The 72,089-nt window shown below is 36.6% G+C and overlaps 3 protein-coding genes across 5 annotated transcripts in view; 2 read left to right on the forward strand and 1 right to left on the reverse strand.

Moving 5' to 3' along the window:
- The first annotated feature begins 19,361 nt into the window (after positions 1 to 19,361).
- LOC107802660 (uncharacterized) lies at positions 19,362 to 23,973 on the forward strand. Of its 2 annotated transcripts, none has more exons than XM_016626197.2 (10): positions 19,362 to 19,786; positions 19,966 to 20,044; positions 20,316 to 20,410; positions 21,051 to 21,155; positions 21,292 to 21,371; positions 21,579 to 21,669; positions 21,790 to 21,897; positions 22,292 to 22,378; positions 22,998 to 23,066; positions 23,424 to 23,973. In XM_016626197.2, the coding sequence occupies exons 1-10, from the start codon at positions 19,565 to 19,567 to the stop codon at positions 23,574 to 23,576; spliced, it is 1,089 nt and encodes a 362-aa protein (XP_016481683.1). In that variant the 5' UTR covers positions 19,362 to 19,564; the 3' UTR covers positions 23,577 to 23,973. The 2 variants fall into 2 exon arrangements, 1 of the variants encoding a protein (XP_016481683.1); XR_001651861.2 differs by having other exon boundaries at positions 19,363 to 19,786; positions 22,292 to 22,424.
- A 2,896-nt stretch (positions 23,974 to 26,869) lies between these two features.
- On the reverse strand, positions 26,870 to 40,924 carry LOC107802658 (uncharacterized). 2 transcript variants are annotated; one of them, XM_016626191.2, is made up of 11 exons: positions 39,750 to 40,918; positions 38,175 to 38,324; positions 36,750 to 37,334; positions 35,800 to 35,940; positions 34,762 to 35,007; positions 34,094 to 34,441; positions 33,291 to 33,470; positions 32,344 to 32,532; positions 28,333 to 28,548; positions 27,864 to 27,925; positions 26,870 to 27,551 (listed from the first exon to the last, which is right to left on the reverse strand). In XM_016626191.2, exons 1-11 carry the CDS (start codon positions 40,576 to 40,578, stop codon positions 27,081 to 27,083), a joined length of 3,417 nt encoding a protein of 1,138 aa, XP_016481677.2. In that variant the 5' UTR covers positions 40,579 to 40,918; the 3' UTR covers positions 26,870 to 27,080. The 2 variants fall into 2 exon arrangements, with proteins under 2 accessions (XP_016481677.2, XP_016481678.2); XM_016626192.2 differs by lacking the exon at positions 38,175 to 38,324 and having other exon boundaries at positions 39,750 to 40,924.
- A 25,773-nt stretch (positions 40,925 to 66,697) lies between these two features.
- Positions 66,698 to 72,089, forward strand: part of LOC107802657 (ABC transporter B family member 19-like) — a 5,919-nt gene continuing 527 nt past the window's right edge. Inside the window, exons 1-5 of the mRNA XM_075251897.1 lie at positions 66,698 to 67,085; positions 67,458 to 67,681; positions 70,178 to 70,550; positions 70,651 to 71,043; positions 71,151 to 72,089. The exon at positions 71,151 to 72,089 is cut by the window's right edge and continues 527 nt beyond it. Coding sequence (XP_075107998.1) covers positions 66,698 to 67,085; positions 67,458 to 67,681; positions 70,178 to 70,550; positions 70,651 to 71,043; positions 71,151 to 72,089 — 2,317 coding nt within the window. The remainder of the gene's footprint in view (positions 67,086 to 67,457; positions 67,682 to 70,177; positions 70,551 to 70,650; positions 71,044 to 71,150) is intronic.

A 72,089-nucleotide genomic window follows, 5' to 3' on the forward strand; every position in this document is an offset into this window, starting at 1 on the left:
GAGTTTCCAACGTAAAGAGGTCCGGGCTTGGCATAATATTAACCACGCCTTCGGGAGAAACCCTAAGGCAGATCATAAGAACGGTCCATTTGACTAACAACGAAGTAGAGTATGAAGCTTTGATTGTAGGACTCGAATTGGCCCGCGGACTAGATTCCGAGGTCATAGAAATCAAATGCGACTCCCAGTTGGTGGTAAATCATGTCTACGGGATCTTCGAAACCAAAAAGGAGCGCATGCAACAATACGTAATGAAGGTCCAGGCTCTACTTGCTCGATTCCGGGAGTAGTCAATTACTCATATCCCTAGGGAAGAAAATGCAGAAGCGGATGCATTATCTAACTTCGGTTCATCAACGGAAATGAAAGGATCGAATTCTGGGACAGTAGTATAGATCATGCACTCAGTTCTACGCGCAGATAGATATTATGAGGTAAATACGACTAATTTGGTCTGGGACTGGAGGAATGAGATCATCAATTATCTCGAGCACTGGAAGTTGCCCGAAGACTCCAAGGCGTCCCGGGCGCTGCGCGCCAAAGCAACATGATATAGCTTCAAAGGAGGCCAACTGTATAGGAAATCTTTCCAAGGCCCGCTGGCCCGATGCTTAGGAGCGTACGAAACTAATTATGTTATGCGCGAAGTCCACGAAGGGATATGTAGAAATCATTCGGGCACAGATTCCTTAGTACTAAAACTGTTAAGGGAAGGATACTATTGGCCCCGAATGGAACAAAATGCCAAAGCTTTCGTGCACAAATGCAATAAGTGCCAACGCTACGCACCACTGGTACATCAACCAGCAGAACCATTACATTCAGTTCTATCTCCATGGCCCTTCATGAAGTGGGGAATGGATATCGTCAGACCATTACCGCCGGCCCCTAGTAAGGTAAGATTTCTTTTAATGTTAACTGACTATTTTTCTAAGTGGGTTGAAGCAGGTCCTTATCAGAAGATCGGCGAACGAGAGGTAGTGGATTTCTTGTGGGAGAACATAATTTGCAGATTTGGAATACCAAGAGAGATAGCCTGCGATAACGAGCCACAGTTTATAGCGCAAATATCATAAAGTTCCCTTAAGACTTGAAAATCAAAAAAATCACATCTTCACCCTATCATCCGAGCGCAAATGGGCGCAAATGGTCAAGCGGAATCAACGAACAAAGTGATTATACAAAATCTCAAGAAAAGGTTGGAAGCGGCTAAAGGTAAATGGCCTGAGGAACTGCCTGGAGTGCTATGGGCGTACCGAACAATGGCCAAATCAAGCACATGAGAAACTCCTTTCTCCCTTGTGTACGGAGCAGAAGCCTTAATCCCGGTGGAAGTAGGAGATCCTACCTTGAGATATTTCCAGGCAAGTGAAGAGACGAACAACGAAGCGATGTTAGTCAACTTGGAGCTACTCGATGAGCACAGGGACTTGGCGCGTATAAGAATGGCAGCCCAAAAGCAGAGAATGAAAAGATATTATAATTGAAGAGCCAATCTCCTTTATTTCAAAGTGGGAGACTTGGTTCTAAGGAAATTAACTCAAAACACCCGGGAACTCAACGCATGGAAGCTAGGTTCAACCTGGGAAGGCCCCTACCGGGTTTCAGCTGTCACCGAAAAAGGTTCATACGAGTTGGAGAATCGGGATGGAGAAAAGTTGCCAAGCAACTGGAATGTGGCACACCTCAAGAGATATTATTGCTGACAAACATCACCTGTACTGAAAGTATATGTTGCACTTTTTTCCCTTCGTTCAGTTTTTGTCCCAATTAGGTTTTCCTAGCAAATAGTAAAACTTGCGCAAAACACTTAAGAAAGAAAGAATGCAAAGATTAAAACTTGCATAAATGTTTAGACAAAAGAACGTAGAAAGACTCATGCAATATTTGAGCAAAAGATGTTTTTATTCATAATAAGTGTGCCAAAACAGCACATGTACAAAAGTTGGGAAGAAAAAAGCTAAACTACTGCATCTCCGGAACCCGGAGGAAGAGAAGTGTTCGCGCCCCCAGGGGAAGTGGGTAGATCCGTCGATGGCCCAATATCTTGGCCCTCATCAGTTTGGCCTTCAATATCTTCACCCTCCGGTTTCTCTTCAGTTCCTGAGGTTTTGGAATCGAAAACATTAGGCCCTATCGGGAGACCTCTTTTAGCAGCTGACTCTAGCTCACGGGCTTTAGCAATTTCGGCATCAAAGTCAATGATACCCGCTTTAGCCACTTCCAAGGTTTTTCTCCTCATGTTGTACATAACGTAAGTTTTTTCAACAACGAGGGTAGCCTCTTAGCGCTTGAGTTCTTCTTTAATTTGGTCAACCTTGGCAGAAAGGTTTTCCTGTAGGATCTAATAGACTTGAGGCTAACGTCGAGTTCGCGGACAGTAGAGCTGAAAGTTCTATTATGCTCAATGGTCTTCTTATACTTCTCCTCCAATTGGGCATATTTCACCCCCGCAACAGCTAGCTCTTCAGTTTTGGAGTTCAAGGCCTGCCTCTAAGTTGGTCAATCTCTCAGCGGAGGTAGCATCAGATGCAGCAAGAACGACACTATGGACTTCAGCCCATTTGGCCTTGGCCTCTTCAAATTGAACCCTCAGCGGGGAAATCTCTTGGCTAAGGGTTTCCATTTCTTACTCGCTTTGCTGCAAACGAGTCTCCAACATAACGTCCTCAACAGCTTTGGCTTCCAATTCTGAGAGGCGAGCAACAGTTTGGTCCTACTCGGCCAAAAGTTGATCCCGCTTGGAGGTAAGATCTTCTTTTTCCCGAATCAACTTCTGGAGGCCCTCGGAAGCAAGGAAATTGGCCTGCAAAACAAGAAAGGCAAACTTAGGATATTTATTCAATCAAAGACATGAGACATGACAAAGGAAATGAAGAATGTACCGCTGCGACGTTGTGCATGGCATTGTTCAACAAGCACTCTCCTGAGAGAGCCTGTATCTTTTTCCAATATTTTTCTGAAGCCAAAGGCTTCAGATAGTTAGCAAGTCCCACCGGCCAGGATAGCAAATTGCATCCGGTGGAGACCGAGAGAGTAACGCTCCTCCTCCTTTGCGGATCATCTGAGGGGGCAGCATAATGTTGCCCCAAATTCTCATGAACTAGGGACTGGGGGAGGGGAACATCCTTTTCTCGGACAGATGCGGCCGGTGGAGAAGATGTAACAGTTGTTGGTGGGAGAGTTGGTGAAGAAGGAGATGGAGCTGATGGTGTTGAAGGGTGAGAAGCAGCTGCGACAAATGCAGTGCTGGTTGTTGGTTGCTCATCAACCGAAGACGGCAGGGACCCGGTACTGAGCCCCACAATACCGGGCGCAGCGACTGGGATCCGGAAACAGGGGTTGGCAGTTTCCACCATTTCATACTCCCCCCAGAGCGTCGAGGCATCGTCCTCGGTTGGTGTAACTAACTCAACAGATTGAGCAGTCTGTTGATTTGAGGAATGTCGTCGTCTTCTATGTAGAGAAGCTCCTTCCTCGTTAACTTCTCCATCGTCGTCAATCATTACGGTATCTATGGCCGTCCGAGCGGAGGGCTCGTCACCAAGACTTCCGGAGACGACTCGAGGGCAGCATTCTTCGCCCTCTTATTCTTTCCCTCGGCCGCGGAGGAACGCCTTCTTTTTGGTTGGTTGCTCTCCGATCGGGGACTCCAAGAAGAAGCACTTACACCAGAAGCAGGCCCAGAGATGCTGGCCTGTGAAAAAGCTTTCTGCAACAGCCTCACCGCATCAGTAGAATCAGCCAAAACATCCTCCTCGGGGATGACAACCGAGCCCTGGGTTAAACCTATATTAAGCAGGAGAGAAAAATCAAACAACTTTCTCATAAGAAAGGATAAGGACAAGATGAGTTCAACTTACCATGATTTTTGGCCTTCCACCCATATTTCAGGGACAATTCTTTTCACGTGCGGGTTTCGGGCGTAGTGACGCCCAAAATATTCTGAACCCATTGGTCTAAGCCCTCAATCCTAGGGTGAACCCACCGAGTCGCTGAGACAGGTAAAGGGAGAAAAGTTAATAATGACGAGGAATGGTCTTTAACAAGAATAGAAGCAAAATGTATACTTACGAGTATGTTTTCACAATTCCGGGAAGGAAGAAGTCGAGGCCGGGATGATGTCACTGGTGGCAATTGAAACAAACTGTTCCATCCACACGCGATCGTTATCATCATCCATGCTGGATAGCAATGCATGGTGGCCCCGCTTGCTGAAGTTAATCATCCCCCTACGGAAGATCTTGGGGGAATAAAAGTTCATAACGTGAGCTAGAGATAGCTCCTCCCTCGTTTCTTGGCACAAGCGTCGAAGGAAAGCAATCGTCCTCCACATGGAGGGACTCACCTGTGCCAAACATACTTGGTAGCGGAAGCAAAACTCCACAATAACGGAGTCAATCTCTCCACTCAGAGAAAATATCCCCAAAGTGAAGGGATACGTATAAAAGTACGTAAAACCCTTCTTGGGTAAGGTTACCCGCTCCGCCAGATCAGGAGCAATAATGTTTAAACCTTGGCAATGATAATCTTCCTTCACAGTAGGAATGCTGGAAGGACAGATGGAAGAAGGATATCTGCTAACGGCCCATGTGCGATGGCTAACAGAAGGAAATTTCTCTTCGAAGTTGTCATGACCCAAAATCTCGCTTGTCGTGATGGCGCCTATCTCAATACTAGGCAAGCCGACAATCTCAATAAATTATCATATCTTTCAAGTTTGAAAACATAATATCTAGATTTTAGCGGAAGAAAAATTTACAAATACATATATAAACACTCTCAAAACCCAATGTCACTGAGTACATGGACATCTAATATGAATACAAGTCTGGAAAATACGGTCTATAATAGTGTAAGACCAAATACAGTAAACAAGGAGATAGGGAAAGGAGAGACAAGGTCTGCGAAACACGGCAGCTACCTCTGAATATCCGGAAAATTAACTGTGCGAGAGAATCAACACCCACTATGTCCGAAAATACCTGAATCTGCACACGAAGTGCATGGTGTAGTATGGGTACAACTAACTCAGCAAGTAACAACAATAAATAAGGAACTGAAGATAGTGACGAGCTACATAATTATAGTTCACTTTCAGTAATTCCAGCAAAGAATAGACATGCTTTCAAATCCAGTAGTTTAAGTCAAATCAATTTTATACAGTTCAAGTTCATGTAATCCGGATATAAAATCTTTCAGAGAATTTCACAATAATGACAGATAGCAACTAAGTGCAACAACAAATGAAAAGCAAGTACAGCCTCTCGGGGCAACAGTCACTCAACTCGTCACAACAGCTCAACCACTCGGCTCTCAGCCCTCAGCACTCACACTCAATGGGTATCCGCGCTCACTAGGGGTGTACAGACTCATGAGGGGCTCCAACAGCCCAAGCACTATAATCTGCACAGACAACTCATGTGTTGCACGGACAATTCACGTACCATAGTATAAATATCTGGATCCGCACGGACAACTCGCGTGCTATAGTATAATATAAGGATCCGCACGGATAACTCACGTGCTATAGTATAATATCTCACAATCAGGCCCTCGGCCTCACTCAGTCATAAATCTCTCCAGTCTCTCGGGCTCTCAATAGTCATTATAATTAGCCCAAACAACAATAATATGATGCATCAATAATGAACAATAGAGACTAAGATAAAATAAATAAGTGAACTTTGATTGAGTACAAAACAATAATTTAGTAGATAATTCAATATGTACACGACCTCTGTGGGTCCCAACAATACCAACATATGGCCTAAACATGGTTTCTAACATGACTTATAGTCAAATTTCCACAACACATAGAGAACACATAGCTAACAACAAGTTATTCAACTTTACAAATTCTACGGGACGAACCATGTCACAATCCCCTCGGTGCACGCCCACACGCCCGTCACCTAGCATATGCGTCACCTCCAAAATAATCACATGGCACAAAATCCGGGGTTTCATACCCTAAGGACCAAATTTATAACTGTTACTTACCTCAAATTGTGAAATTCTTATTCCGCTAAGTCTTTTCCTCGTGAATTGGCGTCCAAACGCCTCGAATATAGCCACAAATAATTCGATTCAGTCAATAAAATTTATTGGAATTAATTCCATAAGAAAATGCTAATTTTCCATAAAAATTTGAATTTTAGCTCAAAAATTATCTGTGGGGCCCACGTCTCAGAATCCAGCGAAACTCCCAAAATCCGATAACTCATTCAATTACGAGTCCAACCATACCAGTTTCACTCAAATCCGACACCGAATCGATGCAGAAATCTCAAAAATTTGTTTCTATGAGATTTCTAAAATTTTAATCTCAAAACACTAATTAAAGGGTGAAAACAAATGATGGATTCGTGTAATCTAACCATAATTGAGCTAAGAACACTTACCCCGATGTTTTCTCTCAAAATCTCCTAAAAATCGTCTCTCCCCAAGCTCCAATTTGACAAAAATGGAAAATGGGACGAAGTCCCTTGCTTTATAACTTATAGTTTTGTCCAGGCCCCCAGCTTTCGATTTTCTGCCTTCGGACTTCGGTCCTCAGTTTTTGACCTCAATTTTCTCCAGCCTTGATTTTTTTTATGACCTCAATTTTTTTTCATGACCTCGGTTTTCATGGCCTCGATTTTTCCAGCAGCAGAAATTTTCAGCAGCTGTTTAAGTCCAAAATTTGATCCGTTAACCATCCGAAACTCGCCTGAAACCTTCCGAACACAAACCATATATGAATTTCAATCATAAAACACGCTACGGACCTGCTCGCGCACTCAAAATACTGAAAAGAGGTCATCTTGACCCAATATTGACCATGGTCAAACTCCCAAATTTTTTAACCTTACTAGTTTCTCAACCAATGATCCTAAAAAAAATACACCCAAGCCCCTCGGGACCTGTCAAATCATACCAACAAGTCCTATAACATCATACGGACTTAGTCTAAACCTCAAATCATATCAAACAATGCTAAAACCATGAATCATACCCAATTCAAGCTTAAGGAATTTAAAAATTTTCAACTTCTACATTCGATGCCGAAACCTATCAAATCAATTCCGATTGACCTCAAATTTTGCACACAAGTCATAAATGACATAACAGAGCTATGAAAATATTCAGAACTGGATTCCGACCCCGATATCAAAAAGTCAACCCCCCGGTCAAACTTTTCATAATTCGACTTTCGCCATTTCAAGCCTAATTCTATTATGGACCTCCAAATAATTTTTCGGACAAGCTCCTAAGTCCAAAATCACCATACAGAGCTATTGGAATCATCAGAATTAAATTTAGAGGTCGTTTATACATAAATCAATATCCGATCAACTATTTCAACTTAAGCTTCCAACATGAAAATTCATTCTTCCAAGCTAACTCCAAAATGCCTTAAAACCAAAACCGACAATTCTCACAAGTCATAATACCTCATAGGAAGTTATTCAAGATTTCAAATAGTTGAAAGGAGCATAAATTCTCAAAATGACCGGTCGGGTCGTTACATAAGTCTTTAGTTATGACAAGACTTCTAGGGATGATGGTGCTCACTGTAGGAGGAGCGGCTTCATCGGCTTTGTTTTTGTTCTTTGAGGAACTGGTATTTTTTGAAGAAGAAGCCATTATATGTTATAAAAGAAGGAAAAGATTTTCTCGTATGAAAAGAGTTAAATAAAGGTTGAAGAACAAAGTACAAATTGAATGAAGAGAGTTTGGAGAATTATGGAGTGTGAATAAAGGAGATTGATGCGTATAAGTAAAGGTTTAGGCTGCTAAATTCGTGGCCATAATTACCTCGATAACGGCAAAAGTTATGCTAAATCGTGGGATGATGCGTGTTTGGGGCATTGAATGCGAAGAGACGTGCGTCTAATCAACCGTTAGAAGCTTTTCAAAGGGAGTCAGAGAAATTCCCGCCAAAAAGAATGTTTCTATCAACTTCTCGGTGACACAAAATTATGTCACCGGAAAGCAGGGGGACTATCTGTATAGGGTAAAATATGCTATGTTGAGTAATTACATAAGAGAGTGACATGTGGAACCGAAGGCAGAGGATAGCTACAACCGAAGACAATTGTTCCATTTATTACTGGAAAGAATGATGCTCATAAAGATGCAATAAATGTCTTCCACCCGGTAGCATTTAATGGAAAATATTCTATAACATTTAGTGCACTACCCGTTACAAAGAATTTATCATTCATACTTGTCGTTACACATTCTTCAATGACCGTTATAATTGACATTAAAGAAGGGCATGATCATAGGACCTTGTTCCCTAGGTGCAACTATAAATAGTGAGATTTGTTATCATTGTAGAGGAGACGAATTTTCCGGCAAACTTACGATATAATCTATTCAAAACTTTACACAATTTTACCTTCTTACTTTTTTATTTCATTACTGCTGTGCCCGGAAGCCTTGCTCCCGGAACTACTGTTTCTGCTATTTCATCTTATCTCAAGGCTAAGTATTGCATATTTCTTCAGTTCTTGTATTATTTCAAGATCGAATTAATTCACTTATCTAGAAACTACATATAAATTAAACTGTACCGTTTTACGGGTAAACATACACTCTACTCTTTTTTGTGAGATCATGCTTCCCATGCATTCACATGAAGCAAACCACCTGCTGCCTTTTTAGGGTCTATATCCATTTCTTTTCAACTCAAAATCAGTTATGTCGTGTTCAAACTTTGAACGATTAGTAATTCGACTGCCTATGACGATTTCTTAGAAGATGATGGGGTTATGGCAGTTCGCTCCACACATTTAAGCACAAAATTTGTCCACACCCGATATTACACTAAGTAAATAAATGTAAGAAAGTGTAAATCAAGTAGAATGTGTAATCTTTAAACTAAGATAAATTATCTACTATAGTATATAAAAATGACCTAATAGTGTAAAAATTATTTAGCGCATATTAATTAAACTCATTAACACACCTTTTGCGCTTGTACTCGAGAATTAATGTAATTCATTTTCTTTTCTTTTTAAGGATGCAATGTATAACTATTCAATTGCAAATTTAAAGGAAATAAACAAACTAAATGATACTTTATTTTTCCATTCAAACAGAATAACCTAGCTTTTCAAAATTTAGAATACTCATAAAATATAATATGCAATAAAGGAATTCCACTATTGAAGCTTATATAGAGCCCTTTTCAATATTGTCATCTTTTTGCAGATATACTCAGAGGGAAAGCATATTCGTTTGACTTTTATAACATTTTGCAATTTGCAGAATGAAATTATCAATAGATATTGTTCAGTAGCTCAAGAACAAATATTTATTTACCCGAAAAATGGATAGAGTTGAATTTATACACAGTTCCGAGGATATGTGGCGTAACTTAACACAAAATGCAAGGATAAATAAAAATGTAAATATAAATTGGGGAGAATACAAAATAGATAAGGTTATTAGGAACCATGAATCTTAGGATTCAACAAATAGAATCAGTCTAAGAAATCTGAAAAAAACGACTCTTTACTGTAGAAGAATATAGCACTTTTATTACAATGTAAGCCTAAGAAAAACTTGTCCTACAGAAATGGTAACCAAGCCCTTTTATAGTGGAGGGATTTGGCTCTAAGCATAATAAAATAAACATTCAGTGGGAGACCCATGATAAGTCAGCTTTTCCATAATCTCTGCTAAAATTCTCTCTAATGGGATTGCAATGGTTTTTGTCTGCGAGCTCGATCCTGCTTAGAATCCTCGATTTTTGTTAGGGCTTGATTTCGGCTCGAACTCGTGGCCTTGGTTCGAGCCCTCGAATTGATTCGAGGTCAATGTTAGTCGGTTTCTGGATTTATCAGAACGATAGATCTACTCCGCATCATGGTTTGATTTTGATTCGACTCGATAATGATATCGAACTCGACACGGATCGGCCTTCCGGGTTCGAGGTTAGTTCGTTCCATGCTCGGGATCTTACTCCGATAAATTATCGTTCGAACTCGATCGGACGTGCTAAGGCCAAAATCTATTTCGACCGTATACAGATAGTCCCCTTATTTCTCAGAAAGAATGTGGTGAGAAACGATATGATTTGATTATGACGCAACTGATTTTTACATCTCGATAGGATTATATCATGTTTCCATCGGGTTTGACCATGACGCATCTGGTAGCTGTTCCGTCGATTAAGTCTTTCAAGGCATTTAATGCATGCCATGCGGTGGTCGGCCACTGCTGATACTGAACCGCCATCGCTTGAACCTATAAATAACCCTTTCTTTTATCTTTTACCACTTTTACATCTTCTATCTTCCAAATTTCCCTAAGTTCTTCTTCGTACTCTCCAACTTACCAGTAAATCTGTGATTTTTTTCCGCAGAAAACCCCTCTTTAATTCTACCAAATCTTTGTCACTTCCTTCTATTCCTCACCTTTGAATTCGAAAATGACGAAAACATTGCAAACCATCCTCAGAGAGAGAAAGCTTCATCTTCACAGTGCGCCGCCGACGAGACACCAGCAGAACCACGGCCTGAGGAGTGTGTTCCCGGGGCATGTGTCCTTACTTCAGATTTTAAGTTCGATAAAGGTACATCGGTCCGTGGCCGGTGTGAGCCGGTATCGACGTACATGTGTTCGATAACCGAGAAACACCTCGATCAGCTAAAGAAGGATTGCAATTGGGGTAAAAAAGAAATAATAATTCCTACCCCTGACGAAGATATCACTTCTTACGTGAAAGGATTTTTGAATGTGTATACTTACCCTTTCACTTTGGGTCCCCTCGAATCCGTCATTATTGACTTCTGTCGACAATATCAGGTAACCCTAGGCCAGGTCCATCCTTCTTTGTGGCGGATCGTTATCCTGATCCGATATTTTGTGAGAAAAATCGAGGGGATGCCGTTCACCCTCGATCATCTTATCCGATTGTACCGTCCTCGACTTTTTCGAGGAGGTTTAATAAAACTCCAGCGTCGGGCTACCAAGGCTCTATTTTCGAGTATTGATGGGGACAGGTTTGGGTAAAGACGCGGTCTTGAGGCCCTTGTCCAATGAGGAGAAAATTTCGGCCTCCGTCCCAAAGCCGGTGAAGGAAAATAAAAGGAAGAGAGCCTCGGTTCCCGAATATCCAAAATCGAAGAAGAGGACGGCTCGTAAGCCGAACAAGAATGTCATTCCTTTGACCGTGGAATCTGTTCTGTGTCTAAGGGATGAAGATGAAGAAGAAGAAGAGAACGATGAGTCCGTGCTGGCTGTCCGAACGAAGAGAACATTGATGCCTCATCGCCGGCTGGATCGATGATGCCCTATGAGGCTCCGCCTCGAACTGAAGATATACCGAAGAAAGATTCGGGTAGAGTCCCCGAACTATCGGATATCGAAGACGCATCTCATCGGAGTTAATCGGCAGGGGATATGATCGAAGAGCCCATCGAACCCCTTCGAACCGAGGGGAAAGCTCCAGGCGAGTCATTTAGGGCAGCAACGATCGAGGATTCGCCTACCTTTCCCGTTTTTTCCGCAGGGGTGATTCGGGAAGCTCAAGCTCTGGGAGCCCTCGATCTAGACAGGCCTCACAATGAAGAAGATCCCTTTCGTGACCTGTTTACTGGCATTGAGGATGTTGCCGGTGCTGGTGATAAATCAGATCTTTTTCACGGATTGCGGCAGGCTTTGAATCAGGTGAGATTTTAGAATTATTTTGTCGGTACTATCTTTATATTCGTTTTTTGTTAACTTCGCTTCTTGTTTCTTTGTAGGCAGTGGCAGTTCATCGAGAACAATGTTCTCGGTCCCAGAATGAGCTGCATCGATACGCGGCTGACCTACAATGGGCTACTGACGAGAGGAACTCCCTTAGACTTTCCTTAGGGCAGAGAGAGGAGGAAATAAAAGACAACTTAGCTGAGCTGGCCAAGGCTTATCGCGATCAGACTGATTTGTCTGAGTAGGTAATGATGCTTTTGAAAGCCTATGGGCTTGATACCGGAACGATAGCCAATATTTCGGTCTCACAGCTGCAGCAAAAAATCGAGATGATCGGGAAGCTTCGTGAGGAGGTCGACGTGATAAGAACGGAATCCTTGCGATGGAAAGAAGGTACGGATTGCTTTGCTGCAGAAAAAGAGACTGCTCGAGCTCAGTTATCCTCGTCTGAAACCTAACTTCAGAAAATGAAGGGAAAAGGTCTGGTTCAAGCAAGAAGAATTGAGGAACTTGAGGCTCGGTTGGCCTCTGTACTTGCCAAGGCCGAATCCGATGCCGAAAAGGCAAATGCTGATGCGGATGCGCTCGTGGCCGTATATCGGGCCGATGCCGAGGCTGCCCAAGTCCAGGCAAGAGAGGCAGCCGAGTCCGCGATATTCGAGCGCATTGGGTCGCCGATCTTGTTAAGTGCCGATCAAGAAGGGAAAATCTCGAGGAGATCCATGCTCGTGGCTTCGATCTCGCTGAAGAGATAAAAAGGGCCAAAGTGCTCGAAGCCGATGCTGAAGCTCTGGTTTCTGATGGCGATGACGATGACGATGGGAGCAAGAGCGGATCCGAAAACAGGGGGGAGCCTAATAAAGAAGAGACCCCTCATAGTTGAGAAGTTTAGTTCTTAGTTTTTACGTTGTAATCGCCCATGCAGATAAATTTGTATATAGACATATCTCCCTTTTTGCCGACTTGCTTCTTTTTTTGTTTCCCGTATTGCGAGGACTTTATTCTCGCCTTGTGAATGTTTTCACAATGATTTAAACAACTTAATCAAATTTGGACTTCGTGGCCTCTGTAACCGAGCGAGCGCTTACCCAAACTTGGGGCAATGTAGCACTTTAAGCTTATTAGTTGTCAATGATTCGATCTCGAAGAAATATAGCCCGTAGGCGTAATGGTCGAGTGAGTGTTTGCTCGAACTCAAAATAAAAGTAGCCCGTAGGCTTAGTTGAGTGAATGATTTATACTCGAAATAAAAGTAGCCTGTAGGCTTAGCCGAGTGAATGATTCGAACTCGAAGTAGTGTAGCCCGTATGCGTAATGGTCGAGTGAGTGTTTGATCGAACTCGAAATAAAAATAGCCCGTAGGCTTAGTCGAGTGAATGATTCGAACTCGAAGTAGATTAGCCCGTAGACGTAATGGTCGAGTGAGTGTTTGCTTGAACTCGAAATAAAAATAGCCCGTAGGCTTAGTCGAGTGAATGATTCGAACTCGTAGTAGATTAGCCCGTAGGCGTAATGGTCGAGTGAGTGTTTGCTCGAACTCGAAATAAAAATAGCCCGTAGGCTTAGTCGAGTGAATGATTCAAACTCGAAGTAGATTAGCCCGTAGGCGTAATGGTCGAGTGAGTGTTTGCTCGAACTCGAAATAAAAATAGCCCACAGGCTTAGTCGAGTGAATGATTCGAACTCGAAGTAGATTAGCCCGTAGGCGTAATGGTCGAGTGAGTGTTTGCTCGAACTCGAAATAAAAATAGCCTGTAGGCTTAGTCGTCGAGTTTATCTTAATTCTGATTGCATAATAAACCTCAAAATAGAGAAATTTTCCCTAAATATAAGATGCCGATAAAGAAGAGAACTTTCTTCGCACGTTATTACACGCCTGGGTTCGGGCCAATCTATATGAGCATGGTTCGATTCGACCATTTGGCTCTTACAATTTTTCCTACTGGAACCCTGTTGTTGTGAAATAACTTCCTTATGAGAGCTCGGACATTGTTGTAAATGCTGCACGATCAATGGTTGCCTCATTAAAAACCTTGCCGAAAAACCTATCTGGGATAAAACCGGTCTAAGGAAAAAAGAGTGCAACGCGTGCTTTTAAGGGAGAGATCCGTCTTAGCCCTTATTCGGACTTCTGCAGGGGTCAGTTTTGAGATATAAACGAATATGGAAAGGTTGTACCTTAGCAGTAGTACCGTTTTAGATGTGATATATTCCAGCTGCTTGATAGTTGTTTGCCGTTTATAATGCCGTGCATGTACGATCCCTTTCCGATGTTCTCGAGCATCTGATATGGTCCTTCCCAATTCGGTCCTAGTTTCCCTTCGTTCGGATTTCAGGTATTGATGGTAATTTTTTTCAACACTAAGTCCCCAGGCTTGAAATGGCGGAGCTTGGTTCTTCGATTATAATATCTTTCGATTCGCTGCTTTTGGGCGGCTAATTGGACGAGAGCAGTTTCTCGTCTTTCGTCCGATAGCTCGAGGCTTGTATTCATAGCCTCGTTATTTGACTCTTCCATCGCGAATCGAAATCTGGAACTGAGTTCACCAACTTCGACTTGTATCAATGCTTCGGACCCATATACTAAGGAGAATGGGGTCGCCCCCGTACTGGATTTTGACATTGTCCTATATGCCCAAAGGACTTCGGGCAGGATTTCTCTCCATCTCCCTTTAGCGTCGTTCAACCTCTTCTTTAAGTTTTGAATGGCAGTTTTGTTTGTTGATTCGGCCTGCCCATTTCCACTTGGGTGGTATGGCATTGATAGTATCCTTCTTATCTTGTGGTCTTCGAGGAATCTTGTTACTTTGCTGCCAACAAATTATTTTCCATTGTCACATACTATTTCGGCAGGAATCCCGAATCGACATATGATATGATCCCAAATAAAGTCTATAATTTCTCTCTCTCTTATTTTCTCGAACGCCTGCGCTTCAACCCATTTAGAAAAATAGTCAGTCATAAATAAAATGAATTTGGCTTTACCTGGAGTCGATGGCAGAGGGCTGACGATATCTATTCCCCATTTCATGAATGGCCATGGGGATAGGAGCGAGTGGAGTTGTTCTCCGGGTTGGTGGATCATCGGTGCGAACCTTTGACATTTGTCACATTTACGAACAAATTCCTTCACATCTTTGCCCATATCGATCCAATAGTACCCTACTCTGATTATTTTTCGAACTAACATATCGGCTCCGGAGTGGTTCCCGCAAGTACCCTCGTGCACTTCCCGTAGGATATAATCGGTATCTCCCGGACCCAAGCATACTGCCAACGGTCCATCGAACTTTCTTCGGTACAGCGTTCCGTCCGAAGCCAACGTGAATCGAGCAGCTTTAGTCCGTAGGGTTCTATAATCCTTAGGGTCCGATGGGAGTTTTTCGCTCTTCAAGTATTCAATATACTTGTTTCTCCAATCCCAGGTTAAGCTTGTAGAATTTATTTCGGCGTGACCTTCTTCGATTACCGATCTCGAAAGTTGAACAACATTCCCCGAATCATCTACCTCAACCGACGACCCCAAATTCGCAAGCGCATCGGCCTCATTATTCTGTTCCCGTGGTACATACCACAAAGTCCATTGTTTGAAATGGTGCAAAGTGACAAGCAGTTTATCTAAATACCTTTGCATTCTACCTTCTCGAACTTCGAAGGTTTTGTTTACTTGACTCACCACAAGCAAGGAGTCGCAATTGGCTTCAACGACTTCTGCTCCCATGTTTCTAGCTAGCTCGAGACCTGCAATCATGGCTTCGTACTCGGCCTCGTTGTTAGTCAACCTGATAGTTTTAATAGATTGCCTAATAGTGCTACCCGCGGGTGGTTTCAAAACTATGCCCAGCCCGGACCCTTTTACGTTCGACGCCCCGTCCGTGAAAAGGATCCATACCCCCGATGATGTACCTAATTTCAGCAGTTCTTTTTCGACTTTGGGTACGAGGGTTGGCGTGAAATCGGCCACGAAGTCTGCTAAAATTTGAGACTTGATGGCCGTGCGGGGTTGATATTCAATATCGTACCCACTGAGTTCGACGGCCCATTTGAATGAAGAGAGTTTGGAGAATTATGGAGTGTGAATAAAGGAGATTGATGCGTATAAGTAAAGTTTAGGCGGCTAAATTCGTGGCCATAATTACCTCGATAACCGGCAAAAGTTATGCTAAATCGTGGGATGATGCGTGTTTGGGGCATTGAATGCGAAGAGACGTGCGTCTAATTAACCGTCAGAAGCTTTTCAAAGGGAGTCAGAGAAATTCCCGCCAAAAAGAATGTTTCTATCAACTTCCCGGTGACACAAAGTTATGTCACCGGAAAGCAGGGGGACTATCTGTATAGGGTAAAATATGCTATGTTGAGTAATTGCATAAGAGAGTGACACATGGAACCGAAGGCAGAGGATAGCTACAACCGAAGACAATTGTTCCATTTATTACTGGAAAGAATGATGCTCATAAAGATGCAATAAATGTCTTCCACCCGGTAGCATTTAATGGAGAATATTCTATAACATTTAGTGCACTACCCGTTACAAAGAATTTATCATTCATACTTGCCGTTACACATTCTTCAATGACCGTTATAATTGACATTAAAGAAGGGCATGATCCTAGGACCTTGTTCCCTATGTGCAACTATAAATAGTGAGATTTGTTATCATTGTAGAGGAGACGAATTTTTCGGCAAACTTACGATATAATCTATTCAAAACTTTACACAATTTTACCTTCTTACCTTTTTATTTCATTACTGCTGTGCCCGGAAGCCTTGCTCCCGGAACTACTGTTTCTGCTATTTCATCTTATCTCAAGGCTAAGTATTGCATATTTCTTCAGTTCTTGTATTATTTCAGGATCGAATTAATTCACTTGTCTAGAAACTACGTATAAATTAAACTGTACCGTTTTACGGGTAAACATACACTCTACTCTTTTTTGTGAGATCATGCTTCCCATGCATTCACATGAAGCAAACCACCTGCTGCCTTTTTAGGGTCTATATCCATTTCTTTTCAACTCAAAATCAGTTATGTCGTGTTCAAACTTTGAACGATTAGTAATTCGACGGCCTATGACGATTTCTTAGAAGATGATGGGGTTGTGGCAGTTCGCTTCACACATTTAAGCACAAAATTTGTCCACACCCGATATTACACTAAGTAAATAAATGTAAGCAAGTCTAAATCAAGTAGAATGTGTAATCTTTAAAATAAGATAAATTATCTACTACAGTATATAAAAATGACCTAATAGTATAAAAATTATTTAGCGCATATTAATTAAACTCATTAACACGCCTTTTGCGTTTGTACTCGAGAATTAATGTAATTCATTTTCTTTTCTTTTTAAGGATGCAATATATAACTATTCAATTGCAAATTTAAAGGAAATAAACAAACTAAATGATACTTTATTTTTCCATTCAAACAGAATAACCTAGCTTTTCAAAATTTAGAATACTCATAAAATATAATGTGCAATAAAGGAATTCCACTATTGAAGCTTATATAGAGCGCTTTTCAATATTGTCAATCTTTTTGCAGACATACTCAGAGGAAAAGCATATTCGTTGACTTTTATAACATTTTGCAATTTGCAGAATGAAATTATCAATAGATATTGTTCAGTAGCTCAAGAACAAATATTAATTACAATAATGATTTTAAAAAGAGGACGAAGGAGCAATTTGATAAATGATAAAGAGCATCTTCTTTCGTTTTGGCCATCACAAAAACAAGTAAAAATTCCATTTAACTTGCATAAGTTAGATTAAGTCTTGGATAAATTCATGATATCATATTCACAGTAATTACTAGTTACAAGTTTTATGTTTTCTTGATTATATTGCGTGGATATACTCAATGATCCCTTTAATTAGTGGAGCTATTGGCCTGAGTTAGTCGATGTCTCTCTTTCTTTCCTTCATGGGATCTTTACGCAAATAGTCGGCCGGATTCACTATTTATGTTTTCTAGCCGGTATATATAAAGTATATATTAATTATGTATAGTTATACACATTATATATATATTATACATCTACTAGTTATATTTAGTTTAAATGGTTGGGTAGACAACTATTTAAGTTAATCCTTGTTCATGTGGATGAAAACTTAAGATTTTTTGTTAATTAATTGTAGAATTATATGATTAAACCAAAAGGTAATTTAATACTCCCTCCGGTCCATTTTAATTACTTTTTTATCTTTTTTGTGGTCCACAATATTTGATTTTTTTCAAATATGAAGAAGGAATTAACTTCTTTTTTCCAAAGTTGCCTTTGGGGTAAAGAACCTAGGAGTGTTTGTTGTATTTCTAATAAACAAATTAAAGTCAATATAGTCAATTTTATTGTTAATCTCTATTCAAGGGACTTCATCTATGAATATTGAACAGTAATATCCTTAATATGCATGAAAATAATCAAAAAATTCATTAAAGTGGAACGAGAAAAGTATCTATTAGAAATGCAGTCAATAATCATAGGCGAGTCGACTAATCCAGTCAATAATCATAGGTGAAGTCCCTTAAGTAGAGATTTCTAGGACTCCTAATTTTGGCTATGCTGAGATAAGAACTTCAATTTTTAATTATCGACACTTTAGTGTTGTTCATTATAATTATAAAGGGTGTTTAAAGTCTGAAAGCGTCACAATCATATTGATCTAGCTGTCGCATTATTTTATTCTAAAAGATGCTTTTTTCAACGTAGGTGGATTTGATATTAGACCAAAATTAATACCTAGCATACCCAATTTCAAGCCAACCCTAAAATACACGTGTGACTATGGGCTATAGACTATAATTGGTGAATTGTAGTCTCCAAGTTGTTGGAACTATTTGGAGGCCCCAAAATATAGTTAGTGTACTATACTTCTTTCGTCTTAATTTGTGTGAAGTTGCCTTGCTGAGTGATAGATTAAAATTTTAAATTTATGAGTTCTAAATTATAAAATATGCAATTCACAAGATTCTGATTTTTTTTACTTTAATAAGGGAACTGCAATGCTATCATTTGAATGCTCACAACGTAAATTATTTAACATATTTAATAATTTTTTCTGATATAAATATAAAATTTTGGTCAATGCTACAACTCTACCACCACCTTTGGTGGACCCCAATTTTTTTCTAAATAAGATAGATTTTTCAGACTTGTCTTGGTTTTACAATTACTCAATTTGTTTCAATTTAGATGACATACTTTTTTTATTAGGTTGTTCCAAAACGAATAATATATTTTTATATATAGAAATAATTTAACTTTAAACTTTTCATTCTACCCACATCTTTTATAGCCACACAAATATTATGACATTATTAAGATTTTGCTTCTTAAACTTTTAGCACCATATATTTTAAAAGTTTTTTTTTTCCTTAAACTTTATGTCATGTCAAACTAAATCATCTAAATTAAAATGGAAGGAGTAATAAATATTTTTCTCAGATAAATTAAAAAGAAAAGAAAAGAATGTCACCTAATAAAGGACATTTAGGATACTATTATTTACACAAAATTACCCCTGAAAATGAATTAAATGCTCTTTTTTTGGGGAAAACAAACCAAAAAAATTAAATTCACTCTTCAGCAGCTAACGCCAGCAGACTCAGCGGTTCTCTGGCTTGCTGGCCCCATCTCTGAGTATATCTTTACACCTCCAATTGTGTCACCCCCTACCCACCCACACCCTTCCCCACAACCCTCGTTTCCCCTTTTTCTTCCCTCTTTTAGATTCCCTTTTTTGCTGCGTCTTCACTGTCACCCAAATTTATTTGTATTTAATTCGAATATATATACATATTTCTGTGTCATTGGATTAACGGTGGATGTGAAAACAGTAAAATTGGACAATTGGATCGAGATTTTTGTTACCGGAGATGGGCGATTCTACGAATTCAGGGGAGCGAGATTTTGTGGGAGAAGCTTCTGGAATCGTGGAACAAGCGAAGGAATTGCAAGACGCGGCTTCTTCCTTGATCTCCCGCACCACTCGCGAAGAGGATTCCTTACGGCAGAAAGCCAAATCGCTTGATTCGAGCATCCATCAACTCCGTTCATCTGTTCGGAAAAGCAAACTGGATTCTGATCAAGCTGAAAAAGTAATATGAATTTTTTAGTAGTGTATTATTATTTTGTTGATTTTTCGTTCATATATGTGCACATGCATGTTGTGTTACTGCCCTGTGGTGCTCGTTCCACGTGTATTTTGATATTGTTACAGTACTGCAGAGATGTCACTTATTATGTTAACCGTTTTTTCATGCTTAACGATTCACAGTTGGAAGAGGAGTTGTTCAAAGCTAGTTATGTACTCAGCGAGGGAGATGCTGCTGCTTTTCTTCCGAGCAAATCTCATGGTCTGTTTTTTACCCTTTGTTACTGTAATTACTATTATTATTTTATTATGTTGGTGTGTGAGCCAGCTTGCGCGCACTTGGACTATTCCACCGTAACTATGCCCACTTAGGTAGATAGGAAGAGATCACCTAGTATTTTTTGCCTTCACTAAGATTTGAACCTGAGACACCATGTTTTTTTTGTTCCTTGTTATTATTTCTATTTGCTTGATGTGTGGCCTAAATTTAAGATTGTATTGGTCGTGTTTGGTCTTGATCTGGTCGATTGCAGGAGGATTCTTGAGGATGTTTTTGGGACCAATCAATGTTCGTGCTAATAGAAAGGATGTGCAACTGAAAGTGAAAGAGGAATACAATAGTTTCAGGGTACTTTCCGAGCTTTAATTTTTAATGTTTAGCTGTGTTTAGCTTCTGCATTAGCGTGGTGATTAGTTTCTCCAGTCTTGGAGCAGTTGATAAATCAATCTAACAAATTGATGCTCTTTCGAGAAGCTGTATTACTGTTAATATTGTTAATGATTTTGGTTTGCATGTACTATCTACTTGTCAGTTGGAAAAATAAGGATGCTGAGCATGATTTGCATGCTCTATCTACTTGTAAAGAATAAATAAGAAAAGCAAAAAAGAGAAGATGGAGAACTAACAATGTTCATGTAACGCCGCTTCTGCATTGTCAGAACTTGATATTTTTCGACGCAAGCCCAACTTTTGAGAACCTTATTTTCATATGTATCGTCACTTTTTCATGTGTGCCATGCTTGTTACTGCATAATATTTGAACTCTTTTCAAATTATTTGTCCAAGTTTTTTCCAACGATTGATACTTTGTCATAAGGGAAGAAAGCTAGTCTTGCTTCTGATAGAACTTAGAAGTAGTGAACTTGAACTTGAAATCATTCCACCATTCCCACCAGTTAAAATGCAAAAATGACTTAGGATGCATAAAAAACATATGTTATATGGAAACCTCTTTCTTGTAATTACTACATCCGATCTCTCTTGACAGGACAGGACAGCATATCTATTTCTTCTTTTCCCATCTTTGCTACTAGTCTTGAGGTCTTATATTTGGGATGGATGTTTACCAGCGTTGCCAGTCCAACTTTACCAGGTAATACGTTTAAAAAGAGGCCTTTCTCACTCAACCTGATATTCTTGGTGGTTTTGTTTTCCTATTTATTTGGTTCTCCTTTGGTGAAAAATTTACATTTGACAAACGAGTACGCTGAGCTCCTCCACGTCTTCAGGCGTGGTTGCTTTACCTCTACACAGGTTTGGCTCTGCGAGAGAACATTTTGAGAGCGAATGGAAGTGATATTCGTCCATGGTAATTGAACAACATTCCCTATTGCCTTATGTAAATTTAACATATGCTCTTTGTTTTAAATTTGTCAAGTAAAACCCTCATCTTTGTCGTTTAAGTAACTAAAGAAGCAGAGCAATTTTAATGATTCTAAACTTTTTTTTACCGGTGTCATCTATTTTAAGCACAAAAACAGCTGATTAATTAGAAACTATGGCTGTGCTGTTGCAGGTGGATTAAACATCACTATTGTGCTATGGCTATGGCACTTATAAGTCTTACCTGGGAAATAGAAAGAGAACCTAGCTGTGCACAGAAGCAGGTCTTTGTTCAATTAAATACTTCATGTATATTTATTTAGCTGCTTATCAACAAAAAGTGCACTTTTCTATAATGTTTAAGATTTATAATACTCCAAAATATATTGTGCTATCCTTTGCAGAAGGGTGTGCAACTGTTCCTGAAATGGGCTATCATGCAAGGTGTTGCTATGCTGCTTCAGAATAGATATCAAAGGCAAAGACTGTACACTCGCATTGCATTGGGAAAGGTGCACAAACAGCAGAATTATTATTTTCACTGAAAAGCCTTTCGCCTGTCGTAATTTGTCCTGTTTAAATATTTATCTTGAGAAGCTTCACTAATCCTGTGCAGATAGACTATTCCTTTTTATTAAAAAAATAAATTCTAATAGTAAACACCAAGATGGTTTTGGGTTACTCCAGGGTATCTAATGCAGATAGGTTTATATATTTCTCTGCCCCTCGGGTTGGATTACTGACAAAAAGCTCTGGGGATTGATGTCAAGGTCACTCTTTTTGCTCCCTCCTGTTGAGGGAATGAGCTTTGCCTTGTGATTGAATAAAGAAAAAAATATGTTTTCACTTCCTATAGTCCGATAAACTATCCTAATTCTGAAACATTCTACTGAATTCTGATTTCAGGCCAGGAGAATGGATGTTGTATGGGGAGAGACTGCTGGAGTAGATGGTCAATTATTGTTGCTCTTCCCTGTACTATTTATCTTACAGGTATGGTCAATTATTGTTGCTCTTCCCTGTACTATTTATCTTACAGGTATACTGAGTTCAACTTGGCTTTCTACTAATTGCAACTACTTTTTCTCTAGAAATTTTGCTCCTGTTGAAGAGACTGGGCCTTTAGATTTAAGTCAAGTTGAATGATGTTAAGTAGTCCAAGAGCAGAAAACGCTGCTATAATTTTGCATAATTTTGATGTACATAGTGAAATGCATGTAAATGGTTCCTCTTAGTGACTGTCTGGTTCAAGGTAACTAATGTCTATCAAGGATCCTTTTTCTCTTTAACTCACCATGAGTTCCTGCACGTTTTGGGCGAAGTTTCTGAATATTGGAGCAAAAACAGAATGTCATCTGAGCTATAGCAACTAGTAACATTAGATGGTTCACAATCTGTAGCCTTTTATGACTTAAGCTAATCAGCTTTTGTGGATGATATTTCTTTTCTAGACTTGAGTACATTCAACAATAGTTCAGTATACTTATTGAAGAAAAGGTCAATTTAATTGGTTATCCCTGTCACGTAGACGTGTTCCATGAAATTTATCGATGCAGTTCTATCTTTTGAGGCTGGTCCCAAATGACTGTATGCCGTTTGTTCTTGGTGTCAGGGATTTGAAGCATATGTTGGAGTCTTGCTGCTTAAAACAGCATTCATTGGTGTTGTTTCCGAGTGGCAGGTAATAGAAACTCCCTCTGTTCCAACATCTGTTATCTTGTTTGCTTGGTGCGGAGGTTAAGGGACGACAGTTCATATAACATATTGCGAGTTGGTTAGGAGATTCTCTATTAAAATACTTTGAGACTGTGAAAGGTGAAGTTCTAACTTACTTTTTTAACAAATTATCTTAGTTTGCTTCTATGGAAATAGAACAGTCAAGTCCAGAAATCAACAATATTAGTAACTAAAGTAGGTCTTCCTTTCTGTAATGTATCTTGTGCAAGCTGCACTGCCAAAAAAATCCTGTTATTATGAGTGCTGGCAGACCCTTCCTATCATTGACTAATCAGTTTCTAAAATGATGCGGTTTTGGCAGGTTGTTACCTGTGGGATCCTTCTGATTATTATGGCAGTAGGGAATTTTGCCAACACGGTGCAGACTCTTGTGACCAAGTCTCGGGTTAAAGCCAAAATGAGGAGAGGTAAAAGTAAACAAGATCTGAAATCTGAAGGCGCCAAGAGTTTGTGATCGGGCGGGTTGGTCCTGTCTAATGTCCTGGCTATGGTGGACGAAGATGCTAAGTTAATCTTCATATACTGTTTTTCTCCTTCATCTGAGTAGAGCCCGTAATGCATCTCTGACACTGACTTTGGATTTCAGAGGACAGTTGCAGGAAATAGTCATGCTTCCAGTCCGTTGAGGAATTATTTTGGTTTGAGGTTGTGGTTCTTTTTGTTTTTAAGTTTTTGCTTCGTCTCCTGTTAAAAAGTGTTATGATGGAAAGGGATATGTCCACATTTAAAAGAACTTTGACCGTCTGTAATTTCCATTGTTTCTAAATTTTGGTACTTAAGTACTAACGATAATTGCAAGCAGCGGATGAGCAAAGCTTAATAAGGAATTTTTGCTTGAAGACTTGCTCTGACGTGTGCCTCTATATTTTGGTATGGTATCAGTTCTATTCAGACTAATAATGCATGTCATGGAGTCTTTTTCCAGGAGGATGCTTCAGTTTAGTGATTTTATCTAGGCAAAATGCATCGACAGCCCCTTAAAGTTGTTCCTATTTTTCACTTAGACACTCCATCTTAAATTCGTTACATTTGAACACTCCAACCATATCTCAAATGTGCCATTTAGACACAATTTGGTAATATGGCATAGTGCGTGTATTACACTATTTTTCAGAGCGTGAGATCAATTTTTTTTAATTTTTTCTTTCTTTCGCACACCATCGTCCAGGTCCACCAGCTTCTTCTCTCTCCCTCCACCAATCCGCCACCATCCACCGTCCACAGATCTCCGGACAATCGCTGGCTCTCTATCTGTGTGTGTGTTTCCTCTTTGCTTCCTACAGGAATTTGATTGGGATTTAGCTGTGAAAGAAATTGATTCAGCAATTTTCAACAGACCGTTTGTAATATGGCCATTATTTTGTCAAATGGAGTCCATCTCATATAAGCATAAGCATCTTTGCAAAGTGTAGACTTTGTTGGCAATATTCTTTGGGACCCAAAAATATTGCATTGTGTGTTGGACATCATTTGCACAAGTTGTATATCTTCTTTTACACCTAAAAGGCCAAAACTTTTTGGTCTATAAAAGGGAAGGCTATTAGTTCATTTTAGACACACCAACAAGACTTGTCTTCAATTCTTGTTTCTTCCTTTCTTCCTTTATTAAGGGTGTTTTGTATGAGAGTTAGTGTTGGGAAGCACTTGTGTGAACCCTTTCTTTGGAGTGATCTTGTGAGGTTATTCTCTTAGGTTATTTGGGATTAATTAGAGTGTTTACTCTAATTTTGTACTCTCGTTTGTACTCTTATTGTTATAGTAAATTGCTTCTCTCCGCTTGTGGACGTAGATCACTTTGACCGAACCACGTTAAATTTGTGTCTTCTTTATCTACTTTAATTGTCGTTGTTATCAACTTTCATTGTCTTTGTTATTGCCATTATACCGTTGTTTGGCTATATTCCGCACTACCCGGGTTCCCGATCCTAACACTGTTCTTGTTCAATTTTGCTTCTGCCTCTTCTCATTCAAATCGCCTAATTAAGGAAACCATCAAATAACCTTTTTTGGCTTCCACTACTAAACAATCTACACTCATAAATTTATCCAAAATTTTACCAAACAGAATGAAAATGAAGTTGAATCCCGAAAACCCCTAGAATTTATTCTTCTTCATTATTTCCTCTTTTCTCAAATCAGGTTCTTTCTTCTCCAATTAGCCCACTAGAGAAATTTTTAAAATAATTATTAAAAAGCTTGGAAACATTCTTGACAACATCAATGTGAGAAGCTTCAGAAGCATCAAAGAAAGGAACAATCCGAGTCGATGGTGCTATTGATATTTACTTTGGGGGTGGAGATTAGGAGGAAGAAGAATGGTGGCTGGGGTTGGGGTCGTGGGGAAGAAGACGAAGGGATGGGGTTGGGTTCTTGTTTTTCTTTTAATTTATAAAAAGTTTATTTTAGTTAAATTCACGTGACATCGTCTTATTCGTCATTCTGGCGTGTGAATTACACGTTTCTTTTATATTTGGTTGTCTTTTAATTTTGTGTCTAATTGACACATTTGAGATGTGCTTGGAGTGTTCAATTGGAACAGACTTAAAATAAAGTATTTAAGTGAAAAGTGAGGATAACTTTAAGGGGTTGTCGATGTATTTTGCCTTTTATCTACTTCCAACTATTTGTTTACAAATTATTAAAAAAAAATGATCAGGTCTGGGGTGCTATGATTTTGTTGGGTACTAATAAATTTCAAAATGTCAATAGCAGGTAATTAAAGATATGAAACACAGAATCTACACGGACTTGATATAATTATTTTCTGAGATGCATTTGGTCCAATCTTGTTGTTTTATTCCTCCTTTTTCCAATGGTTTCTAATATTACAAAAGTAAGAGAATGAATGGGCCTGTATTGTTTGGATAATGAAGTAAACTCTGATTGAAGAAATGAATTTAATGATTGATTAACCAAATTTTATTATAGGAAGTAGAGTTTGCACCACGCATAGTGACTCGTATGACTTGTAACTTCGTCCATCTTGTTTGTATGCAATTTTGGCTATTACTTACTGTTGGATGAGATATCATAATCTTTATGTTTATTCAATGTGCGAATGCACTGTGGTTTAATGGAAGATGCTGTCAAATTCGAGTTCCAACTTGTCTGAAGAAGGCAGTACATTAGCCAAGATGTTACAGTTCTAACTGCCGTGCAAAAGTTAGTTTTCCTTCCTCCCAATTAACTATATGTGAAAAAAGTGAGTAAATCCCCCAACTTTTAGTTATCTGTGACATTTTTAACCACGCAAGTGTGACATTGATACACGAGTTTCAACATTATCCACTTTCTCTTCATTCGTCTACCATGAAATTGATCACGGAGGAGGATAACTCTCAACCACAACTTTTCTTCCTGATAACAAAACAAGAGTAAAGAAGAAGAAAAAAACAAGAAATTTGAGGCTTTAAGCCCACCTACCTGTTTCCTATAACTATCCAATTACAAAATGCTGAAGGTTCCCCAATGTAGTAGTGAAGTCGCAAGTGGCAAAAAACATAATGTACATAAAGTACAAAAGGATTGTAGTACAATCAATCTTAGATAATTGGGAAATATATTTATTGCACCCGATGTTTACACCAAACTAATTAATGTAAGACGTGTTTTTCATGTACACGTTTATTATGTAACCCTGGTTAAGTGACTGATTAAAGTTCTAGGTGGACTTCATAAGAAATATTTGAATCTATTCTCTATTTCAATCATTTGACAAAGCAAGAGAAGACTATAATAAACTTGTGATTCACCAAAAAAGATGTTATAAATGTGAGCTTTCCTTTCATTTTTCAGTCACAGACTCAACAGAGTTTTGAATCTTTTCATACGCTAACAACTTACTTAAAGTAACCAGTGGGGAGGCTAAAGCTAAACAAAAATGCCAAACAAGCAAATCTCAAAGAACTATAGGTTATCCCGGGAGGTTACAGGTTTTGTGGTTTCATCATTCTGCTCTTCATAAGGATGCCCATACTCCTCGGGTCCCTGGTATCTCCGGTAGGAGCAGGTTTACTGTTGAACTTGGCTCGAAAAAACCAAGTTTTTCCAGCAGTCTTTTGAATAATATACCTGCTGCATAAGACACACCCGAAACAGTGAACCCCAAAATAATGTAAGTAGCTATAGTTTTGAAGTAAGATTTGGGTGCTCTTTGAACATAGGCCTTTCCAGTTGCCAGCATTAAGATGCATACAAGCGAAGCTGCAGCAACTGCCACGAGTTTGAATTCCCTGTCATCACTCTTGCGGAATGAGAAGCCGAAGACTATTGGAGGGACTAGTCCAAATATGATATATGATAGTACAGCAACTACGGCATGCATTGTGAAGTTTTCTCTCCGGCCTAGTAGTTGTCGATACCTATCTACATGTCTCTCCATTATCTGGTTGCTGGCTTGCTCATAACGATCTCTTTTCAACTCCCAAATCTGCAAGTTTATGAAGTCAGCAAGAGATAGAGTAAATTGAACTGAAAGCATGAGGAATAAAACAGACGGACTGATTTGAGTTAATTTTAAGCAAGAAAGAAATCCTGGCGTCAAAATGTGGATACATGAAGCTTCTCCCATCTATACAAATACCAGTTTAGTCCCTTATATAAAGGGGTTGTCTAAAAGCTTCAGGTTATCATGGTTCTTCTGCGCCATAGCTAATAGCTAGTTTATATTAAGGAGATTGTCTCCCTAAGTAAATAATGCGTTCCTAACAAATATGAGCACAAAATGCTAAAGCCAACTTACATTGTGGAAAATGATGAAAAGCCCACCAATCAGATTAGCCATTCCCAGAACTAAAATGTTCACTGCAGTAGACATGACGATACCATCAAAACCAGCAGAAAGTTTAAAAGATGAAGTAGGGAGCCAGAGCTTTTTATAAAAGTGGTCTTTTCCTCAAATAATTTCTAGATATTCAAGAAAATGGAATACACCAATTGCATAATCAAATTGTAACTGACTGCATAAGTCACTTAGAAAGTTTTGAATTAGCCTAAAATCAAATTGTACTATTAATCCATATAAAAAAGATAATTTTCCTGGATAAACTTGTTGAAGGGACTATTGCTACACCAGACGAGGATAAATGAATAAGAACTAGCAAAAATTCAGATAAAGCATCAGCTTAAGTAATTAACTATGTTATGGATGATTGAAACAAGATAAGAACTCTTCTCTCGTCCAAAGATAATAGTAAGATCTGTACTCTTACATGTAGTTGTGTCGCCACCAGCTGCAGATGATACAACACTTAAGCTTGCAATTGACTCAGCTAAACCCCCAAATATAATGCTTTTAATGATCTCAATTCTGTAAACTTCTGCAGTATCAGTTCCTTGTCGTTGAACAAAGTGGATTTGAGTATCTAGATTTGGTGAAGTTTCTGCAGTTTCATGCCCTGCTTCCACAGTTATAACAGTGTCCTTGCCTGTCACTCAAGTGAATCAAGAAAATTAAGCTACATAAAACTCCCTTTTACAAATTAGCACTGCAGGGAATATACACTATCATCTTTATTCAATATCTCTTCAGCATAAATTATTCAACACAAAGCACAATAATTCTACAAGCCTAGTTTCTTCTTTACACTCTGTTTGGATCATTGTTACCTATCATTTTATAATGTATCGTATTGTACTGTATTGTATCGTTTTATGAATACAATATTTGAATAGATTGTATTGTTTGTTGTTGTTAAATAACATTTTGCTGTTTGGTTTGAATGTATCGTACAGTACTGATAAGTTTACAAAAATAACCTCAATTGTTTTAAATATTTAATTTATCAAGAATTATGCATAAAAATAATTTAAGAAAAGCCATTTCTACTAATTCATCACCAATTATGTCTTATATATAAATTAAGCAATTAACAACAACATACCCAATATTATCCCACACCGTGGGGTCTGGGGAGGGTAGTGTGTATACACACCTTACCCCTACCTTGTGAGGATAGAGAGGTTATTTTCAATAGACCCTCGGCTCAGGAAAGTATAAGCACCACATTAATGAAAATATAGACAAGAAGGGACAGTACCAAAATACCATATAAAAGCAGAATAAAAACAAGACAGTAAGGTGATCAACAATGAAAGAAAACAACGGTTACGCATAAAAACCTACTACCAACAGAAAGTGAGACTGCGTGCCAATACTACTGTTATGAACACTCTAGACTACTTACTCTACTACCCTAATCCTCGACCTCCATACCTTCCTATCAAGGGTCATGTCCTCGGTCAGCTGAAGTTGTACCATGTCTTGCCTAATCACCTCTCCCCACCTCTTCTTTGGCCTACCTCTACCTCTCCATAGGCCCTCCAATGTCAACCTCACACCTCCTCACCGGGGCGCATGTGCTCCTCCTCCTCACATGACCAAACCACCTGAGTCGCGCTTCCCGCAACTTGTCCTCAATAGGGGCCACACCCACCTTGTCGTGAATAACCTCATTTCTGATCCTATCCAACCTAGTGTGCCCGCACATCCTTCTCAACATCCTCATCTCTGTTATTTTTATCTTCTGGACATGAGCGATCTTGACTAGCCAACACTTATCCCCATACAATATCGTTGGTCTGACCACCACTCTATAGAACTTACCCTTAAGTTTCGGTGGCACCTTCTTGTCACACAACACCTGAAACGAGTCTCCATTTCATCCATCCTGCCCCAATACGATGTGTGACATCCTCATCAATCTCCCCATCCCCTTGAATAATAGACCCAAGGTACTTAAAACTCCTTCTACTAGGGATGACCTGCGAGTCCAGCCTCACCTCCCCTTCCCCTCCTTGAGTCTCGCCACTGAACTTACACTCCAAGTATTCTGTCTTGGTCCTGCTCAACTTGAAACCTTTAGATTTCAGGGTCTGCCTCCATACCTCTAATTGTGCGTTCACACCGTCTCGCGTCTCGTCAATACCACGGCACCTCCCCTTGGATGTGGCGTGTCAGTACGTCCATCACCAGAGCAAACAAAAAAGGACTGAGTGCCGACCCCTGATGCAACCCCATCATAACCGGAAAATGGTCCGAGTCCCCACCCACCGTCCTCACTCGGGTCTTTACTCCACCGTACATGTCCTTAATCAACCTAAAGTAGGCAACATGTACACCTATAGCCTCCAAACATCTCCACAAAACCTCCCTCGAAACTTCATCGTACGTCTTTCCTAAGTCGATGAACACCATATGCAAGTTCTTCTTTTTCTCCCTATATTGCTCCATCAATCTCCTAATAAGGCGGATGGCTTCTGTAGTCGAACGCCCCGGCATAAACCCAAACAGGTTCTCGAAAATAGACACACTCCTCCTCACCCTTAGCTCTACCACTCTCTCCCAGACTTTCATAGTATGGCTAAGCAACTTGATACCCCGATAGTTATTGCAATTTTGAATATCACCCTTGTTATTGTATACAGGAACCACCGTGCTCCACCTCCACTCTTCGGGCATCTTCTTCGTTCTAAAAATGGCATTAAATAACTAGTGAGCCACTCCAAGCCTGCCTTGCCCGCACTCTTCCAAAACTCCACCGGGATTTCATCCGGCCCGGTCACTTTGCCCCTGCTCATCTTACGCATAGCCCCTCAACTTCATCAACTCTAATCCGCCTACAATACCCAAAGTCACAACGACTCCCGGAGAGTTCCAAATCACCCAGTACAATGCTCCTGTCCCCCTCCTCGTTCAAGAGACTATGGAAGTAGGTCTTCCAAATCACCCAGTACAATTAAATTCATGCAAATTCTATCGAAGTTAGTGGAACAAGTTAATAATATTAAAAACAATAATAAGTACACTATATTCATAATTAGATCATAATAATAATAAAATAAAAAATAAAATGTTAAGTACACTCCATTCAGAATTTAGATCATAAGCAATATTTTCTAACAACGTGACATATAATCCATAATTTAAAGTATATAATATTTTCTAAATCACTTTTTTTGGATTTTTGGGACTATTTTTTGCTAACTAATTAATTGGGAATCCAATGTTAAGGATTTTTGTTTGTAAATCTCAATAGTTTATAACTTTTCTTGCAGTAGTGTTTAACAACATTGTACCCTATGAAGGAGTAATTAAATTACTTAGTTATATATAGTTGGGTATATATTACTTGGTGAATCACATTAGCAAATCATACTGATCATCAAGTACTTATGTTATATTAATAAGAAGCTCCAAAATAATCATACATAATTTCAGCGTAATAGGAGGTTAACTACTCAAACAACTAGATTTAATTGCAATACAATAGGAGAATTAAACAGATAGTAACTAACAAAACAAATAAGAGAAGAAGTACATGTAACTTGAAAACAAGAGCAAAAACCTAAAGAAATTTTTTTAACTATTTTTAGAATAATAAAAAAAAAACGAACGAAGGAGTTGGCAGAACAAAGATAAATAATAACACTTTGCACACTTGAAAACAATCAATATTATACAACTAATTGGAGATAAAGTAATTAGAATTGGAATTAAAAATCAAAGTAGAAGAAAGAATGAACAAAAGGAAGGCAAAACCTATACCTGGCGTTGGAGTTGGAAGTGGCAGAAGGAAAAAAAGAGACAAAGACGTAGGTTATAGGTTGGAGTTAAAATAAAAGAATGTAAAAAGTAATATAGAATTATAAAGTAATAACTTAGGGCATAATTGGAAAGAAAAATAGGAAACAATCCCCACCACACCAAATCGGTTGTTTAAAAAAAAGGGACTTTTCATTGTTCCGGAACAATGGATTTAACAATACAATACAACCAATTTTAACTAGACAATCAAAACAAACGTTGTTTTGGGATAACAATACAATACGATACAATGGGTAACAACCATCCAAACAAGCTGTTAAGCAATGTACTGAGAGCGAAGGTTCAGCATCTAAATACAGGCTGTGGTTGGCAGCCCAAGCATTTTGGTTGACAGGTGTATGGTAGAAAATGATACCTCAGGTCATTCCATTTTTAATATTGATCAACTTTCCCTAATGTATTTTACAAACAAAAAGTAATGGTTCCATGGTTAATAGTGCTTCAACCATTTTACTTACTGTTTCATCAACAAATCTTTAGGGGAGAGCTTATTAGGAAGCTTACAAATGCCGGAGGGGGTAATAAAAAAGTGTTCTGAGAATATTTGATCCCTAATTGAAACCAGATTTATTTAGTCACCGTAGAGTATTAGAATGAAGAAAAGCCTAGTTTTTACCTGCAATGCCATTTGCAGCTGCTTCCACAGAAATGTTGGTGATATTAACTGGTGCATCGTGAATTGATAAAGCATCCTTTACCGATGAAAATAACGCATCCTTATCAACTTTTAAAGGCTGCTTCGAGTGGATCTCAAATTTGGTCTTTGTGATGTTATGTTGAGAAATTTCATAAGGATCCGAACCATCTGTCAATGGAAGGGAGATATAATACTTGGAAGCAAAGTAATGAAAAATGTCAAAGCGATCAAATCAAACATTAGTAAGGCAGCACAAGGAAAAAAACTTTTCTCGAGCTAACACCACTATACTGCTGAAGACAACTTGATTCAGAACAAGTGTTTGCAGATAAATGAGAGTGCTCTTTAAGTACAAGAAATTCCAAGAGTACAACGGGTTAATACCTAACGTCTTACTAAGGCACATTGGAAATTAAAGCTTCTGGTGCCAATTATACGCTCGTTCAAGAGATTACCTATTTCAGCCAAACCAATCTGGAACTTTTTTTTTAAAGTCACCAATCGGGATTTTACTTTAGGGTAGCTTTGGAGCAATGGTAAAATTGTCTCCGTGTGACCTATAGGTCACGGTTCAAGCTGTGGAATCAGCCAGTGATGCTTGCATCAAGGTAGGCTGCCTACATCACACCCTCTTGGGGTGCGGCCCTTCCCCGGACCCTGCGCGAACGCGGGATGCTTCGTACACCGGCTGCCCTTTAATCAGGATTTTGCTATACCTAACTCTTTGCTTGATATGCATTTGAGGAAAATCTTTTGATTTTTAGTTCATAAATGGAAAAAATACAACTTCCTTTCTGGGTTCGGATCTTACTCCAATTTTTAGCTCAGTATTGATAAATATGCAAGTAACTTTTAGAAGTCAAAAGGTATAACAGTTTGAAATAAGCTTGCATTAACCAGAACTAGGAGGAGGTTTAGTTACATACCTTTATTACTAAGTTGAAAATTATTGCCATTGTTTTCCAGCGGAGACTCAGAGGGAAGCATGGCTTTGATATTTTGCTCGTGTTCTTGAGGGATTTCTGTCAAAAACTTGGGTTTCCCATTTCCATCTAAGCCATTGAGTGCAAAAGCTGTGGTTGCCGAAGACAGAAGGGACTCATTATCTGCACATTCACATGAAGCCATGTCTGAGCTGAATCCAGTTATGATTATTATTTTTAGAATCCACAGGTCATTATGATTATATCAATGTTATATGATACACATCATCAACCTCTTGTACTGTCCCTGTTCTCAATTTGTCTTATGAGCAACAAAGAAAAGAGGATTTTTTTCGTTTTCCAAATATAAAACAAAGAGAAAGCAATATTTTCTTCGGGAGTGTAGGGCCAGGTGATTATTGAACATTGCCCCTAAAGGAAATGCACCCCGAGTGAAGATAACAAATTTATTTTTTAAAATGTAATGAAAACATTATTAAAGAATAGCACCCAGAGAGTGCAACGATGAGTAGTACAACTATTTGCAATATGCATCCCAGTACAATAGCTACATGTGAAAATAACATTTATCTTAAAGGACTATCAACTGCCCGCTGCAATAGTTAAGGGAAGTTGAGGTAAATCATCTTCTTTTTTCTTTTTTCCATAAGGAAGGTTGAGGTAATTCTTAAAATTTTAAAAGGACAAGGCATTACATGTTCTCAGTTGAAGTTAGCATGACTAGACAGACATTCTTTTTCAGTTAACTCTTCTTAATAGAGAGAATGTCATACTAGAAACACTACCTGGACCTTTATTTAGTAACATCTTATCAGATTTTAACTCAGTCTCTGATTTCTCAATAGTTAGAGACTCCTCCTTTGTTGAAGTTATCATTACATCAGATTTTAACTCAGTCTCTGATTTCTCAATAGTTAGAGACTCCTCCTTTGTTGAAGTTATCAGAACCTTTGATCCAGTTTGTTGAGATGCTGGCAGACTCTCCTGCACAAGATTTCCATTACTAACTTGAATTCTGCCAGCAGTTCTTAACAGCTCATCATTCCTATCATTTCCTCGAACTTTCTCAGAAGAGGCTGCAACATCTGGCAGATTACGGATCCCTTCTTCAAAGATGTCGAAGACAGAACCTCCTGCACAGGAGAAAACAATGTTATAAAGAAGAAGGTGCTGGAACATGCACCAAGGAGCAGAAAGATCTGAGGGAAAATTAGTAATTAGACATGATGAAAAATTGGATCACTAAACTTGTCTATTCATCCAAGTTATGAACCACCAAGATGCTTTTGGACTTGATCACTAGCAAAGGCTATTTCTTTGACTACCTATGGAAAGCAGAAGTCTCCCATTTTACGTACTCACAGTCAACTTTACTTTACATCAGCTATTTCATGTTTTCAATTAGATCACTACTTCATGGTAATGAGAACAAAGGTGAACATCTTTACTGCACCTGCTTGAGTCTTTGTTGCATTCTCTGATTTACCCACTGTATCAATCGCCATTTTCCCCTTCATTTTTGCATCTTGGTTCTCTGATCCTAAAATTTTCCCTCCAGCTTCCTGAGTTCCACTGCTGGAATATGCAAGCGGGGCTGATTCCCTAATCACTAAGGGCTTGGCACTCTGATCTTTGAAATTATCTGATGGCGTAAGTACTCCAGCATCATTTTTCACTGCATTTGCCCCAATACCAATTCCTGCATGAGAAACTCCATCAGTTTAACAACATGAAGATAGTCTTTAGCTGTTTCTCCACATTATAAAGGTGTAGTTCTGATATTCTCCCCCTCCAAGCAATGCAATGATCAGAACTGACCACAAGTTCATCCTATTGCATTACGCTGAGCATGTTACCTGGAAACCTCTTTCTAGCTAGGAGTTTTAGCTTCTATGGGATGTATGCAATATGTGACACCGAACTAAAATACACCCTCATAACTATTTCATTGTCAACTCTGGATATTTATTTTAACATGGCAGAAGTAGAGCTGTCAGCTCTAAAAAGATTACCTCACTTATGCGAGAAGGTTTTTTTTTCATAAGGTTTGTATTATTAAAAAAAGAAAACCAGCACCAAGAAGGTACTGTAGCTACAGAAAAGTAAACAAAAATAATCTGGATTCTCCTTTTTTCTGTCTTTAGCGCATCTAAAGAATCAACCATTGACTCTGTCATTTACATCATCCCCTTTCCCCCAATACTTTAAATCTCTACTTTACGATTGAAATGTTTCCTATATGAAGGTATTGCTTTACAGTCAATCAACTACAGCTCTAAAACTTACCACAATTTTACGAAAGTTCATCTTAGTGCATTTTTGCAGCTCACATAATATCCCATTTTTTCTGAATGACTAAATAAATTTTGTGGATAGATCCCTATCAAAAAAAAAAATTGTGGATAGGTTCTACTTTGTAGAGTTGGGATTTATAATGCTCGTTAGGTAAACAAAACTGGAAAAAGAAAAATAGAAGTAGAAAACTAAGTACCTTGCTCAACTGATGCTTTTCCCTTATCTGATGCAAAGATAGAGGAGAACCAATTTTTGTTCGTCGTAGGTGTCTGTTCACCTTTGACATTTTGTTTATCACCTTTCTCTCCAAAACATCGGAACAGCTTGAATCCATTCCCTGAAAGTTTGGAAAAAGGGTTATTTTCTTCTTTGACCTGAGTCACAAATAACAAAAGTTTCACATGCAATCTTGAACTTGTTAGAGCTTATTTGCTGAGTACCAACCGCAGTCTGTCCTGACAGAATGCAACAAACTGAGACTAAAATACAGCTTCTTTTTGAACGGTAATTCTTGCAAACTATAAAATATTGGGAAGACTTTCTTACATTTATAAGCACATGCGTCAAGGAGAAAAATCATTTTCTAAAAAAAGAAAAACATATTAATTTCCACTTAAAGATATTTCTAATGCCAACTTCTCTATGTCATTCAAAGATCTTGCAATAGTAAAATAGTATCTGCTACTACAAGATACTCTTCAAGTAATAGAAGAGTATAATTCATTTTAACAGTATATCAGCTAATACCAAGCCAAATATTGAATGCCACTTATTTTTCTTTTAACGATAAAAAAATTTCTTTTCTTTATTCTTCATCCCCCCCCCCCCCAAAACCCTTCCCCACAAAAAAGGAAGTTTCAATCGTTTTCATGAGTCCTGAATGAAAGAAGATGGTGTCATTTCCATTATATAGCTATAAACAGAAGCAGTAAACTACAGACTTAATTTAGCTGCTGGTGAGCCTGCTAGATAACCAAACAAGGGATAACTCTGAAATGACAGTATACAAAGACATTTGATCATAGAGAAATTTGGAGTAAAGGTATTCATGTCATTGCACATGAAACAGTTTACCATAAAGTGCAGGTAAAAAAAAAAAGAGACCAGATTTTATGTTGACTTTCAAGGTAATGAAAAGGTCCGTACCTGTTGGAATGAAAAAGCTGAAGCATGATAAGCATCTGAATATCTCTGGCTCTCTATCCGGCTGGTAGTCATCCGCTGCCAATTGTGGAGTACCATCAAAAGAAGTGTTGGCTCGATCGCGTACTTGATCACTAGTTGCCTGTGCATGACTAGCATCCACTTTGGAGTCAACTACACCTTCGAGTTTATTACGTTTCACATCATCACCAGAAATTCGAATCTTTCGTTTTCTTTTACGAAGAATAACCCTCCTAGTAATGCACGACTTGCAATTAGGGCAATAAAGATCATGTGTATTCTGCTTCTGAAGTACATTCTCAACATCATAATCTTTTACATCAGTGTCACTGTCATTTATCAGGTCAGTGTCTGCACTTTCTATTTCTTCAATGGATGTGGACTTATGAACTATACGGTGATCTTCTGAAAGATATTTGGACGGCTGAGCACCTGAATTTGACAAGTTGTCACTCTTCAAATATCCATTAAGTTGAATGTCTAGAACAGCACTCTCCTGAACTTCTTCATCTACTGGATTTTTATCAATCTTCTCCTTTATGGAAGGTGTAGAAGTGAAGTTACTATCTGCATTCATATGAGAGAATTCAACTCTTCACTTCAAATGACTTTTCCAAATCTCAAAATCTAGACAGTAGCTCAAACGTGAATCTGAAACTCAGCTTGAAAAACAAGTTCAACAATAAATCAGGAAGAATACTTTTAGAATTCTGCCATTGGCAAGAGAAAGCTAGTTATAACGCCGAAGTTTAACTCAAGTTCATCGAATTTGCGTTTTGCGAAGCTGAAAACTAATATCATAATCAATCACTTAATTGGGAGTGAAAAACTAAATTCATTTAGGTTAAAGCATAGTACTGGAGAAACAGAATACATGGAGACCGACGACCTTAGAACTGAAACCATAACCCCGCTTGCCCCATGTAATGGGGTCAGGTAAATGATTTTGTTTCTTTATGCTCTTTCTCTTTTCCCTTTTAGATTTTGTCAATGTCAACTTGTACGCTTCATCCTAGCGTAAACTTTTATACTCCATGTAGCAACTTAAATGCTCTTGTGTGAAACATGGCATCCATATCACATTATTCGCATGCCAGACACCAATTTCTTTTTTATTATCGGTAAGGCAGACACCCACTTTTTTTTTTAATCCCAATTCCATGTTTCTACCCTTTGCAGTGCAAAAGTTACTAAAATAATGGCTATCGCGATGCAAATGTACAGGTAAAATGGCCTGAAACCATAAGGAGCAAGGGAAAAATGGACTCACTTATAACATTTGTTTGAAAGTAGATTCTGAGATCTTGCTCTACTCCTTAAATTTCCATAGAAACCGTTCTCTTAATTGACAACATCACTTTTCTACCAGTCATGGTTGTTTCCCTAAAAATCAAAGGGTCAACTAACCTTCACTTCCAAAACTGAATAAAAGTCCCCTCTGATCAAACATTGGGTAATTCATCAGCTTATGCAAGTGGCCCCTAGGAATCTTTGTCCAATCAATACTTATGCTTTTGCCTTGAAAAGTCCAACTGCAGACTCGACACTTCCATATTCCTTCAATCAAACAGAAAATATGATTGCAAAAATTGCATTGTTCTACCTAATGCATGAGGAGAACGAGGATGATTCATCTATGTGGTTCAAAAAACAAGGGTAGATGTTATTTTTAAACACTTCGTAGTGGACTACTGGTGGATTTCTATACCTACAAGAACATAATAATCAGTCACTTGAAAATAACATCCAGTTCCTGCTACCATGTTCAAAGCAGTGGTAGTACTTCTAATGCTGAGTCAAAATCTTATTCGGCAAAACTGAATATAAATACTACGTCACTGAAGGATCCCATAAAGTTGAACATGTTTGACTGTAGACAGCATCTGATCACATGTCCAAAAGGAAGTATTGCAGTTAAAGAAATTATAATGCTTACTCACACTTCACTCAAGCACCCCAGCTGCAAGCCTGCAAGAGTCTGCAGAGCTGCCATTAAATGTACACTTTGTACAGCTATAGTCTTAATGTAAGAACGCCTTATCTCATTTGCAGTGACTATGAATTTGGATCTTCAAACATGAGTCCTTGTGACATTGGAGGGTGTTAGCTGCTCTGGAGGCATTAACATAATGCTCTTTTGGTATCAATGGAACTCCCCCAAATGAAATGTTATCAACTTTTCCAAACATGCCTTAGCTAATTCTACTCGTCAGTCACACCTAATCTATTACAGTATTCCTTTATATAAAATATTGGTTGAGTCAAACATTGGTCACAAATGTATAAATTTTTCAGGTCTAACCATTATAAAGAATACTGAATTCTTCAAATTTCCCCAGAAAAATTTGTCCTTTTTAAGAGATATAGATGGCAGTTAATCTCAGAAAGATTCCACACAACAAAGATGTTGAAGATTAGACCGTATATGGCAAAAAAAAAAAAACAAAAAAAAAAACAAATAACCTGTAAAAGATGTGTCTGGAATTAAACCTAAAGCTAAGCAATAAAATTATTCCAACTTCAGAAGTCCAAAGAAAATGCGAAGATCATCACCTCAAAAGTAAGAAGCAAGAAGAGAGTCAAGAGACTGAAATGTGCACAACCTCAAATTGCAAAGCAGACTTATCCTTGAGAAACTTTTACCTCAATACCATAAACCTTACTAGAGTGAAACCTTTATGGTGTATATTTACACACACAAACAAATAAACAAACAAACATCTGTATCAAGAGAAAGGGGTCCCTTTTGCAGTAAAGAAAGAAATAGTTTGAGACAGGTAGGGTAAGACATAGAAGGAGTGGGGTTCGAAGGAGTTTATTTGTCTCTCCCTTAAACACTGTATACTTTACCCTACAAAACCAATGAAGAAAACATGTACATACACAGATCTCAAGATAGCAGAGTCGGGAGAGAATTTCAAAAAAGATTTAAGTACAAAAAAATGGTCAAACAGTTGGTGACTTGGTGTAATAAGTATATACCTTCATCTTTGTCATAATAAACAGAATGGCCTGATTTGAAGGGCCCTTCTTCAGTCCCATTAGTTGATGTCACAAGATGCTGTTTTGACTCTTCTTTAGCTTCACTTTCCTCTTCAACCCCATTATTTGAAGCTACAACCTGCTGAGTTGACTCTTCTTTTTGTTCTTTTCCTTCTTCAACTTCAACTCCATTATTGGAATCTGAAAACTGCACTTCTGATCTTTCTTGTTCATAATCAAGATCAATTTTTTCAGTCCCATTAGTTGAAATCATAAACTGTTGTTTTGACTCTTCTTTAGCTTCAGTTCCCTCTTCAACCCCATTATTTGAAGCAACAACCTGCTGAACTGACACTTCTTTTTGTTCTTTTACTTCTTCAGCTTCAACCTCATTATTGGAATCTGCAAGCTGATCTCCTGACTTTTCTTGTTCATTATCAAGATCAGATATTTCAGTCCCATTAGCTAAAGTCACAAACTGCTTTTCTAACTCTTCTTTAGCTTCAGTTGTTCCCTCTTCAACCCCATTATTTGAGGCTAAAACCTGCTCAACTGACACCTCTTTTGGTTCTGTTTCCTCTTCAACTTCAACCCCATAATTGGAATCTGAAAGTATCTTCTCTGAACTTTCTTGTACATCACCAAGATCAGATTTTTCTGTTCCATTAGTGATCTTAGGTGAAGAATTTGCATGCCCATTTGTCTCAATTTTCCCATTGGTTACTTCTTTAGTAGCTTTAGAGCTTCTTACTTGAAGACCCCCTAATTCTTCTTCTTCTTCAGCTAGTTCCACCTCATTTTGCTCCCATTTCAAATCTTCTTTCTCCATTCTTCAACCCCACTAAACTTTCACTTTCTCTCTTTGGTCCTTAGCCAATCCCCTGACTGCTATATTTATGGTCTTACTATAAATAGAAAAAAAGAAGAAGATAATGTTGAAATACAATTATGAAGAGAGGAGTAAATGAGGCACTGAATGCAAGTACCAGATTACAAGATAGAGTATTTATTTTTCATGAAGTCTCGACTCTTGAGCCAAGTTGAGGCAGATGATGAGAGTGACTTATCCCATTATCTGCAAGATGGAGTCCTTACCTACCCTCAACTTTAGGGATGCAAGTAATAATAATTATGTGAAACGCAAAGATATAAAAGGACTGTGCAACATTAAAGTTAAAACTGCAATTCTTGAAAATCATACTTGTAGCTACCTCTGCATCTCTGAATTGTCAACATCAGGATTAACGGCTCATGTCTCACGTGCTTGCATTTTAAATTGATGCAACTTTCTGGCATCTTCTTCACAAGTGTTGGTTTATTATTTCCAATTTATGCACTTCTTTTTTTTTCTTTTGAAATTATATGTTTTTTCTTTTCGAGAAGGTGAAAAAGGTTGAAATAAGAGAGAAAAGAGAGAGAAATCATTATGGATCAACCTTTACTAGTTGAATGGCCAAATATACCCCTCTACTTTAGCATATTATCAATATTTAACCTCTGTTATACTATATCGTTAAATTTATCTCTACCGTTATACTATCCGGTCAAATTTACCCTAACTATCAGCAAATTTTTAAAAATTATCCCTTGATCTGTTAAGTAATTCAAAATCTTCCAATTTCATTTTATTTAAATCACTTGTTGTTCTTCTTGCTCCACTATTTTCAGAAATTACTATACACAAATTATTCATGAATATTTTTAGTTATCAATGCACCCATTTCTCTTCTTGTAATAATGATTTTGGAATTAGTTTAAAATTTTATTATTTTTCAACAATATACACACCATAGAATTCAGTGAGTCTATTTATTATATATTATATGCAGTTGATCGTCATGTATGTATATGTATATTCGAATATATTTTGTCATTGTCTGGTTAGTATAGAATCCGATCGACTAACTTAAGAGTGCACAATGCGTAGGCATTTCATTAAAACAAAGTTGAATTCGACAATGTAAAGTCTCCAAAGAACTTCAAATTCTATCACTAATACTTGCAAAGTCTCCCTACCTTTGATGCAACGAATTCATTAAAGTTGAGATGTTGTAATTACTTTTGGAATTTAGGCAAGTTACCTAATTTAGATTCTTCAATTTACTATACTTTATTTCCCCGTTGTATTATTTTAATATTATTTTTTCTTATTTTATTTTTTCAATTAAGAAAGCAGGTAAATGTCAATTATTTTGAAAATATTGGATCAAGAAGAAGAATAAGTGACTTAATTAAAATAATTTGGGAGATTCTGAGTCACTTGACGGACTGAGAAATAATTTTTAAAAGTTTGCTGATGGTAAAGGTAAATTTGGCCGGATAGTATAACGATAGGGGTAAATTTAGACAATATGTGAAACTAGAAGGTTATATTTGGCCATTTTCCTACTTTAAATATTTTAAACCTCTACAAGTGGTTCGTTAATCTTTTTTGCTAGACCTTTTCCAAACTCCTAAGTTTCACCATTTTGCATCCACTATATATCAACTCTAACGAGAAAAAACTAAAACTAGAATAATATAACAATTATAGCTGTTTACCGTTCTAACTTACCTGGGGTAAAATTATTAGGGGCAAACCGAAATTGATTGCATTTACTAGCAAAAAAGTAAATATATATATAATCGACTATTATTTTCAGAAGCAACTAAAAATATATATTTCTCAAAATTATTTCTGTTTCTTAGAAGTAGTTTTAAGTTTGTTTCACAAAGAGCAAAATACAATGTGCAATTGTGCATGATTGCCTTGATAAGTGATGAGCCTCGACATATTTTTCATGTAATAACGATGTCGTCTATGCATGTGAATTTGTCTCATTGCTTCTCACTTTGTGTCCTTCCTTATGTAATGGTTATTACCTTTTTTATATAAAGGCTGTTACATATTGATGGAATTTGACATATTTGCTACACTTGTCGCACTAGAGAAGATATGTATTTTCCTCCTGTAACTAAATCGGGGATCTATGGGCATGAAGTAGAGTACCATTTACATCCATATAGCAACTAACTCAAACACTTTCCTTCTTCGTATCAACATGTAGTGTTGCATCAACAAATAAGCAAATTCCATCTTATAGCTCGTTAATGAGAACTCATAATTATTATGTAAACGGAAAAAAGGCCAAAAATATTCCTAACGTATTGAAAATGACTCAAAAATGCCATCTGTTAATCTTTTGGTCTAAAAATACCCTTAACGTTTTATTTTTGACTCACATATACCCTTAACGTTTTATTTTTGGCTCACATATACCCTTAACGTTTTATTTTTGGCTCACAGATACCCTTGAAACTAACAAAACATGGATGGTAAATTTTTGGCTCACCTTCCATCAATATACCATATATTTTTTATATGTATTTTATACCACATATATAAATTATATATATACTGTTAGTCCCGCCAATATTGCTGTATTTGTAAATAATAATATAAGTTATCGTAATGAAACAGTAATTAATTCGAGCCCACTGAATTCACAGTATTTCCTTAAGGAATTTAATCCTCTCCTAGTACCCAAGGTTATGGATTATTTCCTCCCAGGATAGAACGAATCACACACTGGTGTAGCGGTACTTCAAACCCCAGTGTTTCAGCGAACACAAAGTTCGGTAGCAAATCACACTTACAGTTACTTTGTTTGAAGTTAAAACAATGCAGAACAAAGGAGTAGAAACTCAGAAAATCGTATGGAAATGCTGAGAGGAAGGAGTGCAATGTATAGCCAAAGTTGAGCGTTTCAGTTTTTTTTTTGTTGTATTTCGTTTGGTGTTGTGTGTCTTTCTTCAACAGCTGCTGCACATATTTATAGCAGTCAGCTTTGAAGATGAACGACCCTCCACCCTCCATGGTGGAGCATGCACTAGCATGGTGGAGCATGCACTAGCACTTGGCCATGGTAGGAAGAGCATTAGGCGGCTGCTATTGCAGATGGTGGTCAATACACGGATTGGAACATATCCGTTACAAATGCGGATAATCTTACGTTAATATTTACTATTAACAAATAAATTTGGTCCAAAAAATTAATCAATCAATCGATCATTTGACCAAATCCAAATCCAAATCCAAATCTGAAGCCGAAGCCGAGTCGAGCGAGCGACGACGACGACGGCGCGAGGCTTGATTTCTTCTTAACTCTTTAAGAGCTACAAGAAGAGCAATTATATATATACCCACCAAAAAAAATTTCCTCTTCCAATATGGGACAATGTCTCATTGTCAAGAGGGGAAAACTTAAAATTTTACTCAAAAATTTCATTTTCCCTCCATTTCCCATTCACCCTCATTTTAAGACTATTTCATCTTAAATAACAAAAACCTCAACAATCCCCCACATGAATGGGGAATGGCTATATCACGGAAGTATGCATGGAAAAACTGTGTGATTTGCAAGCAAGGATTAATCGCATCTGGATAAGTAGATTTCCCTTTGAACTTTTCGTAGTGAACTTATGTCGGATATACTCGGTCAATCGGTAGATTTAATATCTTTGAACCGTCGAACTTTGGTGTATACCTAGACAATCATAAGTCACACAATCAACCCTTAACCGTCTTTGGTTCTCATTGTTGTGTTCGTTTCAGCCATGAACACCGCCTGGTTTTATAAGTGCGTAGAGAACTGGCCTTACAAAGTTCTCCTTGAAGCGGCTAACACTTCACACTTACATAGGTGATTCCTAAACATGTCATCCTGTAGATACACTATTTGATATACCCCGTATCAAATTTAGAAATCATTAAAAAGCCTTAATGCTTTATCCTTGGTACTGAACATTGTCTCATCACGAGAACGGACTAAAATTTTATTTGACAATGTTAAACCGTCATTAATGACTTTGTTTGATCTCCTTGAACCTAGATCTTGGGATCTCTAGTCTTCTAGGTAGAGTTACCACCACAATGACTTGTTCTTAGCCATAGCCCCATTCCCCTTGATGATTTCTCAACTACCTCTCTAGTTAGGCCTTTTGTAAGTGGATCCGACACATTATCACTTGACTTTACATAGTCAATCGTGATAATTCCTCTAGAGAGTAATTGCCTAACGGTTTTATGTCTTCGTCGTATATGACGAGATTTACCGTTATACATAACGCTCCCAGCCCTTCCAATTGCCGCTTGACTATCACAATGTATGCATATTGGTGCCAACGGTTTGGGCCAAAATGGAATGTCTTCCAAGAAATTCTGGAGCCATTCAGCTTCTTCACCGGTTTTATCTAAGGCTATGAATTCAGCCTTCATTGTAGAGCGGACAATACATGTTTGTTTGGACGACTTCCAAGATACCGCTCCTCCACCAATAGTGAATACATATCCACTCGTGGACTTAGAATCAGTTGAACCGGTGATCCAATTTGCATCACAGTATCCCTCAATCACCGCAGGGAATTTACTGTAGTGCAAGTCAAAGTTTTGGGTATGTTCTAAATATCCCAAAACTCGTTTCATTGCCATCCAATGAGATTGGCCTGGATTGCTCGTATATCGACTCAGTTTACTTATAGCACAAGCTATATCTGGTCGTGTACAATTCATGATATACATTAAGCATCCCAACACACGAGCATAATCCAATTGTGATATGCTTTGGCCTTTATTCTTTGCTAATGCAAGATTCACGTCAATTGGAGTCTTTGCAACTTTAAAGTCCAAGTGCTTGAATTTTTCAAGTACTGTCTTAATATAATGAGATTGTGACAATGCCAGACCTTGAGAAGTCTTATGGATCTTAATTCCCAGAATTAAATCAGCAACTCCCAAGTCTTTCATATCAAACTTGCTATTGAGCATACGCTTAGTAGCATTTATGTTGGCAATGTCATTACTCATTATCAGCATATCATCCACATATAGGCAAACAATGACTATGTGATTTGGAATATTTTTAATGTACACACATTTATCACATTCATTTATCTTAAAACTATTTGACAACATTGTTTGGTCAAATTTCGCATGCCATTGTTTGGGTGCTTGTTTTAGTCCGTAAAGAGACTTAACAAGTCTACATACCTTCTTTTCTTTACCTGGAACCACAAACCCTTCAGGTTGTTCCATGTAAATTTCTTCCTCCAACTCTCCATTTAAGAAGGCCGTCTTAACATCCATTTGATGAATTTCAAGATCATACACTGCAGCTAATGCTACTAACATCCGTATGGACGTAATTCTTGTAACTGGAGAGTATGTATCAAAGTAGTCTAGACCTTCTCGTTGTCTATACCCTTTAACTATGAGTCTTGCCTTGAATTTATCAATAGTGCCATCATCTTTGATTTTTCTTTTAAAAATCCATTTAGAACCCAAAGGTTTATTTCCAGGAGGAAGATCAACCAATTCCCATGTATGGTTGTTCAATACTGATTCTATTTCACTATTGACTGCTTCTTTCCAAAACAATAATTCCGAAGAAGTCATAGCTTCTTTAAATGTTTGAGGCTCATTCTCCAATAAGAAAGTCACAAAATATGGTCCAAATGAAGTAGAAGTTCTTTGACGTTTACTACGTCTTGGATCCTCCTGATTACATGTACTTTCTTTTGTTTCTTCCCGAGGTCGTTTAGATCCTTCACCAAACGACTCACATTCCTTTTTATACGAATATATATTTTCAAAGAACTCAGCATTATCTGATTCTATAACCGTATTATTATGAATGATGGGATTTTCTGATTTATAAACCAGAAATCGATATGCTTTACTATTTGTCGCATATCCTATGAAAACACAATCAACGGTTGTCGGTCCTATCTTTACCCTTTTGGGTTTAGGAACTTGTACTTTTGCCAAACACCCCCACACTTTAAAATAATTCAAGTTGGGCTTCCTTACTTTTCATTTTTCATATGGAATGGATTGTGTTTTGCTATGGGGCACTCGATTTAATATTCGATTAGCCATAAGAATGGCTTCCCCCCACAAGTTCTGTGGCAAATCAGAACTTATCAACAACGCGTTCATCATCTCCTTTAATGTGCGATTCTTTCTTTCCGCAATCCCATTAGATTGGGGCATATAAGGGGCTGTTATTTGATGAATAATTCCATATTCTAAACATATTTCTTCAAAAGGAGATTCATATTCACCACCCCTATCACTTCTTATCATTTTTACTTTCTTGTTAAGTTGCGTTTCAACTTCATTTTTGTATTGCCTGAATGCGTCAATTGCTTCATCTTTACTATTCAGTAAGTAAACATAGCAATATCGAGTACCATCGTCAATAAAAGTTATGAAATACTTCTTTCCACCGCGAGATGGTATTGACTTCATGTCACAAATATTTGTGTGAATTAAGTCTAAAGGATTTGAATTCCTTTCAACTGACTTATAAGGATGTTTAACATACTTAGATTCCACACATGTTTGACATTTTGATTTTTCGCATTCAAACTTAGGCAGTACTTCCAAGTTAATCATTTTTCGCAAGGTTTTATAATTGACATGACCCAAACGTACATGCCATAAATTATTTGACTCAAGTAAGTAAGAAGAAGCTGAAATATTATTATTGTTTTCCACAACCATTACATTTAGATTGAAAAGGCCCTCGGTGAGGTAGCCTTTTCCTACAAATATTTCATTCTTACTTATGACAACCTTGTTGGACACAAAAACGCACTTAAAATCATGCTTAACAAGAAGTCCAGTAGAGACTAAATTCTTTCTCATTTCGGGAACATGAAGGACATTGTTCAAAGTCATGACCTTGCCAGAAGTCATTTTCAGAAATATCTTCCCATATCCTTCAACTTTTGCTGTTGAAGCATTTTCCATATAAACTGTCTCTCCGGGTCCAGCAGGAGCATAAGTAGCAAAAGCTTCTCTAACTACACAAACATGGCGAGTGGCTCCTGAATCAAACCACCACAGTTTAGGATTTCCCACCAAGTTACATTCAGAAAGCATGGCACACAAGTTATCAACATCATCATGCTTTACTACCATGTTTGCTTGACCCCTTTTCTTGTCTTTCTTTGGAGCACGACACTCCATAGATTTGTGTCCGATTTTTCCACAGTTGTAGCAGTTTCCACTGAAACGCTTCTTGCTTGGGTTGTATTTCGGACCAGAAGCCTTCTTCCTCTTTTTGTTATCTTCAACAATATTTTCTCCCATTATTGTTGAATTTCCACGACCTCTCCTTTCAGCAACTTTATTGTCCTCTTCGATTCTCAACCAAACAATGAGATCTTCAAGGGACATTTCCTTTCGTTTGTGTTTCAAATAATTTTTGAAGTCTTTCCACAACGGAGGCAACTTCTCAATCATTGCTGCTACTTGGAATGCTTCATTGATGACAAGACCTTCAGAAAGTAGATCATGAATAATCACTTGTAATTCCTGAACTTGGGTAATAACAGACTTGCTATCTACTATTTTGTAGTCCAAAAATTTTCCGGCAATGAATTTCTTCATCCCGGCATCTTCAGTTTTATATTTCTTTTCAAACTCATTCCACAATTCTTTTGACGTCTCCACGCTACTGTATACATTATACAGATTATCATCCAGTCCGCTAAGAATATAATTCTTGCATAAAAAATCAGAATGCTTCCACGCTTCAATCACGATAAAGCGTTCATTCTCTGGAGTTTTATCTGGCAGATAAGGAACATCTTCCTTGATGAACTTCTGTAGACATAACGTAGTTAAGTAGAAGAACATCTTCTGCTGCCAGCGCTTGAAATCAATCCCGAAAATTTTTTCGGGTTTTTCTGTCGGTGCAAACGCCGATGTTCGGCTTGTCGATGCGTTGGCAGTCACCGTCGGAACAGCTTAGTTTTCGCTTTCAGTCGTCATTTTTTCTGTAAAAGAATGACACAAACAAAAGTTTAATACACGTTTTCAAACTGGAGTAAAAATCACGTAGATTTTAATCTCCAACAAAACGCCACGAAGGCTTTACTCTCCAAAACGGGAGTACACAAAACCACAAAGGTTTTAGTTTGCAGAATAATAAGAATAATACAAATATATAAATAAATATTAAATTCCTTAAGAACAATCCCGCCAATATTGCTGTATTTGTAAATAATAATATAAGTTATCGTAATGAAACAATAATTAATTCGAGCCCACTGAATTCACAGTGTTTCCTTAAGGAATTTAATCCCCTCCTAGTACCCAAGGTTATGGATTATTTCCTCCCAGGATAGAACGAATCACACACTGGTGTAGCGGTACTTCAAACCCCAGTGTTTCAGCGAACACAAAGTTCGGTAGCAAATCACACTTATAGTTGCTTTGTTTGAAGTTAAAACAATGCAGAACAAAGGAGTAGAAACTCAGAAAATCGTATGGAAATACTGAGAGGAAGGAGTGCAATGTATAGCCAAAGTTGAGCGTTTCAGTTTTTTTTTGTGTTGTATTTCGTTTGGTGTTGTGTGTCTTTCTTCAACAGCTGCTGCACATATTTATAGCAGTCAGCTTTGAAGATGAACGACCCTCCACCCTCCATGGTGGAGCATGCACTAGCTTGTTTGTGGAGCAAGCACTTGACCATGGTGGGAAGAGCAAGAGCATTAGGCGGCTGCTATTGCAGGCGGTGGTCAATACACGGATTGGAATATATCCGTTACAAATACGGATAATCTTACGTTAATATTTACTATTAATAAATAAATTTTGTCCAAAAAATTAATCAATCAATCGATTGACCGAAGCCGAAGCCGAAGCCGAGCGAGCGACGACGACGACGGCGCGAGGCTTGATTTCTTCTTAACTCTTTAAGAGCTACAAGAAGAGCAATTATATATATACCCACCAAAAAAAATTTCTCTTCCAATATGGGACAATGTCTCATTGTCAAGAGGGGGAAACTTAAAATTTTACTCAAAAATTTTATTTTCCCTCCATTTCTCATTCACCCTCATTTTAAGACTATTTCATCTTAAATAACAAAACCTCAACATATACATCATAATACATGTAAACAAACAAAATATACCATACATATTCTTTAAAGTTGTGTATTTTATACTTTATATATACCACTATTATATAATTTATCATATATCTGTATATAATAAAAGGAGAGGCAAAAGCACATTATTAAGACAAGTGGCATAACCACAAAAAGCCAAGTGGCATTATTAAGACAAAACAAACTAGTACCTTTTTAACTAAAAAAAACCTTTTTAAATTTTAAATTAATTGGTTACTCTATTTGAATTAATAATTAATAAATATAGATATCTTATAATTAGCTATATTAAAAAATAAAAATATAAAAACTATAACTACTCATTCAAATTGGGGAGTAGTTTCAAGTTGGAGTTTTAAAAATATATTAAAAAAATAAATAAATAAGTAAAATTAGCTATAATAAAAAACGAAAATATGTTGTATATATATAATTTATATATGTGGTATAAAATACATATAAAAAATATATGGTATATTGATAAAAGGTGAGCCAAAAATTTACCATCCATGTTTTGTTAGTTTCAAGGGTATCTGTGAGCCAAAAATAAAATGTTAAGGGTATATGCGAGCCAAAAATAAAACGTTAAGGGTATATGTGAGCCAAAAATAAAACGTTAAGGGTATTTTTAGAACAAAAGGTTAACGAATAGCATTTTTGAGCCATTTTCAATACGTTAGGGGTATTTTTGACCCTTTTCCGTTATGTAAATGGCCATTCGGAGAATTATAGCAAGTTTGTTTTCAAGAAACTCCTACTTATTATGTAAATTGCCATTCGGAGAATTAGCAAGTATGTTTTCGAGAAACTCATTATAGTAAAATAAAGCCTTTGCCACACTATTTGGAGGTTCAATTAATTCATATTATAACATCCAAGATTTCTACACTTCAAAATATGTCACATTATCTGTACATTAAAATATATCACATTATCTTTACACTCAAATTTAGCACATTAACAGATTTAGAACAATATTTTGCTATTTTGATCTTATCATTTCACCATAAAGAAAATTCATCATTATCAAGGCAATGTTAATTCATAGGGCGCGCTCATTTTTCATAGTTTTTGAGAATCATGACATGTATAAACATATGTACGGCAGTTTGACTATCTAAACCACATCTCTTACACACTACTATCATGATTCATTCTTTTACTAATTAGATTATTAATGTATACATTATTAAGCACCCATCTTCTAACGAAAGGTTTTTGTTTATTTTTGCTTCCCCGTTGCTCGCAAAAAATCCCAAAATGCTTTAGGAATAAAGTGGCTGCTTAGATTATGCAGGGTTACCACAATTATCACCATGGTTTGCTTAAGCTTTTTGCAACATGATTGTTTTGGGTCAAATTTAGAATTTACAGGTCGACGTCTCTTGAGCAGATACGTGACAATGACAAAATGGAGGTGAGTCAGCAGATAGTTAATATCGGAGACAGAGATGTGACCAGTATTGAGCGAATTCCAAGGACACAAAGATCGGGGAAGAGAATTTAAAAGCAAGAGTCCATTACTTAAATAGCCATTCAACTATTCAAAATTATCTATCAAATTCATCTTTCTTTTGTTTGTAACAACAAAGTCACTTAACTATGTCAATAGCACTTAGAAGGTCACTCAACTAGATTTCTCAAATTTTTGATCGCCAAATACCTATTTTACCTTCTAAATTATCAACTTTTATATTCCTTTTTTATTTTTTTAGCTTTCTAATATAATAATTTCTTCTCTTTTTAATTTATATTATGGACTTACCTTAGAATAAATAAATTTTATTTATAATTAAAAAATTAAAATAGTATTTAAGCATATATAGTGTTGGAATAATAAAATATTGAGCATCGTAAAAAGCTAATTAGAACAATTTGTTCTTAATAATAATTTTGATATTAACAAAAAAAAAACTCAAAATTTTATTTACATAATTGAGAATGAAAGAAAATAAAGTTTTAAAATATATATTCCATGCACGTACTATAGAAAATAATTATTTAAAATAAAAGTATTTTTGTAATATACATTACATATTCTTGAATATTATGCTCAATTGTATTATTATTTCGACATTATAATGCTAGAAAAATAATTTTTTTATTTTTTATTTGTTAAAATAATATTTTTGTTGTATAGGTAAGTCCATTATGTTGATTAAAAAGAGAAAAAAATTATAATATTAAAAAAGCAAAAAAACAGAAGATAAAAGTTGATAATTTGGAGGGTAAAATAGGTATTTGGTGATCAAAAGTTTGATAATCTGGTTGAGTGACCTTCTGAGTGCTATAAGCATAGTTAAGTGACTTTGCTGTTACAAATGAAAGAAAGATGACTTTGATAGATAATTTCGGAAAGTTGAGTGACCATCTGAGTAATAGACTCTTGAAAGCAATTAGGTACCAGTTCGAAAAAAAGCATTAAAGGAGCAGCCGTTACGAAAAATCTCAGCATTTATTCCCAACGTTATGCAACTATCAAGAGGGGGGTTTATTCATCTTTAAGAGGGCGAGATTTGAGGATCTTACCACCCCAGATTTCACTATAAATAATAATATTTGTACTCATTGTAAGGACACCAAATACAAGAATCACAAAGGCTATCTTTCTTTCTTTTATTTTCTCAAGTTTTATACAAGGCTATTATCAAAGCGTTCCAGTTAATTACCTTTGATTCCGGTGGTATCAATCTGAATTTTAGGCTTGTTTTTTTACTAAATTATCTTTATTTTTTTTTTTATACTTTGTTACTTTACTAATCAGATCATCTTAATCCACGCGTCTATAATAAATTACGTATACAAATTCAACTGTACTTTTTTTTACAGATAAACAATAATGACCTCGTAAGTGTAGACATTGTAAAATGTCAATCAATTTATCCGTAGATCCCGTAGTAGATAATTAGGGAATGATCAAAACAGCTTTTATATCATCCAAAAAAAAAAAATCTAGTTAATTCCTCAAAAAAAAATCTGGGAATCTACGAACAACACTCCTATACCACTAAGACCCGCGACATTAGGAATGCATGGATTTTCCAAACACAAATATTTTCGATGTGGTACCATGATTTTAGTTAGGACGACTAGTTTTCATAATTGGATTGCCCTAATGCAACGACTCAAACAACTACGAATGCTCCCAAGGCAATGAGACGCATGCATTATACCGTCGAGTATTGCTTGCGAATTACAACTCGTTGTAGGTCCTCTCCAACCATTAAAGTTGAGTAGCTTTTACTCCTTCGCTTGAAATATGCGCATGGCTTCCCCAATGCCAATGGTCGCATGCATGAGTTCTCCTAGCTAGACCATAACCCATGCATTAAAAGAAACCGCATGATACGTTCTGGAGTTGTCGTAGTTTCATTAACGCCTTGCCGTCTTGGGTTGGGAAGAATACGACAAGCTCAATTTCAGGCTTTCGAAGCTCTAGCGCTTTTTGTCACTTGTTCTCTTTTTTGTTTAAGTTTCATTTTCACTTTCAGTAACCGTAAGGTAGCTAGCTAGCTCTAATTGAACTTAGCGAGTTATCATCATGTAGACATTGCATAATCACTGTGTTCTTGTGGAGGTGACTTGCTATGCTCTTCCATCCTTGGCCTTTGGCATGATTGGATTTGGTTTGAATTTTGGTAACTTGTGTTTATTACCAGCTAGGTACTCCCTCCGTTCGCGTTTACCTGTCCACTATCTTAAAAATACATTTTAATTTTTACTAATCTACTATACTAAATCAAGAAAAAGACATTCTTTTTTTCATGTTACCCTCATCATTAATTACTCATTCCTCAAATCATTTTTCAAGACTTTTGAAAATGCTATCATTATTATGGGTGAAACTGTAAAATACAAACTCTATTCATTTTTGCTTAAAGTGGGTGCAAAGTCAAAAGTGGATATTTGAACGGAGGAACTAGTTTGTAATCACAAATTCCTGTCATGTGCAATTACATAAACTTTTTATAATACTAGTTTTAGGATATGCGCGATGCGCGTATACCCTATATCAAAAAATATAATTTTTAGAAATTATAATAATATTTATTGAACAATGTGTTTAAGTTATAAAAGAAAATTTATAAAATATAAGCTCTTGAAAATGTCAAATATTGATCCTATTTAGTCAACAAAATAACTGATGACCTAGCTAAGCATGAAAATAATCTAGTTAGTTTTGAAAGCTCAATGATTTATCATGTATCCCCTTCATTTATTTTAACTTCATACAAAAATAATAATCTGGATACTATATATTCTAGACATGTCAACAAAAAATATTTTAAAAAAATTGTGACAGATAAATTATGTATCTAAAATATCGATAAGTAAAATTAGGTCACGAGTTAGCGATAGATTATTAAAAAATTATGGTATTAGTTTCTTTTTAGCAGAAAAAACAAAAATCCTTTTCATCTAGTTAATGAAAATATGCATTATAGTAATTTAGGTATTGCCTTGAAAACAATATTTTAGTACAGTATTTATTGAAAAAATGTGTTTTTTTCTTAGTGATTTTTGATAGTATAAAGCCAAAATTTCTTGGAAACTCAAAGTAAAAATTCATACTAAACTTTTAATATTAAATATTGATTTTTCTAATATTTAAAACATTAAATTCTTAATAGATTGAAAGGTCTTATATATTAGTTATAATACATTCGTAGTGTCATTAACAAAATATAAAGAAGAATATAGATTTTATTTTGATCTCCTTGCGACAATCTTCTAAATTTAGTTATTATCATCATCTTCTAATCAATACAACCATTAAAAAGTTACATCAAAATTGTCAATATTAAATTATATATATAAAATAAGAAGAAAAGAAAGTAATTAAAAATTGGTTAGTTTAAAAAATAAATGAAAAGAAAAATGTAGCTATGATATTCGAGTGGACTAATATTCTAGTGAAGAGTTTTTCGACTTTTCAATACCACACTACCTTTTTTCTTATTCTTGGAAAAGTTATGTAGAAAAAGAAAAAGTAGTATTCCTAAATATTAGGCATACTAACAAAAACTTGCAGGAATCATGGAAATCTAAACTACATTAAGTATATTACTCCTATGTCTTTTTAAAAACATTCGACTTATATTCAAATAAGGAAAAATATATATCTATATAAGTAAAATTCTACACGATATTAAATTCTTAAATATTAAGAGTTATTACATAGTTTAAATAAGGAAAGGTAATTATTAATTTAAAAGTTTTAAATATTAAAATAATAATTAAATGACAATTTCAGTGTGAACTCTATTTTTAGAGGGTAAAAAGGACGAACGATATTTCGCTAAGGACCTTCGTACTTTTAATATAGTATAGATAATTATGGTTAATTATTGCATTGTTATCTCGAATTATCTCTTAACTATAACCAATTAACATGATTCGATAGTACGTAATTTCGATCCATTGGGGGATAAGCTCCAATATAACTGGTGACTCTTCAGTTGATAAAGATGGCTCGCTTTGTTTTCTTTCCTTTTTTGGGCATCTTCCTTTGGTCAAAGAAAATATGTTGCTATACTGCGGTTTGTCACCATATGTAATGCATGCCCACTTGAATACGTATTATGTTTTGTTAGGCTAGTTGACAACGTCCAACATTTCGCCTTCAATATTAATCAATTAATTGAACAATTTAAGCTAATTTTTCAATAGAAAAGGGCCAAATCTTCACTTGGACTAGCAGATTTGGTCTATAAATACCCACCGTTTACATGTTCTGCAAAATATGCCAATGACGTTAACTTTCTGGCTCGCTTGTATCCCAAAACTAACGGTCCTTTCTCAAATAAAAAAATAATAATTATTTATTACGTGATAATTTTTTATTGGCTCTTCTTAAAACCCACACAAATCCATTTAATAACCTACCCACGACCCAAAAGTTCTGCCCCGACCCAAAAATATATCTTCGTTCTCGGTTCTCATTCACTACCAAAAACGATGGAAGCTTTTGGGTTTTTCTTCTTTTTTTAAGTTCTTCAGTATAAATCTCACTGTTATTATTGTTATCAGTTACAAAATTTTGTTGCTGCCATTAGTGGATCCGAGGTTGCTAAGGTATCGTTTCCGGCGACTTGAGCTACCGGAAAATCTCTCACCACCATTAAACACTCTCACACTCTAATTTATACACATATAATATATAAATAAAAGAAAAATTAACCTAAATGGCAGTCGATCCAACTGCTTAAACTAAAAATAGCCGGTGAAAATATAATATATATATATATATATAATTTATGTATTATATATGTATAATTATATATAATTAATATATAATATATCTATATAATTAGAAAAAACATCAGTGAAGAGGACCCAGATAAAATTATAGTAGCAAATTGCTCCAAAAGAAGTACACAAAAACAAGAATAAGCTCACTATCATTCTCGATTCTCAGACACACACTTATACAATCTCCGTCTCCAAATAATACCTTCAAAAACCACCATTAAACACGTCCTATAGACCCCAAAACATTCAAACTCAATTTTGCCAAAATTCACCAGAGAATATCCGTTTTTCCAAACACGAGGGACTAATTTGTTATTTACTCTTTCATTAAAAAAAAATCTCTCATTAGAATTCAAATAACATATAATTTTCAGTTTTTTTAACCTTTATCTTGAAATATAAAAAAAGAAAAGAAAAAGGAAAGTACGCTTTGTATCATTGCTTGAAGCGGCGGATGTGGGAGCATGTCTCCCCACTATAGAGAAGTACAACGATTTCGAAGTTTTGGGTCGGGGCAAAACTTTTGGGTCGTGGGTGGGTTATTAAATGGATCTTGGTTGGGTTTTAAGAAGAGCCAATAAGAAATGGAATTTTTTCCTACTTATATAATATTTGAAACTTATTTACCAAAATTATCCTAATTTTGTATATTACCCACCTTAAACAAGAATTACTTATAAATTATATATAATCTATTATTAGTGCCTTAAATTATGGGATTTAGTTACATCTTTTTCCTTTTTTTCTCTCCTCTCCTCTTTCTTCACTGCCGCCTCTCTCATCAATTTTTCTTTCTTTCGTCATCACTCTCTCTCACCGTCTCTCTCTCAATGAGGTAAGCCTAAAAGTTATCTTATGTCAATCTACCTATTGAAGTAACCTCCAGTTTGTCACTGGTTTGCCATTTTCTTTTTTACATTGCTACCCACTAAGTATGGAACTTTAACAGTGCGAGAATGTTATTGAATTCAAACTTATGACACTTCGATTTGTATTGTACTCTCTTGAAGATCGGATTATCCTGCAGTTTGATAGTCTTTTTCAAGAGATGAATTCAGCACCTAGTAAGAAGGTCGTAGGAATTGAAGATTCGAACACTAATCTATCTTGAAACTTTGAATTCGAATATAAATTTTCAAAATCATTATTTGTTTGGATTGGATGTTGTTGCAAACAATTGGGAATATTATTTGGAGTTTATATTTCAATTTTGAGGGTGTTTGGTGAAGATTAGATTTGATTTTGGCTGAATTTTAATATACTTACGAAATTGTAGTAAAGCTGTAGTATAATTGTATGTAAATTGTATTCTGTTGTAGTTATATAATTGTAGTAAAGTTATATTATAATTGTATGTAAATTATATTCTGTTGTAGTTATATATATATATTTTTTATTTGAATGTTGTATGAAAGTTGAAAAATAGTTGTATAATTTATGAATCGTTGTATAAAATTTGTATTTAAGTTGTCAATACTATCTTTTTACATAAAGTTCTTGATATGTATCAAAATTTGTCCAAAGATTTTACGAGGTTAATAACTATCGTGCGGGACCAGTAAAGTATTCTGCTTCACTTGATTGGTTAACTTACCCAATGCACTAATCTATCACAAATTAAAAAAAACTATTTAAATCAGCACTAAAATGGATACAACGTACTTAAAATTGATAAATTGTATATGGTCATGTAATTAAGTTAAAACTTGATTAGGAAGGGTAATAAAGTTTCATATATAGTATAGGAAGGTAAAAATCCCATAAAAAATTGTCACGTAATAAATAATTGTTATTTTTTAATTTGAGAAAGAACCGTAACGTATGAGCAAATTTTGCAAAATAGATAGACGAAGAGTATTTATAGACCAAATCTGATAGTCCAGGTGCAATTTTGGCCCTTTCCGTATTTTAAATTGTTAGATAAAATCGTAGGATTTAAGTGCATTGTCATCCAATAAATTTGGTCAGGTGGTCCTTCAAAGTTAGCTTTGTAAGACAAACAAAAGTGGGACAAAGGAATATATTTTCTAAAGGAAAAAGGATGGATCTTATTCACATTGATCGTTGCCAGGACGTAATCTTGTTTGTTTTCTTGCTGTTAAAGCGTTCTCTTCTTTTCTTATCCTTATAATCCCATCCCCATGTGGCTGGAAATTAAATTTGGATTTTTTTTCCACCTAAAGGGACGTCTGATCCCGACAGTGCGATTCTCTGACCCCCAAAAAAATGAGATATGCTATAAAATAATAAAATATGAAAAAAATTCTTATTGATTTGAGATCAATTATAATGGAATAGAACCTCTCTATTTATAGAAAAAAAGCAACTTAGTCACAAAGTAACAAACCTTAAAATCTCTCTAAAATATACACATTCACCTTAAATACAATTCTATTTATAACATTCCCCCTTGAATGTCTATTTAACAGATAATGTGCCTCATTAAAACCTTAACTAAAATAAAACCCAGTGAAAAAAAATTCTAGTGAAGGAAAAAGAGTACACATATATAACAATACGCCTTTTAGTTGACTCGTTAAAAACCTTGCAGGGAAAACCCAGTGGGACAAAACCTTATAAGGAAAAAAGAGTATTAACACGTATTAACTCCCTCTGATGAGACAATCAATTGACATCTTTGAGCCTTTGCATTCTAATCTTGTGCACCATCTTCAAAAGATCGTTGGTAGAGATTTGATAAATAATCAACCATATTAACTTGAATGAATTTGTTTCACCTTGAAATCATCATTCTTGATAGAGATATATTGTCTTTATATGATCTTGTTGGAATCTCATTTGAATATCTTCACATAGGGGTAAAAACTCTTGCTATCATATTATCATGCTTATAGTTATAGCAAGATACATATGTGTACAAATTGCACTTAGGATATAGTACTTCAGAACCAAGAATTATATATGCTTTAAGCGATTTGAATCGTTGAGGGATTGTCATATAAGTTAAGTCATATAATCCATTTAAATAGACTTTAGATACCTATCGAGTTTTCATGTCATATTAGACATATAAGATAAATAAAAGTGATTGCACACATCATTGACTTTATACTTTCAAGTGTTTGAACTGCAGGTCCAAAACTATATGTCTTTCATATGAAACTAATTCTACTTGAATTGTTTCTCCAGACTTAAGATCCTCATATATATATATTTAGCATTATCATAGATGTAATTGACGAATATTTTATATCGATTCCAATATTTCACAAAGACATAACATATAGATCTCTTAATTCATATTTTCAGGTATCTGAACCTTTCGTGAGATTTTATGAAGTGTTATGTCATGTGATCTTCTAGATCACTTGCCTCCTTATTATGATCATCTTGATCATTTGCTCATCTTCTTTATCAAGAATTTTATTTGAAACCGATTTGTTTATACGCTTTAAGCGTACCATAGATTTGTCCTTATAGGACTTATTCTAATTGGAGCATTTGCAGTGAGAATATAGTTACTTTCTTTGGGCCAACAAATGCGTCTGGCATGCTTTAGAATATATTTGCAGATAAATTACCTTTTTATGAACTTCAAGTTCATATTATCTTATTCGAGGATCTAAATGTATAAATGATAATTCATTCCACATAACTTTTTCTCAACTGTTTATACTATCTCCCCCTCATGTTAGAAAAATTAACTTGTTTCCTCAACTTTAAAAACCCACCTTTATGCGTTATGGTGTTAGTCAAAATATACACCTCACATCAATAATAATAAGATGGAATTATTTGGTTCCTAACCCTGAACCACTTGTAAGGGGAGATTGTAATATACTTTCGTATATAACGTATATCAAACTGATATAGATAACTTTGTTATCATAAGCAATATCTTAGCTATTAGGTGGATGCATCAACAAATCATTTTGCTAAACCAACTGTGATGTAAACTAACTTATTAAGATGAATTGTCTTGGATAGAAAATCTGAAAATTATGCTCTAAATTAAATTATTGAGCAGTTACCTCGCAAACACCAGGTAGCAGGTTCATAATAATCACACATGTAACCATCTCATAGATGCATCTTTATAAGGTTTACATGGCAGGTGAATGGCCCCATATTCACCTTTGATAAATTCTAGGATTCAAGGGATTCAATCCCAATTTTAGTTGGTATAATAATCGCGAGAACAAGCAACACAAGAGAATTCATGAAAAATCTTCTTCAACACTTACCCATGTGAATTCTCATTTATTTTGCACATCATACTTAAATAGAGATTACTCAATAGGTTATGCTTGATAAAATTATCTATATTAGTAAACTTCAGGTTTACATCATGACGTGCGCAATTATCAATAAACTCCAAGTTTATTATGATATGAATTTTCATATCAATAAACTTCTACCTTATTGTGGCATTTTTTATTTGTGTAGTACAAACAGGAGAATAAAGTGGGTAGCTTTTCACATATATATTACCCCGCTACAAGTTGTAGTAATATAAGATATTAAATCTTTCCTTCAATAAATAGTTTCAATATAACCAACCGCTTTTACGAATACTTTAGAAACTCAATAAGTTTCATTGAGACTTACTACGATACAATACCTTAATGATAATAATTTTATTTCTCCAAAATAGTACAATTGGCTCTTTCAAAATTCTCAATTAATTTTGTGCTGCCACATATTCATCAACATCCATATGATGAATATTTCTCTTAAAGAGAAAGGTATACCATTATGGTCATGGTCAAAATTATATGCAAGATCTGTTTCTTGCATTAATATTGTCCTTTAATAATCACATTGCTAAAATATTTTGGCGTACAATAGGTACGTGACCAATGACTATTCATGCTATAATAATGAAATTATTTTCTTATTTTATCTCAAACCTCTTTGTAGAGGTTAGTGTGGTATATTCACTACCACTAGAAGGTTCATATTCTTCCAAGAATAAATATGTATTCATAAATCACATGTTGTCGCATTCACTTTAGGAATGGAACATAATAATCCATGCATTCTTTATAAAATCTCATGTCATATCAATGGCAAACGTCACTTTCACAAAGTGAAGGATTATTTTGAGAACCATTATTGTTCTCATTACCACAATGATGACGATTATAATTTCGTCCATTACCACGTCCACATCCGTTCATACATCCACGGTAACATCATGTCTTATTTTAGACTTATGGGACGGGTTTTCACTATTGATGGAGATTGAATTTAATTTGCATATACGAACTTTCATTAACTTAACTTAATCAAATTAAAAGTATCAAGCAAATATAGAAAAATACATAATTAATTAAAATCTACGTGTCCTTTGTGATAATTAATCCACTTTAAGATGGAAGAGATATGTGATAAAATAGAAAGAAAAAATATGTGCTCTCTCAAAAATCTTCACTTCGTGTTTCTTAGAGCCCGTTTGGACATAAGAAATTTTTTTCTTTTTTCAAATTTTTTTTACTTTTTTCGAAATCAGTGTTTGTTCATAAAATTTCCAATTTTCACTTGAAAATGCATTTTTGGAATTTTTTGAATTTTTGAAAAACTCCAAAAAGCTATTTTTTAAAATTTTTACTCATATTACTTACAAAACTTCAAAAACAACCCAAAATTATATTCATGTCCAAATACAACTCTAATTTTTAAATACCATTTTCACTTGAAAATTTTTTTTATTTTTTTTTTGAATTTTACATTTCTTATGTCCAAACACCCACTTAATATTATCACATAGGAATATAATACTTGTTATAGGAAAAATATTTATTGTTATTTACACAAAAAATCCTTATATGACTTGATGAACTTTCAAGAAAAACTTTTCCGTAAAGCAATTTTGTTCATGTATGAAAACATAAATAGCAAAGTGAAAGAAACTTGAAAATTAATTAGAAAAGGCTAACCATGATGGGCGAATATATGCTGGCATTGTACACCTTATACCAGGTCATCGTTCTTACCATATTATTAACATTAAATGGCGTTACTGATGCTGGCAACATCATAACAACTCAGTTGGCTAGAATTTCATGCTGATAACGTGTTATAAAACAATAAAAGAAGAAGAATATTGCAAAGAAAAGTAGGGAGAAAGAATTCTTATTGATTTGAGATCAATTACAATGGAATAGAACCCCTCTATTTATAGGGAAAAAGTGACTTAGCCACAAAGTAACAAACCCTAAAATATTTCTAAAATATAGACATTCACCTTAAATACAATTCTATTTATAACAAGATATTGTTATTAAATTATAAAAATATATTGAAAACTAATAGGAGTAGTTGGGTGTTGAAATAGAAATGAATTAGATCTTGCAAATTCCCAGCTACCAAACCCTATGATTTAATGCACATTAGCCCATCCACCTGCACGCAGACTTTGTCCATTCGTATTAAACATGGGGTGTAGGACTGCTATAGGTTTCTACTTGTTCTATTTTGAGGGCTGTGTAATTAATTGTACGTACATGAAATTAAAGTTGCATTCAGTTTCAGATATTGCAATCCTATCTTACACTATTTAAGTGTTGACTTATAATCCTCCATTGCTATTTAAGGTCTTGCCTACTCCAAATTAGAAGAAGAAGAAGAAGAAGAAGAAGAAGAAGAAGAAGAAGAAGAAGAAGAAGAAGAAGAAGAAGAAGAAGAAAATTCAAAGGTACTTCTTCCGGTCCACTTTAATTGATTTTTTGGTCTTTTTTTGTAATTCACCATATATTTGATTTTTTTAGATATTAAGAAAAAATTAACTTCTTTTTTCCAAAATTATCCTTGAAGTAAAGAGCCTAAGAGTATTTGTTATATTTCCAAAGAACAAATTAAGGTTAATCATGTGGAATCTAATTAAAACTCATTACAACAACAACAGCAACAAACCTAGAGTAGTTCCATAAGTGGGGTCTGGGGAAGGTAGAGTGTATGCAAACCTTACCCCTGCCTTTAAAAGGAAGAGACACTGTTTCCGGTAGACTCTCGCCCCATTGAGGAAAAAAGGAAGGGGCAATAAAAAGCAAATTAATCAATCTGACAACCAAAGCGAAAATACAAAATTAACACTAAATAATGCAAATAGAAGAACCCGAAAGACACTAAGAGATGTATCAAAGCTGCTGTGACAAATAAGACAATACCCGACTACCTAACCCTCTACCTTTATTCTCAACCTCCACACGTTCTTATCTATGGTCATGTTTTCAGTCAACCGAAACAACGTCATATCTCGCTATTAAAACTCATTGATTTAATTATTTCGAATTCAATGCTCCATAATAAGAAGTTCTCCATTTCCATGGAAAATGTAATGAGCTAGTGGATTTTTAGAGCAAAATAAGGAAAAGAAATAAGAGAGGAGTAGTACGGGCTCTATAAAAAGTTATAGTGGAAGAAGTCAGTCTCTATATAAGCTTGTTCTATTCTCGATTCATCCTGGTCCTGCTGAGGGGCGGATCTAGCATTAAGTTTATGGGTTCCATGAATCCAATAGTTTTTACTCAAATAATATATTTGTATTAAGAAATTTAATAAATATATATAAATATTTGACTGTGAATCAAAATATTATTATATATATAACTCGAGGTTATTGTACGAACCCATAAACTTAAATTTTTTGATCCGCCTCCGGTCGTGATCCATGTTCACGTTTAACTATTTTCATGAAGCAAAGAAAATTCAGAACACAAAGGGACTGATAAAAATAATAGGTTCAAGTGATCCCTTGGGAAGAATTCATGCTTGCCGGCTCCTTGCATGCTCAATAAAAATCCCAACGCTTTCGACATTGACTATCAAGCAAATGATAACTGTTACCTTAATTGGGTAATTCACTATCAAGGGAATAAAGATTATTCGTACTAATCTGTCAAATTATCTTGTATATGCGTGAAGTTTCCATTTTCTTTTGTACATTTGAAAGACTTTTATTGCCTAATAAGCTACAGAAGTATAATCATAGCCGAGTCCAAGATACTTCAGTGTTCGGTTGATGCAAATTGCAATTATGCGGATATTCTGTCTTTGTTTTCTAAGATGTAGGCTTAAGAAGTATTGGATAGAGATGATTAGACATGACATAACACAACTTCAGCTTATAGACGACATGACCTAGGAGGGTATGGAGATCGAAAAAGGTTAGTAGATAGTTGTGCGTATCTGATCCTTTTCCTGCCGATAGTATTAGTATTAGTCTCGTAATTACATATTTTCTTATCCGCAAATTTCTTTTCTGTATGTTTTTTTTTTTTTTTGTTGTTGTTGTTGTTGTTGTTGTTGTTGTTGTTTTTCTCCCCGCAATCAAGAACATCGCAGTGTTTACTAAACAAGAAAGCCCATTTAAGAATTCTGCTAATCGACAGAAAGCGAAAAAACTGATTTCAAGTCTGATAATAGTTCATCCTAGAAGTTGACATAGAATACGAGGAATGTAGCTCTTAAGTTACGACGTAGGCACTAGATTCTTGGCATTTCTCAGCAATGTAAAAGAATGTATTATCATAATCGACTAAGGAAAATGACGCAATCAGTAACTTTATATTTCTCGTTTGTTTCTTATTAGATGCCTGCACTCTGTAGACGGTCACGTCAGATTCAAGTTTATTCTCAATTATGTACTACTAGTTCAGTTACCTTGTTCTCTAGAAATCTCTCATTTGATTTTTTGTGTCAATTTCTTACTATTCCTTTTGGACGTGACTAACGAGATGTTTGTACAGCTTACTAACACATGCATATAAATATCAAGTAGTTAATACATCTGCATGGCAATGGCAGAAAAGATGGCACCTCAAACTAAACAAGCAAAGAAGGATGAATATGAGAAGAGAGATGAGAGTAAAGACTATACTCTGCCATTTCACAAATTACTAAGCAGAGCAGATGCAGTGGACTGGACACTAATGGCTTTATGCACGTTGGGATCCATAGTGCATGGCCTTGCCCAACCTGTCATCTATAAACTGCTCGGCAAAGCCCTTGACGCATTTGGAAACAACATCAATGACACTGCCGCCATGGTCAAAGCCCTCAAAAAGGTATGCCGATCGGAGGCAAAATCCAGGATTTTAATTGTATGGGTTCTGATATCAGGTTTCAACCACTGCACCCATCACCTTTGTTTGAGTTATGGGTTCATAGTTCAATATTTTCAACAATTTCAGTGATTTTACACAAATAAATTCAGGTCAAAGCTAAAAAGTTAAGGGTTCATCTCGAAAATCATAAATTAAACTGTTAGCTTCAGAAAGGTTCTTAACTATTTTTCTATGTTTTATTATTGCAGGTCATTCCATTAGTCTGGTATATGGCATTTGCCACCTTCCCTGCTGGAATACTAGGTAATTTTCTTACAGTTACCAACATTTTGACTACCAAGGCTAAAAACAGCTCTTTGCCAATGTCTCTCTCTCTCTCTCACACACACACATGTACAAACACAGATGCTGATAACAGCAGGCTATTAATCAAACAAAACATAAAAGAGCTAGGAAAAGGTTAAATAATTTCTATAGAAACCACACGAAACAAAGAATATTTTACGGCATTTGGAGTGTAGAAACTGATGTATGCTAAAGTTAAGAACTTAAGTTCACATGTATATGATGCAGAGATAGGATGCTGGATGTATGCTAGTCAAAGACAAGTAGCGCGTATAAGACTGGAATTTCTGAGTGCTGTTCTCAAACAGGAGATTGGAGCATTTGATACGGATCTAAATAGTGGGGAAAATAATCACTGGAATAAGCAGCCACATGTCACTCATACAGGATGCAATTGGAGAGAAGGTACAATGCTCGCGCAGCTATTTATGGTCCAGTCTCATCTTTTAACCTTAAGGTGCCCATATTTGCATCTCTGCAAGCACAAGTATCAAAGACACAGCTAAACTTGAACGAGAACTAGCTAGCAAATAGTTGGCTGATTGAATTAGCAACTCGATTTCTGCATAAACCATTAAAACATGTAAATAGATGTATGAAGTTAAATGAGCTCTAAAACAATCTACTAGCAGTTGGAAAGACCTGGTCACAAAAATCTCATCACCAAATCAGACATCTGATGTCTCCTAAATCTTGAATACAATCCAATATAACACTCAAATGGCAACGATTCAGTTACATCTAAACATGTTTCCTTTCCTGACAGTTGGGACATTTTATGTCAAGCATTTCAACTTTCTTTTGCGGAGTCCTGATTGCATTCATATCCAGCTGGGAAGTGTCACTCCTATCCTTACTTGTCGTCCCACTAATCTTATTAATTGGCGCCAGTTATACAAAAGAAATGAGTGCAATTTCAGCCATGAAAATGTCATACCTGTCACAAGCCACATCAATGGTAGAAGAGGTAACACGCTTATCCATTTTTTTGGTGATAACATGTTATCAAAGTACAGGCAGATCTTACTTACACTACTGAACGATTATTCATATTGCACCTCTGCTGCTCCATGACAGACAATCTCTCAAATCAAAACCGTTTTTGCTTTTGTTGGAGAGACTTCATCAATCAAGTCGTTCTTAGACTGCATTGGAAAACAGATGAATCTAAGCAAGAAAGAAGCATTTATAAAGGGTGTTGGAACGGGCATATTCCAGACTGTAACTTTCAGTTCATGGGCTCTTATTGTGTGGATGGGAGCTGTTGTTGTATCAGCTCGAAGATCAAGTGGCGGAGATGTCATAGCTGCAGTTATGAGCATTCTGTTTGGTGCAATGTAAGAGCCAAAACATCATATTTTACAATAGAATCTACCATGCTATGAAGAAAGAGGAAGAAGAAATCAAAGTACTGTCAGAAAAAAGATGGTTTTATTATCTTTCTTTTAATTTCAGAGCACTTACATATGCTGCACCAGATATGCAAATATTCAATCAAGCAAAAGCTGCAGGAAAGGAGATTTTCCAGATGATCGAAAGAAAACCAACAATCAGTGCTGACTTGAGAGGGAAGACGCTGGATGTGATTAATGGAAACATCAGTGTAAAGGATATACACTTTGCTTATCCATCGCGGCCTGAAAAGATGGTTCTTCAAGGGTTTTCTTTGTCCATTCCAGCAGGAAAAGTAGTGGCAGTTGTGGGAAGTAGTGGTTGTGGTAAAAGCACCATCATCTCATTATTGATGAGATTTTATGATGCAAAGAGAGGTTTGCCTTCCCTCCACTATTAATTAGAAGTCTCAACTCTTACATGCAAAACTTGCAAGAGCCAGTATTTTAACTTTATAGGTTCTGGATTTTAGAACGACGACTTAAAGTACTAATAATTGGGTTCTAAATTTAATATTTGTACATATTTTAACATAAATATATTGTTTGAGCAAAAGCTGTTGGGTTCGGTTGAACCCATAGGGGGGCTTCTAGCTCTGCCCCTGCTTGCAAGGGCATTGACAAAATAAAAGAAAGTATTCACATGTAAATGTCTAGAAGCTTCTTAATGTACATAATCTCCATAGTCAGATAAAGTTGCCTGATTTATATATGAATGTTAGAACACTAACTCAGTACGAAAACATTCAGGTGATATTCTCCTTGACAACCATAACATCAAGGATCTTGACTTAAAGTTTCTGAGGAGAAATATCGGACTAGTTTCCCAGGAGCCATCACTATTTGCGGGCAGCATTAAGGACAACATCAGGATAGGAAAATTGGATGCAGATGACGAGGAGATTGAAAGAGCAGCATCCTTGGCAAATGCGCATTCTTTTATACAACAGCTCCCTCATCAATATCATACAGAGGTCAGACCAGTGCCCCTCACACACATCATTCAATTTTCATTCTTTGGATATGGAGATAATACGGTCAAAGTCACCGGAAAAGAGATATTGTTGAAGAAAGAAGAAGACTGGCTTAAAATTACATGCTTGTTCATAACCAGTAGATTTTCTAAGGAGTTAAAGCTGAGGCATTTCAGAAACTGTGAAACACCAAAAGGCCAATTGTTTTTTGTAGAACATCTGAGATTCAAAATGAAATTGAACAAAAACAAAAATCTTTCCAATTAGGAATGGTCTTAAACCTGCACTATTGGAACAAAAAATTATAACTTCCCAAAACTAATATAGCAAAATTTCATACCAGACTTGGTGAAATCTAGCACCTAGCCTCTTTTATCCCATGCTAATGATATTTGCATTACTTTTTATACCGTGATAGCTCAAAGTCACATCCAGAGAGAATCCTCAGTTAGTTGGAACAACCGATAACTAATTAAAAAGAGTTCCATCAATTGGAGTAACCAACAAGTAATGAACTGTGCAATTATTTTTGGATTTTGTTAGCTCCCTAACACTAGCATAAGACCATCTGTACAACAACAACAACAACATACCCAGTATTATCCCACACCGTGAGGTCTAAGGAGGGTAGTGTGTACGCAGACCTTACCCCTACCTTGTGAGGATAAAGAGGTTGTTTCCAATAGACCCTCGGCTCAGGATAGTATAAGTACCGCATTAATGAAAATATAGGCAAGAATAGACAGTACCAAAAAGCCATACAACAGAAGAATAAAACAATAAGACAGTGAGGTGATCAACAATGAAAGAAAATAACGGTTAGTCATAAAAACTTCCTACCAACAGAAAGCGAGACTGCGTGCCAATACTACTGTTATGAACACTCTACACTACCTACTCTACTACCCTAATCCTCGACCTCCATACCTTCCTATCAAGAATCCTTGAAGCTGCGTCATGTCTTGCCTAATCACGTCTCCCCACCTCTTCTTTGGCGTACCTCTACCTCTCCGTAGGCCCTCCAATGTCAACCTCTCACACCTCCTCACTGGGGCGTCTGTGCTCCTCCTCCTCACATGACCAAACCACCAAAGCCGCGCTTCCCGCATCTTGTCCTTAATAGAGGCCACACCCACCTTATCGCGAATAACCTCATTTCTGATCCTATCTAACCTGGTGTGCCCGCACATCCATCTCAACATCCTCATCTCTGCTACCTTCATCTTCTGGACATGAGCAATCTTGACTGGCCAACACTCAGCCCTATACAACATCGTTGGTCTGACCACCACTCTGTAGAACTTACCCTTAATTTTCTGTGGCACCTTCTTGTCACACAAAACACCGGAAGCGAGTCTCCATTTCATCCATCCCGCCCCAATACGATGTGCGACATCTTCATCAATCTCCCCATCCCCCTGAATAATAGACCTGAGGTACTTAAAACTCCCTCTCCTAGGGATGACCTGCGAGTCCAGCCTCACCTCCCCTTCCCCTCCTAGAGTCTCGCCACTGAACTTACACTCCAAGTATTCTGTCTTGGTCCTGCTCAACTTGAAACCTTTAGATTCCAGGGTTTGCCTCCATACCTCTAATTGCGCATTCACACTGTCTCGTGTCTCGTCAATCAATACAATATCATCTTTTGTATTAGCACCTGGACAGTGCTCTTTTGCATCTTCTTGATGCTTTTTATAATATCTTTTACTTCATCAAAAAAAAGTTCGAGCTTACACTTTAGGAGTAAAGGAAAATCAATAGAATGTTTCTATATAAGCAAACCCCCTAAAGTTATTCTCAGAAGTTAGAGGTCAATTATGAAATAACAACAATAATGACGACGAACAAAACAACAACAGTGAGTTGTTAATTACTGATATAGGAAATGAAGACCTAATAATCCTACAACTCAGATACTTGTCATAAAAGAAGCTACTTAAAGTTAACGAAATTATAAAGATACTAAAACAACTAGGATATCAACAATTAATTACTTAAAAAACTAATCGCTATCTGAAATTACTCAGACAATATTCAAGTAGAGACTGCATGAACAGTAGTATCCTGAATGAGAAGTACTTCCAGATGTCATCAAAGCTTCTTCTTTACCCCTTTTCCATCCTGCACCAGTCTGACAGATAAATCACATTGACATGGGTGTTGAAAATACTAATTTAAGTCTCCACTAACACCATAAGAATATCCAAAGAAATCACTGTTACTAAGACAAACAAATTGGAAAAGCATGGAAAAAGAATGTCACAAATATGCACAAAACACACTATAAACGGAGGGGCTGCAGAAGCTGCTACATCACCGTATAATACATATATACCTTTCACCGACATCCTTCACTCTGGCATAAGTCAAATGAAAAGTTGCTGCGAAGCAGGATTTCTGAGTACATTCACAATAACCTTTGATTTCTTAACCACAACTTTCATGAAAAACTAAGACATGATAACTTAGCTTTCATGTCACATATTCGCATTCTAGGTAGGACAAAGGGGCCTCCAGTTATCAGGTGGACAGAAACAGAGAATTGCAATAGCAAGAGCAATATTAAAGAACCCTCCAATTCTTCTGCTTGATGAGGCCACCAGTGCACTTGATACAGAATCAGAGAAACAAGTTCAAGAAGCACTCGACACAGCCATGCAAGGAAGAACGGTCATCTTAATTGCACACAGAATGTCAACTATCGTTAGTGCAGATATAATAGCTGTTGTTCAGAATGGAAAAGTAACAGAGACAGGAACCCATCATAACCTATTAAATACCAGTAAATTCTACAATGCCTTGTTTAGCATGCAGAACATTGGCCAAGATTGTCAGACCAGGTCACATTCAACTCAATGGAATATTTTCCGTTATAAGATAAACATAAGTATTTGATGGATTTAAAATGAAATATTTTATAATTGACAGAATGGAAGCTACAAATGAGAAAACTGAATTTATCCAAAAAGAAAATGCGCCTCAGGACCATCAGCAGCCTGATGAGCCAAGGGAACTCCATAAAGAGTTTAAACAACGCCGTGAGAAGGAGCAGAAAGGCAAAAAAGAAACACGTATATTCTTCAGAATCTGGTTTGGCTTGAATAAGAGAGAGATCATAAAGACTGCTATTGGCTCTTTTGCAGCAGCTTTTGCAGGAATCTCTAAACCTGTTTTTGGATTCTACGTCATTACAATAGGAGTGGCATATTACAATCCTGATTCAAAGGAGAAAGTAGCTCGGTATTCAGCAATATTTACCTCAATAGGACTGCTTTCTTTGTTTGCCCACACTTTGCAACATTACTTATTCGGAGTAGCTGGAGAGAAGGCCATGACAAACCTCAGGCGAGCGCTGTACACCGGTAGGTAGTTACAGTGATTCCTCCGGATCAGATCAATCAATCTCTCTGCTTCTTATTGCGTCCTCCTACATCAACTTTTTATGACATTCCAAAAATTATTTTTGCAGCCGCACTACGAAATGAATTAGCATGGTTTGAAAAGCCCGAAAACAGTACTGGATCACTTACCTCCAGGATAGTCAATGAAACATCTACAGTCAAAGCGATAATAGCTGATCGCATGTCTGTCATTGTCCAGTGCATCTCCTCTATACTGATAGCAACAACTGTCAGCATGAAAGTTAACTGGAGAATGGGTTTAGTGGCTTGGGCTGTAAAGCCATGCCATTTTATAGGTGGGATGGTTCAAGCAAAGTCAGCTAAAGGTTTCTCTAGCGATAGCGCTGTTGCACACTCAGAACTTGTTTCCCTAGCTTCTGAATCTACAATGAATATAAAGACTGTTGCAGCATTCTGCTACGAAACACAGATACTTGAGAAGGCCAAACTGTGTTTAAAGAGACCATTGAGGAAAGGGAGGACAGAGAGCATCAAGTACGGAATCATACAAGGGATCTCTCTTTGCTTATGGAACATTGCACATGCAGTGGCCTTATGGTACACAACAGTTCTGGTCAACAAGAACCAAGCCAGCTTTGAAGATGGCATAAGGTCATACCAGATATTTTCCCTAACAGTACCCTCAATTACAGAACTATGGACACTCATACCCACTGTTTTATCAGCCATCGGTGTTCTAAAACCTGTGTTCGAGAGCCTTGATTGGTGCACAGAAATTGTACCAGACATGCCAGACAATGCATCAACTGAAAACATCAAAGGGGAAATCGAGTTCCAAAATGTCAAGTTTCGTTATTCGTCAAGGCCAGAAGTAATGGTACTAAACAACTTCAGTATGCAAATTGAAGCTGGAGTTAAGATGGCAATAGTGGGGCCTAGTGGAGCAGGAAAATCTTCAATCTTCGCCCTATTACTTAGATTCTATGATGTGAATGAGGGAAAAGTTCTGATTGATAGCAAGGATATAAGAGGTTACAATCTTAGGA

Source organism: Nicotiana tabacum, chromosome 4 (genome assembly GCF_000715075.1).
Source record: "Nicotiana tabacum cultivar K326 chromosome 4, ASM71507v2, whole genome shotgun sequence".
Lineage (NCBI taxonomy): Eukaryota > Viridiplantae > Streptophyta > Magnoliopsida > Solanales > Solanaceae > Nicotiana > Nicotiana tabacum.

What these genes read in the sequence shown, in the direction of transcription:
- LOC107802660 (XM_016626197.2), top strand. Translation starts at nt 19,565, where the DNA reads ATGGGCGATTCTACGAATTCAGGGGAGCGAGATTTTGTGGGAGAAGCT. An exon ending in TGCCAGTCCAACTTTACCAG is followed by an intron (nt 21,156 to 21,291) that starts GTAATACGTTTA and finishes CCACGTCTTCAG; the next exon opens with GCGTGGTTGCTTTACCTCTA. An exon ending in GGAAGTGATATTCGTCCATG is followed by an intron (nt 21,372 to 21,578) that starts GTAATTGAACAA and finishes GTGCTGTTGCAG; the next exon opens with GTGGATTAAACATCACTATT.
- LOC107802658 (XM_016626191.2), bottom strand. Translation starts at nt 40,578, where the DNA reads ATGGAGAAAGAAGATTTGAAATGGGAGCAAAATGAGGTGGAACTAGCT. An exon ending in CAGCTTTTTCATTCCAACAG is followed by an intron (nt 35,941 to 36,749) that starts GTACGGACCTTT and finishes CCAAACTTTCAG; the next exon opens with GGAATGGATTCAAGCTGTTC. An exon ending in TGCAACAAAGACTCAAGCAG is followed by an intron (nt 34,442 to 34,761) that starts GTGCAGTAAAGA and finishes TCTCCTGTGCAG; the next exon opens with GAGGTTCTGTCTTCGACATC.